At 32.9% G+C, this 67,858-nt stretch overlaps 6 protein-coding genes and 1 pseudogene across 8 annotated transcripts; 3 read left to right on the top strand and 4 right to left on the bottom strand.

Moving 5' to 3' along the window:
* Positions 1 to 11,433: 11,433 nt before the first annotated feature.
* On the bottom strand, positions 11,434 to 12,426 carry LOC132803444 (protein PHYLLO, chloroplastic-like). 2 transcript variants are annotated; one of them, XM_060816507.1, is made up of 2 exons: positions 12,158 to 12,426; positions 11,434 to 11,955 (listed from the first exon to the last, which is right to left on the bottom strand). In XM_060816507.1, the coding sequence occupies exons 1-2, from the start codon at positions 12,249 to 12,251 to the stop codon at positions 11,639 to 11,641; spliced, it is 411 nt and encodes a 136-aa protein (XP_060672490.1). In that variant the 5' UTR covers positions 12,252 to 12,426; the 3' UTR covers positions 11,434 to 11,638. The 2 variants fall into 2 exon arrangements, with proteins under 2 accessions (XP_060672490.1, XP_060672491.1); XM_060816508.1 differs by having other exon boundaries at positions 12,200 to 12,426.
* A 3,185-nt stretch (positions 12,427 to 15,611) lies between these two features.
* LOC107417093 (protein NRT1/ PTR FAMILY 5.10-like) lies at positions 15,612 to 19,399 on the bottom strand (annotated as a pseudogene).
* Positions 19,400 to 25,341: 5,942 nt separating this feature from the next.
* On the top strand, positions 25,342 to 34,409 carry LOC107417092 (cellulose synthase-like protein H1). The gene is made up of 9 exons (XM_048471954.2): positions 25,342 to 25,874; positions 26,148 to 26,481; positions 26,662 to 26,787; positions 28,564 to 28,680; positions 30,341 to 30,550; positions 31,254 to 31,365; positions 32,619 to 32,809; positions 33,080 to 33,430; positions 33,749 to 34,409. The coding sequence occupies exons 1-9, from the start codon at positions 25,618 to 25,620 to the stop codon at positions 34,295 to 34,297; spliced, it is 2,247 nt and encodes a 748-aa protein (XP_048327911.2). The 5' UTR covers positions 25,342 to 25,617; the 3' UTR covers positions 34,298 to 34,409.
* Positions 34,410 to 35,778: 1,369 nt separating this feature from the next.
* On the top strand, positions 35,779 to 41,288 carry LOC107417113 (cell differentiation protein rcd1). 2 transcript variants are annotated; one of them, XM_016025676.4, is made up of 9 exons: positions 35,780 to 36,147; positions 37,109 to 37,180; positions 37,367 to 37,456; positions 38,497 to 38,539; positions 39,197 to 39,303; positions 39,566 to 39,661; positions 40,163 to 40,353; positions 40,455 to 40,524; positions 40,780 to 41,288. In XM_016025676.4, the coding sequence occupies exons 1-9, from the start codon at positions 35,971 to 35,973 to the stop codon at positions 40,876 to 40,878; spliced, it is 945 nt and encodes a 314-aa protein (XP_015881162.4). In that variant the 5' UTR covers positions 35,780 to 35,970; the 3' UTR covers positions 40,879 to 41,288. The 2 variants fall into 2 exon arrangements, with proteins under 2 accessions (XP_060672478.1, XP_015881162.4); XM_060816495.1 differs by lacking the exon at positions 39,566 to 39,661 and having other exon boundaries at positions 35,779 to 36,147.
* A 227-nt stretch (positions 41,289 to 41,515) lies between these two features.
* On the bottom strand, positions 41,516 to 45,054 carry LOC107417123 (uncharacterized). The gene is made up of 3 exons (XM_016025692.4): positions 44,455 to 45,054; positions 42,307 to 43,517; positions 41,516 to 42,008 (listed from the first exon to the last, which is right to left on the bottom strand). Exons 1-3 carry the CDS (start codon positions 44,788 to 44,790, stop codon positions 41,807 to 41,809), a joined length of 1,749 nt encoding a protein of 582 aa, XP_015881178.3. The 5' UTR covers positions 44,791 to 45,054; the 3' UTR covers positions 41,516 to 41,806.
* Positions 45,055 to 52,593: 7,539 nt separating this feature from the next.
* Positions 52,594 to 55,367, top strand: LOC107417096 (uncharacterized). Its single transcript, XM_016025658.4, has 3 exons — positions 52,594 to 53,087; positions 53,753 to 53,776; positions 54,605 to 55,367. Exons 1-3 carry the CDS (start codon positions 52,874 to 52,876, stop codon positions 54,949 to 54,951), a joined length of 585 nt encoding a protein of 194 aa, XP_015881144.1. The 5' UTR covers positions 52,594 to 52,873; the 3' UTR covers positions 54,952 to 55,367.
* A 1,765-nt stretch (positions 55,368 to 57,132) lies between these two features.
* Positions 57,133 to 60,146, bottom strand: LOC107417122 (fatty acid hydroperoxide lyase, chloroplastic). Its single transcript, XM_016025691.4, has 3 exons — positions 59,552 to 60,146; positions 58,116 to 58,497; positions 57,133 to 57,997 (listed from the first exon to the last, which is right to left on the bottom strand). The coding sequence occupies exons 1-3, from the start codon at positions 60,014 to 60,016 to the stop codon at positions 57,354 to 57,356; spliced, it is 1,491 nt and encodes a 496-aa protein (XP_015881177.3). The 5' UTR covers positions 60,017 to 60,146; the 3' UTR covers positions 57,133 to 57,353.
* Between the last annotated feature and the right edge of the window lie 7,712 nt (positions 60,147 to 67,858).

Genomic DNA, 67,858 nt, shown 5'->3' with positions numbered 1-67,858 from the left:
TGTAAGTTATATGCTTTATGTTCATGTAAAATCATTGTGTTCCTACGTTTGGAATGATGTTTTATTTATCACCTCGCACTTGTTATTTATTCCCTTTAATGTGGTTTTGCAGCATATTGACACTATTTTGTATTTCATACGAAAAAGGCGGTTTGAGAATGAGAAGATGTTCACCCACACCTGTGCCATATTAGACGTGTTATTTTGGGTAAGATGATGGGATGTTACTGCGTTGCTTAATGTTATATTGATGATATTTATATTGTATATATTTCATTATTTGGCAGTCATCCATCAAAGGGTGTTATCCCATATGGAGGGCATCTCGTAGCACATATTCATGTGATGCGACCCTTTGTAGCTATGTGCGTGGGAAGTCACCCAAACCTAGCGTGCCGTGGCAAAGATGTGATTATGTAAGTCCCTACATATATTTAAAAAAATTCTCACTAAGTTTCCCATTTTGTGGATAATGAGGTTATGTTCTAATTTGCAGGTGTACATCCCTGTCAACAATGGAGGCGTGCATTGGTTGGCAGCATGTGTGGACTTGAAGGCCCAACATATTGATTTATATGATCCAAATATGGGAAATAAATATGTCCAGAATAAAGAGTTGAACATGCGGAATGCCTTACGTATATGCTACCTTACCTATTGAAGGATGGGGGATATTACGAGAAGAATCTAGAAGTGCCTCCCACTTTAGAGCCATTCACGATGACCATGATCAAAGATGCACCCCGCCAAGATAATGGGTATGAATGTGTTGTCATTTCAAACAACTTCTATTGCTGCTGTTTTATTGTGGTTACATGTGGAAATACACGTGGTTGGTTTTCATTAATGCTAATCATTAATGCTATTCTGCAGGGGTGATTGTGGCGTCTATGCTTTGAAATTTATTGAATACAAGAGTAGTGAGGAGAATCCTTCATTTGCCCCGCAAGACATTATGTTTTTTAGAAAAAAAATATGCTGTTGATTTGTACTTTAATAAACTTTCAATGTAGATCGTATGTTTAATGTTATGACACTCTATACTAATGTTATCTTAATATGCTGAACCTATCTTTAGTAATGATAACCGTTGAAAAAAAAAAAAAGAGAAAAGAAGACCCTTGGTTGTGATAAAAATTAAAGCAAAGATGATTACCGATGGTGCATCGATAATTCCCAATTCACCATCGGTAATTACCGATACGCTTTTGGTAATATGAATTAACATTTTTTTTTCTCCAAATACTCAGTTAATGGGTGTTTCCGGCAACAACATGCAAATTATACATTCCTCAATGCCCCCAAACATCAAAACCCCAAATGTTCCGACAATGTTCTCCAATTGGCAAAAATATTTAATTACCGTAGGTTTCATCGGTAATTACCGAAACCCCTATGGTAATCACATTTTACCAATTTTTTGGGCCCCACAAGTCCATTTACTTGTGTTAAATGAAAAAACATACAAAATATGGATTATCAAATGATCATAATGAGAGAAAATCCCAAAATTGCTTAAAAAGTTCTCAAATTGGCCAAACAAATACGATGACTGTAGACCTTCGGTAATTCCCGATGAAACCTTCGGTAACCAACATATACTCTATAGAAAAATTACCGTAGGTTTCGTCGGTAATTACTGAAACCCCTATGGTAATCATACTTTACCAATTTTTTGGGCCCCACAAGTCCCCTTACGTGTGTTAAATGAAAAAACATGCAAAATATGGATTATCAAATGATCGTAATGAGAGAAAATCCCAAAATTGCTTAAAAAGTTCTCAAATTGGCCAAACAAATACGATGACTGTAGACCTTCTGTAATTCCCGATGAAACCTTCGGTACCCAACATATACTCTCTGGAAAAATTACCGTAGGTTTCATCGGTAATTACCGAAACCCCTATGGTAATCACATTTTACCAATTTTTTAGGGCCCACATGTCCCCTTACTTGTGTTAAATGAAAAAACATGCAAAATATGGATTATCAAATGATCTTAATGAGAGAAAATCCCAAAATTGTTTAAAAAGTTCTCAAATTGGCCAAACAAATACGATGACTGTAGACCTTCTATAATTCCCGATGAAACCTTCGGTACCCAACATATACTCTCTCGAAAAATTACCGTAGGTTTCGTCGATAATTACCGAAACCCCTATGGTAATCACATTTTACAAATATTTTGGGCCCCACAGGTCCCCTTACGTGTGTGAAATGAAAAACATACAAAATATGGATTATCAAATGATCTTAATGAGAGAAAATCCCAAATATTGTTTAAAAAGTTCTCAAATTGGCCAAACAAATACGATGACTGTAGACCTTCTGTAATTCCCAATGAAACCTTCGGTAACCAACATATACTCTCTGGAAAAATTACCGTAGGTTTCATCGGTAATTACCGAAACCCCTATGGTAATCATATTTTACCAATTTTTCCCACAGGCCCCCTTACGTGTGTTAAATGAAAAAACATGCAAAATATGGATTATCAAATGATCTTAATGAGAGAAAATCCCAAAATTGTTTAAAAAGTTCTCAAATTGGCCAAACAAATACGATGACTGTAGACCTTCTGTAATTCCCGATGAAACCTTCGGTAAACCAACATATACTCTCTGGAAAAATTACCGTAGGTTTCATCGGTAATTACCGAAACCCCTATGGTAATCACATTTTACCAATTTTTGGGCCCCACAGGTCCCTTTACGTGTGTTAAATGAAAAAACATGCAAAATATGGATTATCAAATGATCTTAATGAGAGAAAATCCCAAAATTGTTTAAAAAGTTCTCAAATTGGCCAAACAAATACAATGACTGTAGACCTTCTGTAATTCCCGATGAAACCTTCGGTAACCAACATATACCCTCTGGAAAAATTACCGTAGGTTTCGTCGGTAATTACCGAAACCCCTATGGTAATCATACTTTACCAATTTTTTGGGCCCCATAAGTCCCCTTACGTGTGTTAAATGAAAAAACATGCAAAATATGGATTATCAAATGATCATAATGAGAGAAAATCCCAAAATTGCTTAAAAAGTTCTCAAATTGGCCAAACACATACGATGACTGTAGACCTTCTGTAATTCCCGATGAAACCTTCAGTACCCAACATATACTCTCTGAAAAAATTACCGTAGGTTTCATCGGTAATTACGGAAACCCCTATGGTAATCACATTTTACCAATTTTTTGGGCCCCACAGGTCCCCTTACGTGTGTTAAATGAAAAAACATGCAAAATATGGATTATCAAATGATCTTAATGAGAGAAAATCCCAAAATTGCTTAAAAAGTTCTCAAATTGGCCAAACAAATACGATGACTGTAGAGCTTTTGTAATTTCCGATGAAACCTTCGGTAACCAACATATACTCTCTGGAAAAATTACCGTAGGTTTCATCGGTAATTACCGAAACACCTATGGTAATCACATGTTACCAATTTTTTGGGCCCCACAAGTCCCCTTACGTGTGTTAAATGCAAAAACATGCAAAATATGGATTATCAAATGATCGTAATGAGAGAAAATCCCAAAATTGCTTAAAAAGTGCTGAAATTGGCCAAACAAATACGATGACTGTAGACCTTCGGTAATTCTCGATGAAACCTTTGGTAATTTTTCCAGAGGGTATATGTTGGTTACCAAAGGTCTACAGTCATCTTATTTTTTGGGCCAATTTGAGAACTTTTTTAGAGATTTTGGGGTTTTCCCTCCTTAAGATAATTTTAGAATCCATATTGTGCATGTTTTTTCATTTAACAAACGTAAGGGGACTTGTGGGGCCCAAAAAATTGGTAAAATGTGATTACCATAGGGATTTCGGTAATTATCGATGAAATCTACGGTAAATTTTCCAGAGGGTATATATTGGTTACCGAAGGTTTCATCGGTAATTACCGAAGGTCTACGATCATCGTATTGGTTTGGCCAATTTGAGAAATTTTTAAGCAATTTTGGGATTTTCTCTCATTAAGATAATTTAAGAATCCATATTTTGCATGTATTTGGATTTAACACACATTATGGGACTTGTGGGGGCCATAACATTGGTAAAATGTAATTAACACTGGGGTTTCGGTAATTACCGATGAAACCTATGGTAATTTTTCCAGAGAGTATATGTTGGTTACCGAAGGTTTCATTGGTAATTACCGAAGGTCTACAGTCATCGTATTTGTTTGGCCAATTTGAGAACTTTTTAAGCAATTTTGGGATTTTCTCTCAGTACGATCATTTGATAATCCATATTTTGCATGTTTTTTCATTTAACACACGTAAGGGGACTTGTAGGATCCAAAAAATTGGTAAAATGTGATTACCATAGGGATTTCGGTAATTATCGAGGAAACCTACGATAATTTTTCCAGAGGATATATGTTGGGTACCGAAGGTCTACAGTCATCGTATTTTTTTGGCCAATTTGAGAACTTTTTAAGCAATTTTGGGATTTTCTCTCATTACGATCATTTGATAATCCATATTTTGCATGTTTTTTCATTTAACACAGGTAAGGGGACTTGTGGGACCCAAAAAATTGGTAAAATGCGATTACCATAGGGGTTTCGGTAATTACCGACGAAAGCTTCGGTAATTTTTCCAGAGAGTATATGTTGGTTACCGAAGGTTTCATCGGTAATTACCGAAGGTCTACAGTCATCGTATTTTTTTGGCCAATTTGAGAACTTTTTCAGAGATTTTTAGGTTTTCTCTCCTTACGATCATGTAACCATCCATATTTTCCATGTTCTTGCATTTAACACACATTAGGGGACTGGTGGGGGCCATAACATTGGTAAAATGTGAGTACCACTCGGGTTTTGGTAATTACCGATGAAACGTACGGTAATGTTTGAAGCAAAAACAAATTGAACGTTTCATTTTTTAATGCCGTTTGATCTCTTACTTTGTCAGAATTTATCATTAATAATGCTACATTTAGCATGTTATTGGTTGGAACACACATGATTTAAGTTGTCAGATGGAATTGTGGTGATTCTTTTACGGCGGTGTACAAATCTCAATTACCAACGATGCATTGGTCATTACCATTGGGCAGTAATATCATCCGTGCAATAGTAAGAAACATACAAACAACCGAACCAAAAACTGAACACGGAATGATATGTTATCAAAACAATACAACAGATGAATTTGACAACAAAAGAACACATGAAATCAACATCTATTATGCCAAAACACATGTTATGCGGTTGAGCAACTAATTGCATTCCTGACTACATTGCATACACATGCATACCGCATAACATGGCCCCATTGTCTGAATATAGCATCGCGCGATTGATGGGCCTTCGATTCAATGGTGCTATTGGTTGGTAGTGCTATCAAGAGGTACGGCGGCGGAGCATGATCGGCTGCTATGACCAATCTGTTTGCACCTCTTGCATCTATATTGATGACGCTCCTCTCCTTGAGATTGAATCCTCTTCTTTCTAGGTCTTCTTGACTATTTGCCAATTTGAGGTGGAAGTACAACCTTGTTTATGACATCATCTGGAGCATGCCACTGACATTTATCTCCAAGTGGATATATGGTTTCCGAATATGCATCACGGAGTGAGTCAACTGAGTAATGCACCGAGCAAAGGAAATATGGAGAAATATGTCGATGCTTACATGCTGCAATTGCATGGACACAACAAAATCCATCAATGTCAAATTCCTTGCATGAGCACGTCTTATTTTCTAAGTTAACAACTCCAACGAACATGCCATGGCCAACAACTTGAAACTCATATAAGTTCATTGGCTTAACACGTAAGCCTCTGCCATGATTTGAGTGCTCTTGCATGATTTTTTCCAACCAATTAGTAACAGGAGTTTGCATTGCAACTGCGTTAGTTCGACGTTCATACCACCACCTTTGCAAGACATCATGAATGTGATCTAGTAATGGCAAAACAGGTTTATCCCTAGCATCAATAAGCACAGAGTTCATGCTCTCTGCAATGTTAGTTGTCATTATGTTGTATCTATTGCCCGGAAAATGTGGTCTAGCCCATTTTGAAGGACTTGCATCCTTGAGATATTGTACAACTTCAATACTAACCCCTTCTAAAAGCTGCATGGCCTTATCAAAATTATCAACAATATATGCTCTAGCTGCATCATTAAAAGTTGATATAATCGCATTGACATTACCTTTAAACTTCTTAGCACGTAAATTTGTACCAAGATTATATGTGCAGTGGCCATGGTGATTATTAGGGAAAACTGTACGTATTGCTTCTGTAATGCTCTTGTGTCTATCCGATATGAAAGCTATATTCGGATCATCCCCAAACGCTTCTTTAAAGCTCTCAAAAAACCACGTGTAAGCCGCATCCGTCTCCCCAGGGCCTATTCCATAAGCAAGTTGATAAATTTGATTGTTCCCATCCAAACATGATGCAATATATAACAAACCTCTATATCTATTCTTCAGTGTAGTTCCATCGACAGCTACGACTCTCCGCATATGCTGAAACCCTCTAATGCTAACTCCAGGTGCCATGAAAAAATATAAAAATCTATTTTGATTGTCAGTTTCAATTCAAGTAAATGTGCCCGGATTTTTGCTCTGCAAAACGTGACTCCATAAAGGAAGTTTTGCATATGAATCTTCTGGCGTGCCCCACAAACCTGATAGTGCAAGTTCCTTAGCGGCCCATGCTTTGTTGTAGCTTATGTTTACTCCGTAATTAGAGCGAATGTCATGCACGATATCTCGAGGTTTGTATTGCCTTGAAATCCCATCAAACGTTGGCTGGATGATGTCTCCGATAACTGAACTTGTTGCTTGACGATGATCCCTTTTCATGATATTTAAAGAGCAAATATGCTCATCCTTGAAGGCCCTAATCATGAAGGCCTCTGTATTATCACCATGTAGTTTGGTAGCACGCATTCGCCACATGCAATTGTCGTTTGCACATACAACCTCATATCGGACTCTATCTGACTTCTTAACCTTGAATTCAAAATTTCTCCTTAGTGCATAAAGACTAATCTTCTTCTGTAGCGCATTCTTACTCGCAAAGAGTTGGTTGATTCAAATGATTTCATGGGCATTGACAGATGAGAAGCGATGGTTAACCCTAAGTTCAGCCATGGTTGCGATAGAATCCTGTCGAATGTCCAAATGGTTTTCGGTGCAAGGAGAGGCAAGCACATCATCATTCACATTATCAATTGGACTACTACCATAAGGAGACTCACCATGTCGACTATCACCAGCTGAAAGTCCCGAATGTTGGGTCCAACAAATGTCTCGTAACCCATCTTCACTACGATCAGTGTTGACCTCAACCTCAAATTGTTCATCTTGATCATAATCATGTCCACGAGTCATTAATGTCGAAGCACTCATTATCATGATCATGTTCCATAGATTGCAGAGTGTTTTCACAAATTTGATTTTCAGAGAAACCAGGTTGAGTTTCCGGCACATGAAGTTCGGTCGCTGGGGACTGCATGTCAGCATCAGAGGTACAAGTAGCTGTCTCGGGAACTGCAGATAGTGGGGCAATAGTCATAAATCTTGAACTTGTAGGTATCCTATTCACAATACATCCAGTAGTATTAATACTTTGTGGAACCCTGGATAACACATCAACAATAAGTGGAAATCTGTCTTGAGGTCTGTGTGAACTATACTCTTTTATAAAACTTTGTAGGTCTTCATCATTTTCCACAACGTACGGCTCACATGACAAACACACATGGTATATGAACTTGAAGATTAATTGATGTTGTGTAGAATCTAAGTTGAGAGCGTTGTAGACAACATCTTCAAGTTCTGCCAACGTACAATTCCTTTTGATACGTATAATCTTCGTTTTTTGACGTTGGTATCTCCAGGTACCTTCTAAACATACACTCCATGTTCCATCATAGAACAGTAAAACTGAAATTTGTGACATTGAGCACAAAGGGTTTACCAATTCAAAACATACTAAGTATCTACTTGTCACAAGCTTGTGGTAATTCGTGAGGTTGTATGACTAAAAATAATTGCAATCGTAGAATCTTTGCTGGAAGGTTTAACTATAATCCTGAAGCAAAAGTAATGAAAAAATACAAATGCATTTTCAGTAAATGAGTACAGAAAATAAGCCAAATAATTATGTTATTAACGCCTAGTGGAATAGCATTTTAAATTCAAATGAGTAGAATAGCATTTTAAATACAAATACAAATGCATTTTCAGTAAATGAGTAAAGATAAAATACAAATGCATTTTATGTAAATGAGTACAAATGCTGTTTAAATGTTGCATATTAACACCTAGAGAATAGCTACTCTTGACAGACATAGTAGATCAAGTAGATTAAGATGTCAAATTTGTGGCACATGTGCTAAATCATAACATAACATTAGCTTGAATGGATGCAATGTTGATAATGTGGTGTTCTGTGGATTATTTTGTTAAACATCATAAATATAGTTACATTTAGCATGTCATTCGTTTACAATAACATTAGAGAAGTGGACAAATTCGATTGTCCAATCGGTTTGCTTTTAGAAAATGGAAAAATTAAATATTCCGATGGAACTGCCGTTAAATTTTCCAACAAGCAAGTGTTTCATAATTATTGATGGACCGTATGTAACAAACAAAGGTTGTAATTTTCAAATGGAAATTTCCGAACCATTTATGGATTGTTTTACATAAAATAACACCAACATAGAACTTGCACTTATATATCATGTCAAAACGTGACAAACAATGAATCCAATATAAGGGAAAAATGTATACATATCGGTACACATATTTATATATATATATATATATATGTAAATATATACACATACCAAAAAATCTTTAACTCTGATCCGCAGAAACATACAATTTAATTACACCCTTTTGAAGTGTATGGGCTCCACAATGAAGATTTTCAGTCTTGTTGTTATCAAAAAAGGTTGGGGGTATGCAGGGAGAGTGAACTGAACTGAAGGTGGTATTGTGTTTTCTGCAATGATTCCTCAATGCGAAGAAAGGCTGAAAGGTATGTAACCAACAAAAGAGAAAGAGAGAGGAAGACACACAGGATTCATTTAATGTGGTAGCAGGGAGAGTAAGAGAGAGGGATAGAAGTTAATGAGGGTAGATGAGAAATGAGATATGGTAAAAAAATTTGTTTTAATATTTCCACTTTATTCGACAGTTAATGAGAAATGAGGGTAGATGAGAAATGGGAAACTGCTACATTTATTTTACACTTTCATATCCATTTATTTAAATAGTTTCCACAAGTGCACAATTAATTTCCTCCTAACAACTCTCGTTTGGACATACTACCATGGAGCCACATTTTAAAAGTGATTGGAAGAAGCTTGCAAGCTAGGAATCACATTTTACAATCTAAAACTAACTACATTTCAATGCATACCATTTAAACAAGTTCTAATGGTCAGAAACTAGAAAGCCAATATTTGAGAACTCAATTACCATCCATTTAAATTATCATCCTTCTTATTTATTGCTTTTCCACATATCAAATAATATGGAGAATTTAATAATGAAATTGGATCCTTATACATCATATTAACATGAGAATCATGTACAAAAACTAAAAACAAAATCTGAATTAGCAAGAGGAAATTGTACAAGTGTTTTATGAATAAAAACTAGAGAATATTACAGCTCCTACAAAAACCTCTGTTGGTATCAATCCCGAATTGACCCAATGTTCCCCATCAATGTCAAAATCTCGAACACCAACTGGCACCACAATTGGTATAATGCCAAACTTTAGTGACAGCATTAAAAGCATACAGGGCACCTCCACTAAAACGGAGACCGATTTGATACCTGAATGAAATCAAATGAAATATCTGCAGTTAGTTACAATATTTAGCATACAAGTTTCAAAGAAAATAATTAAATACCTAGAATATCCATAGAAGTATAAAGGTTCAAATCTAACAATTGAGGCAATAGCTCATACCCAGTAATATCCCTTGCTCTCTATGAATTTTATAGAACCAAATCCAATCTCATAGATTGATTTGCTAAAGGATGCCCAAATATCCAAAACAGCAAAAAAAGGAAGAATGTGAAAATGTTTTCCATCAAATTCTTTTGCTACTTCCTTGTCAACCTCTGCCAACCTTCCAAAGTGCAGCATCAAATTCATCCACCAGTAATCTAACAAGTACAAAACATGTAGCAGAGAACAAACTACACATCACAGATGCAACAAATCAAACAAAACATCAACATGATCAACATTCAACAATGCTTTGGAATGCCAATAACCAAAAATTAATAAAAATAAATAAATAACAAACAGTAGAAGAATAAGAAAAAGCGTACCATTACACAACACAACTACGGTAATAAAAAGATAAGCAATGGCACCAGGCAACTAAGTACAGTAAAGACATACATTAAATAAGTATCACATGCAACTACGTAAAGTAATAAATTAAATAACTATCACATGCAAAACCGTGACTAATGAACAGTCGAAGTTTTACCCTTGTTTTGCAAGAGCTCATTTGTTCTATCTATGGAGAAACCACAAACATTACTTAAATTCAATAGCATCTAGCTACCATTTTTAGAGCTGTCAAGGAAAAGATTCATACAAATCTAAAAGACCCAAGTATCCATGTAAAATAATGTACACCTAAATGCAGATAAAAAAATTGCCACTACAGTATGCATCATATTTGCAATACCAAATGCAAATTATCAAACACGCAGGAACCTTAAAGGCAACAGATTTTGCATCATAATTAGATGCATAACCATAAGCAACTAACCATCATTACTTAATCAATTTTTCATACCAACCACAAATTTCCAATAAATGGACAAAATTATTTTAAATTTCATAAAATATTTTAGAGCCTTTAGCATATATGTTGAAACATTCCTTACATAATTGCCAATGAAGAGTTCACGTTAATATTCAATTTCATTTTTGCCTTGTCATTTTCCAAGTAGACCTTTCAACAAAATAACTAACAAATCTTGGGTTCTTATTCAACACATATTCTGCTCATTAGCCTAAAGCCACTTAAAAAAATGATTACATAACCTCCTGCACCTTGATGTCAATGGAATAGGGTAAGCCGTAAGTCTCAATAGCTCCAAAATTGTCCATGACCCTCCAAATAGAAGTTTGAAACATCCATCTTTCAGACTAACTATTCAAAGGGCAACCTTTTCTTTTATGGAGTTGGGGAACTGTATTACAAACCCCCAACTTTAACCAGTTCAGCCATCAAGCTCAATAGGAAAAAAGGAACTCTTGTCCTAATAAAGTTAAAATTACTTTTCCATATATATATATATATATAATGAACAACAGACAACAAACAACAAAAACCAAATGCAACCCCTAAAGCATCATAGGAGACACTTTTGATGAGGGAGAAATAAGAGATACGAGAATCTAAACCTTTTGCTCGTTGTCTTCTCTCTTGAGATAGAAGAAGAACTCTGTGTAAAGTGAACAGCAGACCCAATTCCAAAAATTCCAACGGTTTCATTCACATACAATCACGATTTTCTGTTTCCTTTGACATAAAAACAGAGGGAAAACCTCGCAAGACTCTGACTGACAGGCAAACTAATCCAAAGCTTTCGTACTGGAAGGCACAGCGACCTTTAGAAATCCTCACAGAATCACATATGAAATGAAAACCAAACAAAACGACATAGTATCAAAACAGCAAAGTGAAACGACATAGTATGTGAAATGAAAATCACATACGGAATTTTCCAGTACCTGAGACCGAAAGAACCCATTGGAGGTAGAAGGAAGATTCAGCTTCAACTTCCCCACAGCATCTTTGATACTCTCTAATCCCTTCTCAAGCGTTAATGCCGGGAGTAGAGTATGTGTAATGCAAGTCTCCACCACAAAATCCCCGTCCTCCATTCCCGAATGCTTGCTGATTTCCATTATCAGACCGTCAAATCGCACACCGAACACTACCTAAAACAAAAATTACAAAAGCATAAGGAAAAAAATTACAGAAATAGAAAAAACAAAAAAACATAACCCTAATTTCAATTCCAACTTATCCCAAAAGCAATCAGGAAAAAAAAAAAAAAAAACACCCCACAAATGTTTTAAATAAACCCTTAAAACCACTCATATCGAAAAGTCAAAGGAAAAATGAAGCAAACAGACCAGGCATTTTATTAGAGAGGCCAAGTGAAACAGCAAGCTTACGCATCTGCTTCCGCCATGCAGTACCACCCTTGAGCTTCGTATACAAATCCATGTCCTCCTTCTTCACAATACCCTAATTTCGAATTCCAAACCATCAATTTCTTTCTTTGTATGGAATTTTGGTGATCGGAGAGACAAAACGGGGCTGTTTGGCAAAACGGCAACTAGGTGAAGAAAGCTTGATGGATGAATGAGAAGAGATGAGCCAGCTTTAGGGAAGCGTGATGAAGGAGAAGAGAACAGTCGGGTGAAGAAAAGAAAGAAATAATATAAAATAAAAAATGGTAAAAATATTTAATTTGGATATAAGGGTATTTTGGAATTATTAAAAATTGAAAGGGTATAAAAAAAAAAAAAGATAACAAATAAAGGGGTAAAAATCGTGAAACTCATCCCTATGGAGACATTGGGCCAAATTCCCCGATTTTTAATGTATATTTAGTGCAAAGCACAGTCCATTGTGCTGCGTCTTAGGGTGCCCAGAAACTAAGCTCGAAACTCAACAGAGTGAGAAACCTAATTAGATATAATTCATAATTTTTTATGTATTTTTATTCAATTTACTATAAAATATTTATTATATGTTAAGTTGTATTTGTTTATCATTTATTTCATTTTGTATTTTATAATATCATAAATTAAGCTATTATTTTTAATTTTTCATAAAAGAATATTAAGGGGAAAAAGATTTCTGATTAAATATTAAACTTCAAAACCAAACAATTTTTATAGGCCAATCAATTAATGTTATATTGATTGAAAAAAAAAAAAAGGTTGATAATTATAGGCATTAATTAATTAATTAATTAATTAATATTATGATGTAACGATTGGGAATAATTTACAATAAAAGAAATACCAAATATTTCCCTAAATTAAGACTTAACTTTTACCTACGATAAAACTGGCAGACTTCCATCCACCCGATTTGGATCTTAGAACTGGACGACCTTTGTAGTCGACGACATCCTCGACGGTGTCGTTTAGAAGCTGGGTTTTGGCACAGGAACCAGAGAGGCTGATTATGGGATTTTTGAAAGATTGAAAATTGAGTGCTGGCTGCTATTCATGCAGATGCTATAACTAAATATCATAAAAATTTATTTATTTAAAAAAATATTTATTTATCAATAAATGAATAAGTTATTCATTTAAATAAATATTCTGTAATTTAAAAATAATTTTATATTATTTTTGAAAAATAATTTTATTAATTATATAATATATATTAATAAAGGAAAAAATCAATCAGTTTTTATCAAATCTATAATAATGGAATTGATCACAAATCAATTAACAAATAAAAAATAATAATAGAAAAATGTACTAATGAAAAAAATAAAAGTTGTTAAATAAAAAATAAGAATTATTAAGTAAAATTTTCTTACTATGTATGGTAAATATTTATATATATTATCCATTTTTTTACAAATTAATCAATTGATTTATATATTCCATAGATTTTAAAGAAAGTTTTTTAAAAAAATTATCATTTTATACATTTAACAAATTTATTTATTTAATATACTAATCCAAATTGAAACTTATTTATCAAACAAGGTCTATACGAAATTTTTAAATGAGTAATGCAAATTGTCCTACCAACATGCGTAGCAATTTTAAATGAGTAACGCAAATTGTCCTACTAACATACGTAGCAATTTAGTGTTGGTTCTTTTTTTTTAAGGAATTTATTATTGGCTCTTATCCATTGCTGTATAAGCATCCACTAAATATATAATGTGAGTTGTTGAGAAGTATTTCCTTTTTTGGGATGATAATGCTCGTTTTTTCCCCATCTTTTGCTAGTTTTGTCGTTTTTGCTGATATTATTGTTGATGTAATGGGTCATGAATTATGACTTGTCTGATGGCTTGCCAATAATTGGAGGGTCAGGTTGGGAACAATAATTGAAGGGTTAGGTTGGGAATCTTCTGATTTTCTTTTAAATTGATTATAAATCATATCTACATCTTATTAGTTTTAACATTTAATTTTATTTATTAATCTTTAAATTATCTAAAAGATTAAAATTAAAAATTACAAAATTAATCAAATATAAATTAATAATATATTAAAATTTTATTTAAAAAATATGAATTTTATTAGAATATGATAATTAATAAATATAATTTTTAATTTTAATTTTTAATAAAAAAAATTTTCATATTAATTTTAATATTAAAAATTGAATATTAGCATGGTTAATATCTATATATATTAATATATATAAAATTTTGCTATAAAAAAAAAAATCAAATTTACTTTATAAGATGAAAATTTAACGTCAAAAATTATTTCAAAAGAATCAGTTTTATTCTAAAATATATAGATATACCCTATATGCATATTAAGTGATAGTGTGTCCATTCTAAAGCAAAATTGACTTTTTCAAAATAATAATTTGTATAAGATTTTCACCTGTATGGAATGAATCTAATTTTTTCTACTGCAAAACTATATATACTTATATATAATATTTTAAAATATTATTTGTCATCTCAAAATGGATTCCAATAATACTAATTACCAATAATATAGGTACTTTGACAAACAAAAGAAAAAGAAAAAAAAAAAAAACTCTTGTATTTTATTATTATTCTTTTTGGTGTATATATGAAAGAAGAATTAGACAAAGACAGAAAATTCATACGAGGAAGAATCCTACACTCCTTATAAACATGGATTTGATTTTTAATGGAGGCCATGTCATTGCCTTTAGCCCAAACGAACTCTTCTATTTGAGCGTCAATATACTTCTTAAAAACTAGCTTGTTAATGTTCAACATTAGTCAATAATAAAAGCACAAGAAGAAATTGAAATTTTCATGGAAAGTTAGCTCAGTTGATAATGTTTTTCACATCTACACTTATAAATTCGCTTAGTTAGTAATATCTTTCATATTTATATTTATGAAAGTTGTGGATTTGAGATATCAAAAGAGAATTGGGGTAGATGTGGTTAATGATAAAAAATAAAAATAAAAAAATATTAAATGTTGATTAGGTAGCATTAAAAGTCACCAAAATATTGAAGGCTTTTAAAATGTAGATTTGATCTTAGATTGAATAAGACATTTTTAAATTGAGTTCAACTGTAGATGTGGAATATCTAGCCACAACAGCCCTTAAGTATCTATCTATTTGGCATGAGAGAATTCTATTCCTTAACGAAAACCTTAAGAGAGAGGTGTTCAATTTTATAGTTTGGAAGACTAACAATAAAATTATTATTGTTATTATTTTTTATTTTTGTTGTTAAATTTCTTTTTGTTTTTGCTGAGTTTTATGGTCCTATATATAAAAGGTCATATTTTAAAGGGGTGTGTGTGTGTATTGTATGTATACATTTAATTTATATTAAAACTAAGTTTATAAATTAAATATAACCAAGAATATGTAGTCTCTATACTATTATCTAGCTTTCACCTCTTGAATATTGCTTAGTATTGTTATAGCACTAATACTGTATCATCACACTTTATAGATGTAAGATCTTGCAAAGTACAAGTAGGCACCAAATCCTAATGCACTAAGTACCGCAAGTAGCCAATAGAAGTAATCAAGGTGTCCTCTGTTTAAATTTGTAGCAAACCAACTATCTTGGCCGCTTCCACCAGTTACTTTGTCAATGGCTGAGACAAGGAAGCTGCTTAAAAAGCTCCCCGCACCAAAAATACTAAGATACAAAGCCAGTCCTATGCTCCTTAGCTCATTTGGTACCTGATCATAAAAAAACTCTTGCAGGCCAACCATGGTGAAAACATCGGCTATTCCGAACATAACATATTGAGGAAGCAACCACCACACACTCATTGGAACTGTCACACTTGGCCTATCAACCAGATCATATTCTTGTGCAATTTTGAGCCTTTTCGTCTCCATAACAGCTGAAACTACCATGGACAGAGCAGATAGAACCATCCCAGTTCCTATTCTCTGCAGCATTGTGATACCTGATGGTTTTCTTGTGAATACTCTGGCTACTGGGACAAGAAAGTGGTCATAAATGGGAACGAAGAGAACAATGGCAAGGCTCAAGAAAGATTGAAGCGAAGCAGCCGGTATTTCAAACCGGGGTACAATTGTTCTTTTCATGGTAGCACCTTGCTTGGTAAAGAAAGTTGAAGATTGTGCAAACACAATAGCGTATGCCAGGCATGTCCCCCATATCGGAACAAGTCTAAGTACAGCTTTCGCTTCCTCAACCTCTGCCACGCTACAATATGTCTTCCCATCTTCCTTAGAACCATTTGGTACAATCAGAGCTTTGTTGAGGAATCTGTCAGAGTACACAATATAAATGATGCAAGAGGAGCTTTACCCTTAACAAATAAGCATTAATAAAAAACCAGAACAATTTTCATATACTTAAAAAGGAATATTCTCTTACTTGAATTTATCTGAACTTTGTTGAGGTAATCTTCCATGAGATTCCTCTTCAGTTGCTATCGCGGATGAATCTGTTCTCCAGTTCCTAATTGCTGTAATAAACACCGTACTAGTTAGTAAAAATGGGCTCTTTTCATCTTGTTTAATATTGGTATACCTATAAGTCCTAGTTCCAGCCAAGAAAACAATAAAACCAATTATCATTGCAATGCAAGGAACTCCAAAACCCAGTGCCCAGCTGAGATTTTCTTGTATGTAGCTTACAGTAAAATATGTTACAAAAGTGCCTGAATTTAAACCAAAATACCACCAGTTGAAGAATGAGCTTTTGGCTTTGAACTCCTCTGGATCTTCTCCATTGAACTGATTAGCTCCAAAAGCCTGAACATAAGGTTTGTGTCCACCTTGCGCAAATGCCACTAGATATAGCGAAAAGAAGAATAATACTACTTCGAACTGAGAAGGACCAGTTGAGATGGTCGTTTTGTTGATTTGGTTGAGAGAAGGGCTATAAGAAGGTAGCAGAGTTGACAGAGCTAAGAAACCTATTCCCTGTGATTGAGTAACAATCTTATCAAAGTGGAAAATTATTAGCTTAGAATATTTAAGATTTTTGTCCCTGTAATTCGAAGCAGCATCTATTTTATGTTTAGAACTTTATTTTATAATTTCAACAGCTTATAAACAATTCATTTCTGTAAGACAAAAAGCAAAATAAAAATGAAGTTCTGTGTATTATATCTATATGTATGTTATATGTGTCACAAACAGGTTGTTCCAAATATATATCTTAAGGTTTTTTTTTTTTTTTTTTTTTTCGTTTCTTGTTTTTCGTTTTTTGTTTTTTAATTTTTTTTTTTTTTAATATATACCAATATATAAAGGAAAATATCCATGGAACAAATAAAGTTAATTTGTTACACTTTGATGAAAAGGATTGCTAAACCAGTAAAGTATGCAGATTACATCAAATCTGGAAACGAGGCAGACTATTGGACGACCACCTAACTTAAGGCCAACAACAAAAACAGAAACAAGCAAAAGGGAGAGATCAATGTATTTTTGCTCCTAAAAACTACAAAACAGAGCAAATAATCTAAAATAATAATCATAATAATAATAATAATAATAATAATAATTTTTGTTTTCCATCTTTATTTAAGGAAAATTCTACCTTTGTATCTCTAATTTAAAAAAGGTTATATTTTAGGCTTTCAGAATTAACAATGCTTTAGAGGTCCACAATTTTAAAATTTGTAATATGATTAATAAAAGGATTAGAATGAATTCAACCGTTTTGGCTCCCTAATTTTAGCACTTAGAGCTAGCTAGCAAGCTCACGTACACCGCAGGCTAGTAAGACAAATGAGGCCCTTGCAAGGTGCCATAACGCAGAGAGACACACCGATAATATTAGTAAAAAAGTGCAATTTGTGATTCTTAGCATTTTTGTGACTAAAAATAAAATTCATAGCACAACAGATTCTTAGTATTTTTTTTTTTTTTTTTTCCTCCTTCGAAAAAGAGGTTCAACTAAACCAAAAGCCAAGCAACCCCAAAGGAAATCAACAACAGAGGACATAACTTAGCCATAAAATGAAAGATATCCTTATCTAGTTTATGATTGTGAGATGAATCATTCACCAAAAAAAAAAAAATTATGAGATGAATCTTTACTAGGATAGATTATTAAAAAAAAGAAAAAAGAAAAAAGAAAAGAAATTAATGAGGTCAAAAGTGTAAAATCGTAAAACAATATATTTAAAAGGGACCCTGTGGACCACCTGGCATTACTAAAGTTTGCAAGCTATAATTAAAGGGAAATGGAAAGAGAGAAACCAGAACGTAGAGCACTGAAGCAACCACAATGGTGCGGTATCGCCCCAGAAAGAATCAGCTACAAAAGCTCCCAACAGAGGCAGCAACAACGACGTTCCGGACCATGCGTTTACATTCTCAGCCGCAGTAGCCGTAGATTGTCCCAGCGGTCCGGTGAGAAAGTTTATTAGATTGGAACTAATCCCATAGTACGCGAATCTCTCAGTAATCTCCACACCTGTCCGAGTTCCAAAGAAAAAACAAATCATCCTTTGTTGACTAAATAATTAGTATGTAGAAATCCAGATTCCGATTGGTTGATGGGTTTTTACCTATGATAAAACCCACGGACCTCCATCCACCTGATTTGGACCTAAGAACGGGGCGTCCTTTGTAGTCAGCGACACCCTCCACCGTGTAGTCCAGCAGCAGCGGAGTTTCTTCACCGGAACGAGAGCTGATGGAATTGGAGATTGCCATTTGGAAGACAAAGTTAGTGTAGAGCGCCTCACCACAATAAAGCAGGGAAGGAAGAGTAGAATACCAATTGAACAATGAAACGTTGGCTCAAAATTTGTTTATAGAGCTTGAAAAATGCAGGATGGACTGTTGATATGAGCTGGTTTGGCTTTTCTGGTGAAATAGAATAATCAGTGAACGGAGTTCGATAATTATGATTATTATAATGATTATTATTGGAAAAAGGTTCTATAATTCTTATTTATATATTGAAGGGGTAGAAAACGTGGGTCAAGCCGGTCAAGTCCAGTAAGTGTGGTTTTTTTTTTTTTTTTTTTTTTTTTTTTTGGGTAAATCCAGTAAGTATGGGTTTGGAAGTTTAATTCAACAGAAAAAAAAAAGGAAAAAAAAAAGTGGTTTTATCCAAATAATTACTACCTCTCCTATCATTAGGAAATATTTCATTTATTAGGATAATTGTAAAAGTATTCCTCAAATTTTAAATAAATTACTTACACCTTTTCATGTCTGTTCTCTTTTCCACTTCTGTTTACAATATGTCTTATTTACCAAAAAAAAAAAAAAAACAATATGTCTTTTCTTTCTTACGTGGCAATTGGAATTATTGCTTTACCCTTAAAAAGTGGTGCTAGGAAATTCTGCTACAACAATATTAATTAGAAAAACTATTCTGCTACAACCCTTGAGTCATGTTTTCCAATTTTTCTGTCAGCGATTAGTAATTTGCTGTTAGGGTTCTGCAATTTTTGTATATTATAACCAGTGTTCTCCTCTACGATTTTACACATTTAAACCTTATTTAACATTTCCAAAACTCTTTAGAATGAAAAAGTTGCAGAACTTTCAAGCACTTATTGTTAGGGTAAAAAATATGGAGGAAATATAAAGTAGAATGTGGATAATAATGCTAATTAATATGCTATTTTCTGACATATCAATTATCTATATTTATTTTAACAACTATGAATATGAAAATCAATTGATATATGATCAGATAATATACCTCGAAAGAGTAATATAACTGTTGTTTCTAATCGTCAGGTGAGGCATAGCATATATAGAATTACATACTTATTGTTTACAAAAATATGAAATTTTCATCAACTAAGTATTGTTGTTTTTAATCAGTGTACCATATAATACTAATATGTTTGTTTAGTATTATACTATAGCAAGCAGGTTTGCCATAATACCTGTAGTACGGTAAGGATCTTTAAGTAGGTCCATTCCACAGGTTCATTGTCATAATACTGTCAGGACCCGTCCGGAATTCCTTCCCCGGAACCCTAGACAGCCCTGATCCCAGGGAAACCCTACCGAACCTTCCAACGGAAAATCCGGCAGAGCCTCCCCTAAGGGATTTACTTACCACAAAATTTCCTGCACTGAAAACACACTTCTAAAATTATCCCCTTATTCCTCCCACAGTACTACAAATCGATTCCACAAATTGCAGCACTTAAAAAAAATAAATACAGTAATCCAGTGCAAAATAAATACAACAAGAGTGAAAGAAATATTACAACTGCAATAAAAGAATAACAGGGTACTGCCGAACTAAAACAGCGAGGAAGATCAAGTCCGCTCCGAGTGAACACCGACAACCTGGTACCTAGAGGAACGGAATTTAAGAGTATGAGATGCTAATCATCTCAGTGAGCGACCCTACTACTATACCATATAATATCACAGTAATAAGTATAAATAATAATTATTTGGAAATAATATTTTCTCTCAAAACCCTTACAATTCTCTCAGTTGGAAAGGTTCCCCTTTTAAAACAATTTCACAAAACCCTTTATCCATATTCCCCGAAAACCAAGACATCAATTAAATACCAGAAGCGGTAACAATTATATTTTTAATTCCAATTCAGTTTCCAAACATTTTATTTTTAAAACACAGTTCTAAAAATCATTTGATGCACCCACTATATACCAGTGGCGCCAACAGTACCCAGCGTCCCAAGGTACCGCCAGACAGGAGGTTATAGAAAGAAACCGGCATACGGTCGCGTGGCGTCCCACTGCGCCGCTGCTAACCTGGTGTCCCGGCCAAAGGGGGGTGGCCGCCCTCTCCGATGGCATCCACAGGACACCCTCATAATATCAACCGCGCGCTACTCACACCCACCTGCGCGCTAATCACAACCGTGTGCACACTAACCATATCACATATACCATATCACATAATCAGAACACCAGTACGTGCACGGTGCATCTAAAAATTATAAAATCCATAAATTGAAATCATAAAACAAATTTCACATTTTTCATAAACATAGCGGGCATAATCCATCCGCTTGAACCGGGAAATTCTCCACAATTTCCTTATAATTAATACCATAAATCCCATGATTTTCAAATCCACCAACTCCCAAATCCATCAATTCAAATATCCACATTTTTTCCAAGCATAAATAATTTCTCGAAATATCATAATCAAATCCCATAATATTTTATGGGCATATTTCATAAAAATTGAAATCACCAATATAACCAAATATTTTCCTTGAAATATTTGAAAATCGAATCGTGCCCAATTTACCATTAAAACCACACAAATTTCAAAATCCTCAAAACCATAAAATAATTCCACATGGCATAAATTGGTGAAATACACATTTTCTTAAATCCGATAAATTCACAAATAATTCCACAATAATTCAAATAAATATTTGGCACATAGAAATTAAATTCCAAATATTTAAATCACACATTATATATTCACCAATTAAATTCCCAAAATTAATTTGAAGGTGGGTCACTCACCTGGAGCACGCAATTAACCCATGATCCACTACGGGATCAATTCTACGACTCACCGGTGCTCCTAGAACAAAATTCACAGACAGTCAAATAAATTAATATTTTATTCGGGTAAATAATACCCGGTACCCGGGGGGTCAAAACACAAACGATATCTAGAATTTACGAGTTATATACCGAATCGAAGCTCGAGTGATGCTAATCACAGATCCGGTCTTAATTTTCGATGATCGTACCCGACGGGGTTTGAATTTCGTCGGGAAGCTTTCCGGGTTTCGGCTCCGCCATTCTCCCAAACCGTCGCAAATTGGCGGAAACGGAAGTCGGATTTGGGTTCAGGAGGTCGAACACTGCGGACTGGAGCTGGCCGAAATTTTCGGGTACTCGCCGGAACAGTATTTTCCGGTGGGCCGCCACGGTCACCGGAACAGTATGTTCCGGCGGTGGCCGTTGGCTGTGAAATTTTGCAGATTTGTAGATCGTGAGGAGAGCAATCCAACGGGACCGACGGTGAGCAAAACGGAGGTCGGACGGCGGAGAAATCACCGTTTGAAGATTTCCGACCCCTCGCCGGAAAACGCTCCGATCCCGGCGCGTCGGTGGTCCGATGGCCGTGATTTTTGGTGGGTAGGCCGGACTTGAGGAGAGGATGATGGGTGTATGGCGCGTGTACTGTATATCTGCCGGAATAGTGCCGATTCGCGGTGGCCGGCGGTGGAGGGGGAAAAATCGCCGCCAAACTTCGGACGTCCGATCCGGGCGCGTCCGGCGGCCGTTCGCCGTGAAATTTGGAGGTTTTGCCGGAAATGAGGTGGGCAATCTGGCTGGCTGGTTCGTGTACAGTAACTAGGCTGGAAAACGTGAAAATGGCCAGCGGCCGGTGACTCTCTCTCTCTCTCTCCTCTCTCTTTCTCTCTCCTCTCTCTCTTTCTCTCTCTTTCTCTCTCTTCCCCGAGTGTTTTAACAAATAAAAACCCTGCATGATACTGTTCATGCCACGTGGACCAATCAGAAGCTGACACGTGGCATTTCACTGTTCACCGACCCAAAAACATTAAAATAATACGGTATCCGGTAAACTTCAAACGTCCATAACTTTTTAACCGGATGTCCGTTTTGAGCGTGCCGCTAGTCTGTGAACTCGTATCGACGAGCACTTCACAACCATGCATGAGTCAAAGCTCAATTCCCCATAAACAAAAAGTCAACTCCGGCACCCCTTGGACAGTTTGGACCGCAACTTGTTTCGTCCATAACTTTCAAACCGTAGCTCCGTTTTCGACGTGCTACCAGTCTACGAACTCGTGGCATCGTGCACTTCGCCACAGTACCCTAGTCAACTCAAAATTCTCACCGAGTCAAAAAGTCAACTTTTTACCCCTTTCGGTCAACGGTCAACGGTCAACCTCGGTCAACGTGCACGGATTCCGGTGCGATTCGGGACGGGGTGTTACAATACTTTTCGTATACTAAAGGTCATGAGGTAGGTTTATTCTGTAGGTTTGTATTGTTACAATGCTTTTAGGATGCTAAAAGTCATGAGGTGGGTTCATCTCACAATTCAATTTCATTTTACTGTCCAATGATGTTCCGGGATACCGTGCACCACTTCACAGCGTTAGGTATATTATATGATACATTATTTATATTTCTAAGTATATTGTTGGCTTTTCTGATATTTATGATTTTACTACATTTTTCATAACTATTTTATAAATCATGTTTATATTATTTTATACTCAATATTTATATCATGATTGATCCATTTTATAATATTTTTAACATACGTTAATTTATACTATTTAAGTATTAATTTTATAATATTAATTTAAAATACAAATTGGATTTGTAAAATGATTTTTAAACGAGAAATCTTTCAAAGGAATAGAAAGAAAGGTTTTGAAAGAAAGATTTATAGAAATAAAATATTATTTTTCTATTATAATATGTGACTCATTAAAATATTTTTATCTCATATTTTATTTATTTTTAAATTCGTTTCCTTAAATTCAAGCAGTTAGCAGACAACTTATCTCACATATCATTTGTTGTTTCATGTTTTGCACAATAATAGCAGTTTATCTTTCCTTGTTTCCTAATCTTATTCATATAAGTTGTATTATTTAATTTTACAAATATTCTTGGAATATCTTATCTAAAGTATAAATACAGTAATGACCATTGTATAGCAATAGTTTGTAATATGATAAGTTGTAGATGTTAATTATAATTGTGAACTTGCATACTATGATGATTTTATCTTTATTAAAATATTATTTGATATTTACAGGATGCAGATCTTATGTCCCTCTTCTATATCCCTTTTCCTGTCTCCCCATTGAGGGATTGCCACCTTATTTAAATTTTTTTCAGAGAATAGTATTCCTTCATTGTCGTTTTCTCCGTTTTCTTTTCCGTTTAAGCTCTGCATTATTTCTCTATCAACCTACAATAAATTACTTCGACTCTGTTTGGCAAGGTTTTGTTTTGGGCTTAAAAGCTCTATTAGAAGGTCAAAAGCTCTTTTATCAAAAAATAATGATGTTTGGCAAAAATAATAAATATTTATTGATTAAAAAATGAATTTTTTTAAACTGTTTTAGAGGAGCTCAAATTTTGAGTTTCTCTAAAAAATCTTTTTTTTTTTTACCTTATATGGAAATTTAATAAGTATTTAATACAGTTTAATGAGTATTTAATACCTTTTTTTTTTATTTACAATCAAATACTTATTAGCTTTTTAATAAAAAAATAATTTTCAAAAAAATCAATTATACAAAGCTCTAGCTTCTAACTTTTTGATTTTCCACTGTTGAATCTGCAAGTTACTTTTTAATTATATTTGCAAAATTATTTATGTTGTTTTTATATTGCACACCCATGACTTTTTCTTTTTTTAAATCACACAATTTACACTCATGGGTCATGGTTAAAAACCAAATCAATTACATAATTTTAGGACATTTAGTGGCATGACCCTCTCAATTACTGCATCAATGGTCTGTATGGTGGAATTTTTCTTCTCCTTTATTTCTTTATTTCCATTTTTTTTGTGTTTTTTCAGATATGGCTGCTCAGTTATTGGGAGCCATTTGTGGGATCAACACGTGAAGATTGCAAGCAGATTTAAAATTGTTAAAACCAAAAAAAAATTATTTATAGATAATTTAACTGATGAAATAAAACATCATAGAGGAGGAAACTAAAGGGTAGATGGCATCATAGAAGAGAGACCAACGGTAATAAAATTTCTATTTTCTTTTATATTTTAAATGACACATATCCATTTTTAATTGAAAGGACAGAAAAGAAACACCAAATGGCAAGAGGAAGCATGTCCATATTTACATGTGTTATTTATTCATAATCGGATCAGATTCCGTTGAATTTTTTAAAAAAATTATTGAATAGAATTTTCCTAAATAAAACTATTTAAGAGTTTCAGTGGAATTTTCAAGTAGGATCCTATCAATATATATATATATATATATTATATACTAACAAAGGTCGGAATTATATATATTAAAAAATCAAGCATTTATTGTCGTAGCCTTGATTTAACAAGGAATCTCGTGCTCCACGTTATAATATTCTAATATATTCGTTTATGGGTAATGGCAATTTAATTTGGATGACATTTTATTTTATTTTTCATTTTTTGCTATGCCCCAGGCATCCCTTACCTCCTATACGAACCCCGGTCACTAATCTTGAATGGTGGTGGCCTTGGATGGTGGTCCTATGGAGCTACCACACTTGTCTTATTTGGATGACATGTTATTTCTGTTAATTAATTGAGCCTTTATTTCCCATGGATTATTACCTGGGTGTACTGAATCATTTCTCTATATCTACCGCTTTGGTTGGTTGGTATGATAATATTACTGCTTTGGTTGGTTGGTTGGTATAATAATATCACTACTTCAACAAAGTAGTCTGTGTACATCAAGTGCTCCAATAATGGCGAATTCAGCCTCTCATCCTCTCTGCGAAAAGAAATTTCTCAACAACACCAAGGACAGAGTGGTTGATCTCATAGTGTTGGTTTTGCTATTCTCTCTTCTTGTTTATCGTCTGCTCTATCTTTCTGACCATGGTTTCATCTGGTTCATCGCCTTCCTCTGCGAGTCTTGGTACACCTTTTTTTGGCTTCTCTGGATCAACGTCAAATGGTCTCCCGTCGACTACAAAACATATCCACAATTCCTTCTCCAAAGGTAAATATTTAATGTTCGGAAATTACTTGTTCTAGGTTTCCTAATATTTGATGATGGATTTCATTTTCACAAAGACAGTTTTTTATCCAGTAATCCTAGACAAATTTTTATGTGGCAGACCTCCAATTACATATAAAATAAAAAATAAAAAAAAGGCCTATTTCTTCTTTTATTTTTATTTTTTTTAATTTATATGTAATTAGAAGTCTCTCTGACAAAAATTTATTCGAAATTCCTGTACAAGAGACTAATTGTATTTATATGTGTACATAGTGTGCCAGATCTTCCCCCAATAGATGTGTTTGTAACGACGACGGATCCGATGCTAGAACCACCGATAACTACAGCAAACACCGTGCTGTGTCTAATGGCGGTTGATTATCCAGCTAATAAAGTAGCTTGCTATGTTTCTGACGACGGGTGTTCACCTCTCACTCTTTACTCTGTAACCGAAGCTTCCAAATTTGCAAGGTTTTGGATCCCCTTCTGTAAAAAATACAACATCCAAGTCCGAGCTCCTATGTTATACTTCTCCGGCTACTCTGCTTCGTCGCCGCCGAGTAATATCTCGTCGGAAATATTCCAAGCAGAAGAGAGAAAGATGAAGGTAATATTTATTCGAATTTTATTTATATTTCCCGATTTACACGTGTGATTACATTATATGTAATCCGGATAAAATATCTATGAATTTAGATTGCCTGATTGACACGTGTGATTATATGTAATCTGGATAAAATAGCATGGACATTGTTAATGATATTGTTTATATATTCATTTTATGTAGGAGGAGTACGAAAAGCTGAAAGAAAAGATTGAAGATGCAGTTCAGGGAAAGATTCCTATTGATCTTTCTGGAGACTACGCCGTTTTTGCTAATACTGAGAAAAACAATCATCCTGCTATTGTCAAGGTTCGTATATTATTTTGGAATTACTTCTTCAAATTTTGTTCCAACAAATTTATGTGATCTTTAGTAATTTTACCACTAAAACTGAATAAGCACAAAATAAAAAGACAGAGAAAAAAAAAGTAATATATAAAATTAATAAGCTTAATTGTATTTTATACTTTCTAATTTGATAAAATTTTAAGCGTTACAATTTAATGTTTTAAATTTCAATTTGTCATGTGTTGTTCCAACAATATTTAATGAATATTTTGATGCATATCAAAACACAACTCATTGCAATGTAAGCATTTTAATTTTAATTGCTTGCATTCTAGTACTCTTTTAAACCATTAACTTAGAAAAAAAGAAAAATCTATATGATAAAAATATGACAAATTGAAACTTGCATTATCTAAATTGCAAGATTTCAATATTTAAAGCCTAAGTCAATTTTCTCATAAAATGATGCAATAAACCTTTGATAATATGTTGCTCAAACTTCTAAGCAAATATATATATACTTATTCATACTTGACTTTTATTCATTTTCCAATAAGGAATATATTCTTGCGTCGTTTCAATGAAAATTAATATTATAAAAATGTTTTGCAATCTCGAGATTCAGAGTCAAAATTGTCGGGTTCAGTATCTTGGTTTTCCCATTGGACATTTATTTCGCCTTTGGGAAGTGTGAAATTAATGGAAATTTAAATTTATTTAAAAAACAAAATATTTTTGTACTTGAATAATTTTTAGAAAGAAAAAAAAAAATAAAGTAAAAAAATCCTTCAAAATTAATATCATTTTAAGTTTTCATGGTAAATTAATTATATATATATATTATTAAAAAATTTGTATCTTCAATTTTTAAAACAAAAATTAATTAATTACTGATAAATTTTAATTATTTTATACAAACCAAATATTTTAAAAAATAATCCATAGCAAATTGAATTTTAAAAAATTAATTTCCATTAAAATTTTGATACTTTTTAAACACTATCTAACGTCGAAATGATTTTGTATATTATTATTATTTCTTTTTCGTAAATAATGAATTTGCTTTTTTTTTTTTTTGGTTTTTGTAATGTTTGTAAGATTGAAAAACATATAAACATATAGGAAAAAAATTCAATGTTCAAATCATACTTCATACATCAAGTTAAAACAAATTTTATATTTAAAATTTTGTCATTTTTTACTATTGTCTATTGGTAGCGAGGATTAATGCGATCCATGAATAATTGGATCCATGAATGGTAAATATTAATTAAAGATATTTAATCATATATTAAATTTTTATATGAAAATGTAAAAAATGAAAGCTAATTAAATTATCATACGACATGTATTTTACCTGTGTTTCATTATCAATAATGATAAAAAATATTTTTTATATTTATTTTAAACAATTTTTATATTTACAGTAAAGAGGGAGAAAGAGAGATCCTTTCAAACTATTAGTTTAATTTTAAAACAAAATATTATTGTAGAGTGACTAATTAAAAAATAAAATAAAATAAAAGTAGTATAATTATTAATGAATACTAAAAATTTCTTTTGGAAGGATGGTAAGCAAAATGTATAGCTAAGAAAGATAAGAGTTAAACTTTTGCTTTTGAAAATTATAAGTAAAGAATTGAGGAGAAAAATATAAAAATATCGCACTTTTTTTTTTCATTTTTTAATGAATATCATGTCGCACTTGATTTTCCTTTTTTTAATGAATATCATGTCGCAAAATAAAGAAAATGCATTTGTATACATGATTTATTAATTTCGAAGTCTATTTTATAGGTTATATGGGAGAACAAGGAAAGAATTTCAAATGGATTGCCACATCTAATTTACGTTTCCAGAGAAAAGCGTCCGAATCATCAACACCACTACAAAGCTGGCGCTATGAATGTTTTGGTAAGTCTTACATTTTCCGAAACATATATATTTATATCTTTTACTAATCGACAAGTAACTATAAGTTTTATTTACAAAATTGAAATACCATTTTGACCTTATCATTAAGACTTTTTTTCTTATTTTCCAAAGATTATATCTTTTACTGATGGACAACTAACTATAAGTTTTATTTACAAAATCGAAATACCATTTTGACCTTGTTATTAAGACCTTTTTCTTATGTTCCAAAGATGATTTTGGAAAACTAAAATACAGAGGGCACCATTATATGAATGTGTTTGATTTTTTTTTTTTTTTTTGTTTTTTTCCTCAGTAATACATTGTTTTCGAATTTAAAATTCAGAAAGAGAAACATATAAACATCTTTTGCTATATCCTACTCTAATTAATTTTACCAAAAAGATTGAAAATCTTTACTAAACTAAGTAAGATTAAATATTCCTTTTTATTTTTATTCAAAACCTTTTAGAGAAATATGTAGTTTCAATGATTTTGTCAAATTTGAACTGCCTTTCACACTAAATTATTACAAATTTAGAACACAAAATAAACATTTATACTCCTTGAAGAAGAAAAAAAAAAGATTTTGGGAGTAATTAATTAACTCACATAAATTAAATTGTTTTATTAAGAAAAACTAACTCGAATAAATATGTAATTAAATTCATAAATTTGGCAACTCAATTTCTGTGTAACTAAAACAAAAAGTTATAGATAAATAAGTATTGTTATAATCATATTTTTGTTGTAATTACATTTTTTTTTTGGGGGGGGGGGGTAAATATATCTTTAATTACATATTTTTTTGTTATTTAATAATTAAAATGACAAATAATATATTTAATATAATGGTTAAGTAATGATTATCTTGCTAAAAGGATTATACATATTTTGATTATATTAAATAGTTATTATTATGAATAAGTAAAATATAGGTTAGAAAATACTAAAATAAAAAAATTAAAAAAGGTTGGTGTGTGGGAGATATGGTGAGGAGAGGCACAACTTGGTTTTGAAGACTAAATTAGTAAACTACAAAAAAAATAAAAAATTAAAAGTAGAAAAAATTTGATGGGTAGGTGCCTCTGGCCCATGTGTGTCCGTCCATGCTGTTTGGAATAGTTTACGTTTAGGAGTACGTTTCTCCCAAAAAAAAAAAAAAAAAGGGTTTATGAAAAAACTACTTTTTATTAGTTGTGGTTAGCTCCTGTGCAAATCTAAAACATTTTAAAAAACTGTTTAAACATTTTGAAAAAGAACTTTAGAATCTTAAAAATCAAAAATAACTTTTTAGAAACTATGCTAAATAACGCCTTAGTTATAAACTATAATAATTAGTTTTAGTTCACATTTATGTGCTTTGGTTGTGTGTTTGAATCCCTTTCGACAATATAGAAATAAATAGTTAATTAAATATATTAAAATTTATTAGAATTAGAAATTTTTTTTTTTTTTTTATGAAAGCATTTATTTGTTTGTTTGTTTGTTTGTTTTTTAGGGCGTTTGTATGTAAATAATTGGGCTGCAATAGTGCAGTGACGTATTAGTAAAATGAGTGGTGGTATTGAAAAATGTTTTGCTTAAAAATGGTATAAATTAAATAAAATTATTTTGTGGACTGTTAAATGGATGTTGTTGCGTAAATTTACATGTGCAGACAAGGGTCTCGGGAGTGATGACAAACGCACCATTTACGTTGAATGTGGATTCTGACATGTTCATCAACAATCCAAAGATTGTTCAGCAGGCAATGTGTTTGTTGCTTGGCCTCAATCACAGAGATTGCGCATACATCCAGTGCCGTGAATTGTCATACAACGAGTTGAAAGATGACCCTTTTGGAAACGACCTTTTTGCAGCTTTTGAAGTACGTATAATATATATATATATATATAACGAGTACGGTTTGTACAAGTACATAAGTATTAATGACGGTTTTTTATAATATTAACGATAATTTTTTAAAAAATTATTATTAATATTATAAAAAATCGTCACCAATACTGTGATTCGCATGAAGACCGTCCACACTCTAAATGAACTATATATATATATATATATTTATTCGTTTTTATGATTCAAATGCAAACTAATCAATTTTAACTGCAATTTTTATAGGTTTTAAGAGTATATAATCTAAATTCGATTATTTTTCACAAATTTGAGTTTTTGAAATTAATGTTATTGGATTGTGTTTTAATATTTTATTTTTAATATTATATTAAAGTTAGAGATTTTAAAGTTCAATTCTTGTTAGTGTAAGTTTTTTAAAAAATTAATCATCTTCCCTGTGGTGGGCTTTCTTTATTTTTATGAGTTCCTCTTTGAGGTTTCTCAAAATAGTCAGCCTGTGTTATGCACCCCACGTTCCAGCTATCACAAGGGTAGGTGTTAAGATTATGTAACCGAATCCTGATCCACCTATCACAAGTTCCAGCTTTTAAATTCAATGGTGTCGGTTGTGTTTATATATATGTATATATATATATATAAAATATCAAACATTAATCTTTAATTAATATCAATGTTTATGTGGCTCAAAAAAATCAAAAGTATCAATGTCTATGCAGTTGGTTGGACGTGGAATGGCTGGAATTCAAGGATCCTTTTTTGGAGGAACAGGTTTTCATAGACGTAAAGTGGTCTACGGTTTAACCTTTGATGCTCATGCAAATGAACAAGGTTGGTTTTTTATTTTTTATTTTTATTTTTATTTTTATTTTGAATTAACTGCATTTTAGTATCTGTAATTTTACAATATTGCATATTAAAGTTTCAAACTCAAACCTTTAGTTCTTGGAACTGACTAGTAGAAAATTTAAAAATTAAAAGAATTATTAATTTTTTCAATTTGCTATTAAGATAAGAAAAAATTGATTAATTGACTAGTAAAAAAATTTAATCAACTTACTAAATTTTTAGCTTTCTGTAAATCAATTTGAAAATTAAAAGCCTAATATAAAATAAATTATAAACTAAAAGTCTAATATTAAGCATTTTAAATTTGAAGATCTAATCTGCAATCTTATCAAACTCAAGATTGTAGGAGATGGATGAATGGTTTATATATTTTAATACCTTCCATTCACGTTTGGGCTTCAATATGTGGCTTACTTTTTAAAGGTCTCCACATTCTGAAAAATAAAAGTTTGAGGCACACATTTAGCATGTTAAAATACCATTTTTACTTTTTAAAATTTAAAGCTTATAAAAGATGGACTAAACTGAATTGGTTTATACATAATAAAAACTAGGAAATTTAGATAGTTGGTCTCTGAACTATATTTATAACTGCACTTTGATCTATAAATTTAATTTCTTTTTTTTCTTTTTTTCTTTTTTTTTAATATTTTGGTCCTTAAATTTTAGTTTTTTTATGCACTTTCATCTCTAAATTATCTTTTATCTATTTTTTTAATAGTTTTAAGATGTCCAGTGTACTTGATACAAGATGTAAAAATCTTGTGAAGTTGTTTGATTTTCTAATTTCATTATTTTCTATTATAGTAAATATACAGCATGTCTCAAACTTGCTAAAAATAATATTAAAAAGTAGTTTAACATCCACAATCGTTACAATAGGTGTATTGCCTGTTTCAAAACTACCAAAAATTATGTTAAAAATTGGTTTAAGTACTACTGTAAACTAGAATATGAAGTTTAGGGAATAGAGTAGCAAGAAATAAAATTGAGAAACTAAACTGAAAATATAGATATAGTTTAGGAACTAACATTGCCAATTACCCACTAAAATATTCCAATTAGATTTCACGAATTTAGGCTTATTCATTATTTATTGTAATACCTCTTATAAATATTTTTTTAATTTTATTTTAATACCTTTGAATATTAATTGTAGGAATTTCTAGGCATTTAAATAATCATTTCTTTTTCTTTTTTCTCAAAATATATATATATATATATATATATTGTAGGGAAATTGAGTTACGAGGAAATGAAGAGAAGGTTTGGAAATTCGACCAAGTTAATAAAACTAGCGACTCAAACTTTATCGGTGGAATCGGATACAAAGGTTGATCAGCCTGAAGATCTTTCAAGTTGTATTGAGATGGCCTGCCAAGTTGCTAGTTGTGACTATGAGCTGGAAACAGCTTGGGGTTCAGAGGTACATATGTGATAATCTCAGCTTCTTTTTCCTTTTAAAATATATATATTTTTTTAAATTAACTATTTTATTACTTTTAATAAAAAATACAAAAGAAATAAATATTAAAACATTTGTACAATTGTATATATATATATATATAGGACTGCTGCATAGGGATCAGTGCACACCGATCTTCTCTGCAGCAGCAGCAGTCTTATATATATATATATATATGTATATTTTGAAAAGTGTTTTTAGTGAAAGTTCATTTATAATTTTTATTTATAGGTTGGATGGATGTACGGGTCAATAACAGAAGATCTGGTAATGGGAATGAAGATTCACTCACAAGGCTGGAGCTCCGTGCTGTATCTACCCGATCCTCCGGCCTTTATAGGATCTGCCCCTCCTGGTGGGCCTATTGTCACAATCCAGAAGAAAAGATGGGCCACAGGCCAATTAGAAGTCCTATCCAGCAGAAATAATCCTATAGTCTTAGCTGTCAAAACGAAGCTTAAGCTCAGGCAATGCTTAGCTTATATTTTTATCCTCATGTGGTGCGTTAGCGCACTCCCTGAGCTGTTGTACTCTCTTTTGCCGGTTTATAGCATCGTTACCAACTCACATTTCCTACCCAAGGTAACCCCCTCTATGTTTTTTCCACTACTATATTCATCTTTTATTAATTTTCCTTGGTAATTAATTCGTTCTCCTTTGCATTTTTTTAATCATGAGCTTTTAATTAAATTTATTAGGTTATAAATAAATAAGTGTTTGCTTTTAATTAAATTTATTAGATTATAAATAAATAAGTGTTTCTTTTATGTTTCTAGGTTTAGATTGGTAAACAGGAAAATATACAAAACGCACAATGTACCACTAGTATAATTCTCTTGATTAGAAACAAGTGTTTTTTTTTAAGAAATTCCTTTAAATTTGTAATATTTTGAAATGCAGGTTGGTGAAGTTGCTAGTGTACTAGTTGTTGCCTTGGTTCTCATTCAAAACATACAAACCTTCACATTTAGTATGGGACATGGTCAATCTCTCCGAAAGTGTTGGAACACTATAAGGATGAACCGAATCACCAACGTCACCGGAAACTTATTTGCATACTTAACTTGGATCCTCAAGTTGTTTGGGATTTCAGAGGCTGTTTTTGAAGTCACAAAGAAATACCACCCAACCATTAGTGACCGTGAGGGTGCATATGCCGGTAGGTTCAGCTTCGACGATTCCGCGATGTATGTGCCCATCACTGCCCTTTTGTTCCTCCACATGACGGTTTTGGCCATGCCTTTGCTGGGGCTACGACCACTGAATGATGTTGTTGGGTATGGTCCGGGACTGTTTGAGTACGGTGTCAGTGCCTATATGGTGCTAAGCTATTGGCCTTATGTGAGAGGGCTGTTTGGAAAAGGGAAATATGGAATTCCCTTTTCTACCAAATGCAAGGCTGCTCTTTCAGTTTTGATTTTTCTTTTGTTATGTAGACTATTAGGATGAGGTTCATTTTGTTGTTACTTTTTTGGACGAGGAATTACCATTTTCGTTTGCTAGAAGTGTGATAGTTTGTTTTTTCCTTTAATAGTAACTCAGAATTCACATTTTAGTTGTAGTGGTACTTTTGTTTCTTTAAAGGATCAAATTCTAGTCAAAGAGTTTTGTGCCAATGATTCAAAAAGGCCCCTTCATTTTTTATCGACTTTTTTAATACCAACATGGTGTGGTGATACATCAGTACTGACAAACTAATAAGCTTTAAATATTAAAATAACAATTAAAGGAAAAAAAAGAAAAAAAACCCACAAAATATTACGTTAAAGTTTAATTATTCTAGTTATTTCTATCATTAACAAGTATTTAAAGGAGTACACATTATAGTATGCCTCCATAGAGAATACATTAACTTATGCTAAAGGTGCATTAATATGTTCTTTTTTCATGGAAAGCTAATTAATATTTGAAATGATGATGAATTCATAATTTAAAGCATGTTTGGAGATAAAAAGAAAGCAAATTGTAACTTAATTTGGAGATAAATTTTAATTGGAGTACTAAATTTTGTTATTTTTTATTTTAAAATTTTGATAATGAATCATTTTATAGTAACCATTTAATTATCATTTGCATGTAGATTCTATTGGTAACCATTTATTAATGATAGCAAATAATATATATATATATATATATATAACATTGAAATCAAAAAGACTTAGATTAATAATTAAGATTTAAAATTAAAAATAATAAAATATATAATTAATGATAATGAAAAATATTTATATATATATATATATACACAAAAATAAAGTCAGGATTAATCTAATAGTTTTAATATTTATATATACAAAAGTAAAGTCAAAATTAATTTAATAATTTTAATATCTTTAATATCTGATATCTAATTATATTAATAATTAAGATTTAAAATTAAAATTAATAAAATATATATTTATGAATATAAAATTTTATTTAAAAAATAAATTTTATTATAATTTAATGATTAAATATAATTTAAAAAATTTTACCGTGATTCAAAAATTAAAAATAGATGTTATGACCTTAGTTTTGATAAATAGAACAACTAGTTGTCTATATATATATATATATGTCAATTTTGTATTTTTTGTCTTTTTCTGACCAACCACACAAAAATGTTAATAATAACGAAAACAAATAAATTGCCAAATTTCAAAAAAAAAAAAATAAACGAAAACAAATAAATAAAAAGATTTTAATATTTTCTTTTGTTTGGTAATTTTCATTAATTAATTGCAATAATCTTCTCAGGTACAATACAAGTTTTCAGGTGCCACGTCATTGAAATATCACAAAAGCCACAATTGACTTACACTGCATGTTGCCACGTGGAATTTTGCTGAAAAAACTGTATTTCCAAAAGAAAAGAAAACTTTTTTATTTTTTGAATTCCAATTTTACCCTTTTACGATATGTTTTTCTTGTTAAAGGTGTAATTTTTGCATAGCGAATTGGCGAGCAAGCATTCACTCACTCCGCCTTCCTCCTCCAGAAAACCCCCTACTATATAAGCATCGTAATCCCATCCCTGCCTCTGTATATATACACACACACACACACACACATATATATATATATAGAGAGAGAGAGAGAGAGAGACACACACACACACACACAATTCCAAGTTCAAACCCAGAATGGCGAACCTTCCGGAAGATTTTGTGGGGTGTAGACGCGAAGTGGGTCCCAGCACGTCCGAGTCACTGAACGCTTTCAGTAATGCCGGCCGGCCCAAAATGGTCTACGTCGAGAAGTTGATTCTGGCGCTTGCTCATGAACATACCCGAGAACGAGCTCTCTACCACCTTTGCAAGGCAATTTTTTTTTTTTTTTAAAATTATAGTTTCGTCTTTGTTGTGCTAATTCCTGTTTGGTTACCGAGAAATCGCCAATAAAAAAAAAACCAGAGCGCCGTTAAAAAAAAAGAAAAATGAAAAATGTAAACTGTCATTGCAAGTAATGTAAAAAATTAATTAATTCCTTTCTTTTTCATTTTTTTTTTCTGACGTAGTTTAATTAGATTTATTCGTGTTTTTGTAATACATGACTCAGTGAATAAAGTAAATTATAAAACTAAATGTAAATGAGAATTCAATTCACAGATAATATTATGTATAACATGTATTATAATTGAAGGAGTAGGTGAAATTATTCAATGCACATACCAATTATTCAGTGAAGAGATTGTATATATGGTAGATTGCCACTTAAAAATAAGATAATGTATAGTAAATAATATATGGTAGGTTACTGTTTACCATTATTGTGAAAGACATACATAGGAAATTTATATATATATATATATGTATATTAACCACATGTAAAAGACGACCTAGCTAACAACGTGGTCACTATGATAATCCTAGATGTTTTTGAAGATTGTGGAATATAATGTATTTTTAAATGATCAAATTACAGGCATCATCCACTTTATGCTTATTCTTTGTCTTGATTGAAGTTTTGGTAAGAACTAGTTGGGATAATAATTAATTTGTTCTTATATTTAATCAAAAAGTTGCAGTCGGTGCAATGATGTTTTGATAATTATCTTTGCTTCTGAAAGCTTGACTGCATACAAAGTATTAAGAATAGCCGTAATGTACAATTGATTCACGTAATAAACGTATCCTATATTTCTTATTTCTAATTAATTGCCATTTCCTTTGCTATTTACATATTCATTTTCAATATTTTGGTTGTTCACACACCACCAGCCTCCTTTTTTTTTTTTTTTTTTTTTTCTCCCTCTTTTGCTTCCATTTTTTTAATCCACAGATTAGGATGACTCATGAAGATTTGGCTCTTTTATTGTGGCATTCTTTTGGAGCTATGTATAAACTCTTGCAGGTATAGCAGGTCTCTTGCCATTTTCAGTCAACAAATTTTTCCATGAATCTTTTTTGCTCAAGTTTTCTTGAATCTGACAAATTATTTTACTTAAAACCATTTTGTATTCTATTTTATGATAGGGAGCAATGGATCTTACTTTTGTTTAAAAGAGTGATAACAATGATGTTTTCTTTATTATGTCAGGAAATAGTGGCAGTATACCCCTTGCTGTCAACCCCAAACCTTAGAGACAGTGAATCAAATAGAGTGTGCTATGCTGTTGCATTACTTGAGGTTATAGCCTAATTCGTTCACTATAATCTAGTTTTATGAGGATATAAGCCACATGTTTTAGTTTTATTTGAATTATATAGAGTTTTATTCGGAGTTTTGATGTAATTTACTCTGAGGTCATGTTTTCATACGTTGTCTCCATATTATTTGCAATGTCAGAACATTGATGAATGATCGATGTGAAAATTGTGATAAAGTACTCAAGTTTTAGAGATACTTCAGCACATAGTGCTTGCTTCTTGGTCTTACATTGAAGAATTATACGACAAGGAAGTTTACTATTTCATCGCATGGCTTTTGCTACTTTGCCTTGCATTGGAGAATTACATGATAAGAAGGTTTTACTAGTTCTATGCAAGCAATTCTCTCATAATATCTTTGAGTTTAAGGATCCAAGAACTTGCTGTAAGTAGGGATTTGTGATATCAAGCCATTAATGGAATTTCAGTTTGGTAGGTGGCAGAATTTAACCATATATGGTTGTCAAGAGGTGCATCTCGATTGGTATTTGTTAGTTACTCTTATTGATAAAATTACCTCAACTTGGTCATTTATATGGATAAACAAATGTGATCATCAGGCAATCGCATTGAGGGATCATGAGTTTACTATTCCTATTCCATACAATTTCATACAACATTTTGAAGAAAATTTATATTTGTTTTATTGGTACTTCTAGATCCTCTCTCCCAAATATATAAAACTGCATGTGGATTTCTCTGCATGAATTGTTTTTCAATTAATTTCAAGTAAATTTTAAGTTATTTTAACCAATCTGAAACAGATTAAATAGAAACATCAATATATTCATCATTTGTGGGCTGCCTCTATAGCTGAAGAGGCCGGATGCCGACTGTCAATTGTAGCCAATCAAGAACAATGTGTCTACGAAGTGCAAAATTCTATAAGATGACAATTTACATCATTGGTTACTTGATTTTACTTTCGATTTTTGTTTTGTTCTGAGTATGAATGCAATTATTATAGATTTTACCAATTTAGTTTGACGGTATATAAATGATATGCTTTTTTCTTTACAGTGTGTAGCTTCTCATGAAGACACGAGGATGCTGTTCATCAAGGGTAATTAGTTTTAGTTTTCTATATTTTCGACTTATAAGGACTTGGTGAATTCAAACAGCTAAAGTTATGCAGCTTTGGCTTCTTTTTACATCCTACCAGAAGGAGTAAAGGTAAAACTTTTTGTTAACAATATATGCTCAAACAACTAAAACAGTATTTAATGGTAGAAGTTTACATTCATATCTGCCTTGTAAAGGTGAGGAAGAATACATTTGCAGCTCTTTTCAGTAAAATATATGCTTCACTTCTGGCAAAGTAATTCCAGAGTCAACTTTTATTCTTGAATAGCTCTTCATCTTGAAAGAAAGCAAATGTATTTATGGTATATAAGAAAATGCCTAATTGTTTAGGTGTTTGTTAATTATCCTTTTCTTTTAATTCATTGTATCCGATGTGTGAAAGTAGCTTAGTTCTATGACTTCAAAGTGTCCATATTGTACAAGAAGCAGTTGAATTTAACAAGAATAACTCCATTTTTCTACATAATAGATTTCTATCTTTTATATTCCTGCAGCATCTTACCCTAATCTAGACAACAATTGATGCAGTTATTCTCCAAGTTTCAAATTTTTATGAAGTTTGAACATTACTTCTTCCTGATTGAGTGTTAAATTTTAAGAACATGCTCTGATTGACTGATTGAGTTATCTTTTGCAGCTAACATGCCACTGTATCTATACCCTTTTCTTAGCAACATGAACAAGGAAAAGCCACATGAATGCCTCAGGATAACCAGCTTAGATATTATTAGTGCCTTAATGAAGGTAACTTTAAGAGTAATATTTCTCTAATAGCTTTCATGTTTCAGATAACTATATCTAGGTTTTTTCATGTTTTAGATCTATCTAAATATTAAGGAATATGATCCTTCTAGTTGACACTGTGATTTGAAATTTTAATTGAAAAGATCGTATAGGTATTTCCTAATTATTTCTATAAATTTAATATATATCTTAATGAGACATTGATTTCTCGATCTCTTTCTGCCTCCTCCAACATTTGGCCTCCATCCCCCTCTTTCCGCAGTCTAACGATGCAAACATTATTAACTTCCTTCTCGGTAGTGAAATACTTCCTAAATGCCTAATCTGCATGGATGTGGGCAGTCAAATTTCAAAACTAGTAAGTTCCAGGAACCTCTAATCATTTGCAGCTTGTGACTTTCTATCTGTTTGTTCTGCTAACTTATCTTTTTATTATATTTTAGTAAGAATATTGAAAACTTGTGCATCACCTGTTATGACAGCCTAATGTTCTTTGCTTGAAATGTGTGTCTAATATCCATTTCAACGACAGAGAAAAGTGAATGAAGAGATTTGACTTTGTAAATTTTCTTTAGCTGCAATATCCTAACACAGATAGCTGATTATGAGGAGCACCTTAATGAGAAGTGCTTCAATTATTCATTGTTTAGCACTGCAGTCGTCTTTTTACATATACTATACATCTGCAACATAAATAAAGAATGTGAGAATTCCTTTATGAAAAGAGAGAAATTAATGTTTTCAAGTGTACTTTTCCTGTAATTTGATATTTATATTTTCTCTACATTGTAATTTTCATATTTACAATTGGACATGCATGCTTTGGAATGTCTCATCATCAAAATAATTGGCCGTACAGGTTGCCACAACTATTGTTGAAAAAGTTTTGATGACCGATGATGGTCTAAGGTACTGTTGTTATTATGCGGGAAGATTTTATGCAATAACCCGAGCTTTGGGGAAAATGGTTGACGAATTTTCTGGAAAACCTTCTGGGAAGTTGCTAAACCATATTATTTGTTGTTATATTAGACTCTCCGAAAATCCAAGGTTAGTAAACTAGTTTAAGTTATTCAAGCTTAGTTTAAAATTATTAATATGTTTGGTTGCATATTCAGCTTTTAATAATATGGTATGAATTTTCATTGTAGGGCACGTTATGGTTTAGGAGGATGTCTCCCTAGGAAGTTCACTGAGACTACCTTCATTAAAAACCTTCAGGTAAGTTCTCCCATGTTCCAAGTTGGGAGATTTCTGTCAAGACATTAGGCTCAGAAAAGCCACACCACACACGAAAATGTATTCAGGAACTCAATTTTCTTTTAGATGCTGAAGTTAATAATGTTTGCCCTTCCTTTGTCACATGCATCAGAGTAAAATTTGCTATACCATCACTTATGAGTATGTTGCTTGTTGGTTCCGTTTTTTATTACTGCTAGTAAAGAGGCAAAATCAGGAATTCTTTTTCTTTTGCAGGATGACCCGACAACCAGGCTATCGCTGCAAAAGTTATTCAACAGTCTCTCATCCGGAGACCTTTATCAAATACAACCAGGTGGGAAGCTATCTATCTGAAAAAAAGCTTCTCAAAAGGCTAAACAGCACGCAATTGGGGTTATCCATGCTTGGCTGGGAGAACCACAATTTATGACATTATTCATGCATACATACAATGCTAACGTAATGCTTATTCACTAGCTTAGTTTAGGTAAGTTGCATAGTTTTGCCTAACGAGCTTAAGAACAAAAGGGCCTGTCTTAAGGACCTGTCTTTCTTCAAGTTTTCACCCTTTTTAAGTATGAATATAGTCCGATACAAAGAGAGAGAAAATTCAATGTCGGTTGATTTTGGTGTAAGAAAGTAAACTCTGCCCTCAGTTTACTCCCTTCCTTTTCAACTACTGTAAACATCAATACTCAAAAAGATGTACAAAAGAAATTATCCACTAGTTTTTCATCCTTTTCTGCCTTCAGCAAGTCTGATTTTGGTGCTTCTGAGGTATAATTATTTGTACCCAAAAATGAAAGTAATAGAGATTAGGCTCAAATTTTGCCTCTTCTCTGATTTACTTGCAGTGCTAATGAAATTCACCCAAAAAAGAATGCAATGACATTGCAATATCTAAAGACAGAACCAACATAGAACAGTCAATATTCAAATCAATCTCGAGATAGCAGGTCCAAAATAAGTACTGAAATAAACAAGAAAAAGATAAAGATAAAGACTATAGTATGCTTCTTCCATTCAGGATATTGCCATTAACCAAGTCTCATTCTTTTCATATGACTAAAAAATGTTTCTATCATAAGAGATCAAAACCATCTCACATACACCTCCAACAAAAAATACAAATGCTGTACCCACCAGAACAAGGATGCAGATCCAAAAGCCGCAACACCCCAAAAAGAAAAGGAAAGAAAAAAGAGAATATAGTAACACCTGGAACCTGAATACTGGTCGATGAATAAATATTATGTTTTAAAGATTCTAAACAAATTCGGTCTCAGTCTTGAGAAGATGAATTTAGTCCATCTTGTTTGGAAGGAACCGAAAGATTGCTATCAAGCATAAAAGAGAGGTCATGCATCTGTGACATCAACATCTCTACATCATCAGGCTTCGACATGGTTTTTGCACCAGAAACATCTCCACTTTCCTCTACGGATTCAGAGTTCCTTCCATCTATTGCATTAGCTTCAGTTTTCCTGAAACATCAAGAAACAGTATGAGAAAGGACAATCAACTCAACTCTATTCCAAGTAGAGCCAGATGAAGGCTGAAAGCTTGATTATAAAAACGGAGTTTCATCTAGTATCTTGAGTTGGATTTGGCTAAATGACCAAATGGTTTATGTTCCCTTTTTAGGCTGAACTTGCATTATCGCCCTTAGCATCCTTTCTTAATGTATGCCAGAAAAACATCATATTATTACAGTCAGATAGACAGAGAAAAAACTAACAAAATTCATTTCTGTCAAAAGAAATTAGGTTAGACCTAGAGCACCTGTCTAAAGCTGAAGCTTCTAATTTCATTTTATTCACTTCTGTAGAACCATTTGAGCTGCTAAATGTTCCTGAAAAGAGATCCGGTTGAGAAAAACTACCAAAATTTGTATCCCCTGGGTTGTTAGATGAGCTAAATAAATTTATTTCTGTAGTCTGGTCATTAGGAGCAGTCATAGATTGGTTCCAAGAACTACTTGAAGGATTTTGTGCACTAGATGTGCTAGTAAAATCATTCCAAGCATCAAATTCATTGTCCACACCAGTGGTCTTATTATCAGGTGCCTTGTTGCTACTGCTTTGCCATAGATTATCTGGGACCCAATCAACACTTGTAGATGAAGTGGAATTTACATTTCCCATCAGTTGTCCATCCTTCTCATTTGCAGTTATCTTAAACTCTTCAGGCTGACCTGTTAACCCTGAGTTGGAACTACTCCATAAACCATCTGCAAACCAATCGCTACCCATGGATGCAGATGCAGTCATCTGCTTTTCTTTTCTGTCAATGGCGTCTTTTCCAGGTCCAAACACATTGTCCATCTGGGCAGAGAGATCAATTGTGGAATTTGCAAAAGGGTCATATGATGTTGATTCTTCATGATTTGTTCCAGAAGCAGCAGAATGAAAATCTGCCCCCCAACCAGAATCAGAGTAACTGCTCTCACCTTCAGCAGACAGCACAGCTGTCTCAGAAGGGCGAACATTCTCAGACAAATGAAGACTTTCATGTCCTTGAATACTTTCATCGTTGACAGACTGTTTGATAGGTGCTGCTGACTCTTCAGAAGGATGAATATTCTCAAGCAAATTAAGATTTTCATGTCCTTTGATACTTTCATTGTTAACAATCTGTTTCACTGGTGCTGATGACTCTTCAGAAGGACGAATATTCTCAAACAAATTAAGATTTTCACCTTTGTTACTTTCATCGTTAACAATCTGTTTCACTGGTGCTGATGACTGTTCAGGTACATTAAAGAAAACATCTTTCTCTCCTTTATCAAAAAAGTTCCCAATATTAATTCCAGCCAAATTCAAGGGGCTTTTGCTCTGAACTGTTGTCTCATTTGAAATAGTAGTTTCAACTTTCTCTTTCTCAGAAGACCATGTTATCTCTAAATCTAAAAGGTCAGACAACTTCAACTCTTCTTTTGGTGCAGTCTGCCCTCTGTTTGAGTTATTTGCTTCCACGGGTTGTTCCACAATCTCCTGCAAAACAATGTGCCAGACTTACAAAGCATCCTACATGCAGAAATCCCATAAACTTAATTTCAGTGCCTATTCCAGGATTGGAAGAACAACCCCTTTCTCTAGTAAATTTATAAACGACAGGAAAAACAATGCCGACTTGGAAAAACAATAACAACCAAAGATAATTGTTTCAGAAATATTGGATATAACTAGGAACAATCAAAGATAATTGTTTCAGAAATATTGGACATCACTAGGAACAAACCGATCTGCATGCAAAAGCCAGATCAATGGCTCAAACTCAAAAACAAAAAAAAAGAAAAGTTTTTTTGTTTTGTTTCTGGTACTCGTTAATCATAATCAACCTAGTTGAACGAAACATACGTCCAAAAAGCCGTTAATTTTTGTTAGCATACGTGCAGTTCCTTGTAGCTTCACATAGTGAAAAGAGCACTAAAACTAGCTCCAATCTAAAAAAAAAAAATCTTGCACATGCTAATAACAAGCTCCAGTTAATGTCAATCTCACAACCAAGCAAGCACTGGTGCAAAATCATACACGATAACCCATCTAAATTTCTACTAATTCGCAAAATGTAGAAAAGAAGAACAATCAGATTCAGAATCACAAGAAAATTCAATATCAACACTCGGAATTATAACTTAAAATAGGTTTAAAAGTATAGGGCTTCAACATTTCCATCATTAAAAATAAAATAAATAAATAAATAAAAAATAAAAAAACAAAACAAAAGTTTCCCTTTATCCTCAACACCTTCAGAAACCCAACAAGGAAAAAAAAAAAAAATCAAGAAATGTAAATACTTCAATTCCGACAAATACAACCGACTAAAATCCCATTTCTCTTCCAGCAAAAGCAAACAAAAACTACCCCCCCAAAAAAAAAAAAAAAAAACCCACATTAAAAATAATAAGAGTAGAATTAGGGAACATACTGATCCATCTAAGTTGAAGGAATTGAGAAACCAGCGATAACCGATAGTGGTGCGGAAATTGATAGGGTCAGGAGGAACGTCCTTGCAGGTTTCTGTGCCACAGAAAACGCATATAAAAGACTCTATGCCTCTCAGGAGCCTGCCTTTGCAATGCTTGCAGCGGAGGTACGGCGGGGAGGGATCGAGCGCAGCTATGGCTTCTTCGGTGGAAGGTAGATTAGGGAGCGAAACGTTGTCGTCGTCGTCGTTTGGCGAGTCGTAGGACGAGAGATTGACTTGCTTCCGAAGCGAGATCTGAAGCTGCTTGATCTGATCGAATGGGATTTCCATCGCCATGTTTTTTTCTTTGTTTTTTTAAACAAAATGTTGAGGTGGGATTCCCATCGCCATGTTTTTTTCAGATGATGACGATGACATACAACACAGAACCGTTGTTTTTCTGGCCCTTCGACTCTTCCACTTGGAATTGGGAACTACTAAAACCGCCAACCGGAATAGCGTTTCCAGTTGCTTAACTCAGAATGCGTCTTTCTACTTTTATTCTTGTTTTTTTTTTTGCTTGAACCTTTCTACTTTTATTCACTTATTTTAGTTTAGTTGATGATCCATATTTATAATTTTACATTATATGAGCTGGGCTTCTAACCTTTTTTTCTTTTCACACCCACATCAAATTCTACGTACACTGCATATTTTACACAAAATTACTAAAATAACCTTTCTTCCCTCTCTCTCTCTCTCTCTCTTTCTTCTCCTTCTCCCTCACCATTGAAGTCTCATTCGCCAAATCAGGCCTCTTTCTCTCTCCTTCTCTTCTCCATATTTCTCACAAACAAAGCTTTGATTATTTTTCTCTTCCACTTTGTAAATATCTTTCTTTTACAGGCGATTTTTTCTCTAATTTTTATGAGAGTTGATCTCTCCTTGCTATGGTGATTGAGTCTGATTTTTATATAGGAAAAAAAAAAAAAAAAAAACCTTAAATTTCATAATCACTAAAACCAAGGTCCAAGACCAAATAATTATCAATTTGGAGATTTATGGTTTATCTTATTATTTCCATTATCTTGCCATTGGAGAACAAATGTGGACTTGTGGTTCCATCTTGCCATTATCGAGGATTGAAGGAAAAAAAGGTGAATAGAGGAAAAACTAGGACCCCTTAGTGTGTTGAAACCTAGGAAAAACAATTTAAAAAGAGTTGTTAAAACGCTTGATTTGAGAAACAATTTGCAAAATAAAATTTATATCATATAATCAATTTCTTACTATACACGGTATTTAGATTTTTTAAACCGTTAAATTTAAAAATATATTTAAAATTAATATGAGTATGATAAAATTCATTTTAACTATTTTAATATTTTATTAAATTTATATAAAACATTAAATACTAAATACATCTTTAAACTGACTATTATATCATGTATATATATATACACAGTTATATCATAAATATATATATATATATATATATGTACATAAAAATGCTGTTAAATACCGATTCACTCTATAGTAGGGGTGAACTCGGTGCGTGATGAGGACATGATCAGGAGCATCCCAATATGGAGTCCAAAGCCATTTCAAATTTCTACTGGATCAATAACCAGGACACAAGCAAAAATGTTTAAAGAAACACTAAATGGTTTAATCCAGAAGGTGTTCACATCCCAAGGAAGCAAGTTTATTACTGAAGATGAATCCTAATTGGTCCATATGATTGGAATGATGGATGCCAACATGAAAGAGCGCCTAACGCATGGAATCCAATAATATGGTGATGTGGCGTGTTTTAATGACATGAATGCTAATGTGACATCATATGGTGACATGGCACTTTTGCCAAGCGGAGGGTGATATGTGCTTATATGGCATTCAATTAAGCTTGGCCAAATTTTATAATTAGGAAACATTACTTTTTTTTTATTTATGTCTTAATTGGATTTTGGCATATTGCCTATTTACTTTCCTAATTTAGTTTTATTAGGTTTTTAATTTACTTTCCTAATTTTATTAGAATTGAATTGGTCAAAGAATTAAAGGTCATTCAAATTAGGAAACTAAAAGCTACATTAGATTTTCTAAACCTAAATAAATTAGGTTTCCTAAACCTAACTAAATTAGGTTTTCTAAACCTAAATTTCGACCACCTTTATGTTTAGCAAATTTAGGAAAGCTTTATAATTTATTTTGCCTATTTAAAGGCACATAAGTCATGAATAAAAATCAGATTACAATTTTGATTCAAAGTAAGAGTGACTCTCTTAGTTCTATAAGAACTATATCGAACTTTTCAAGGTTTGCTTGTGGAGTTTAAATTCGACTTATCAATAGGTTATTCCGCACCCTATTGTGGCATCTTCACCATACCAAGATTTTTACCTCAAATATAGGTAACGGGTCGAGGTCTAAAGCGACCTGTCTCTAAACCGTAACAAAGATTAAACTGGACCGTCTAATTACAAGTTATCAAGGATTGGACCGTCTAATTACAAGTTATCAATGATTAAACTGGACCGTCTAATTACAAGTTATCAATGGAAGACCTCGACCCGTTACCTATATTTGAGGTAAGAACCTTGTTATGGTGAAGACACCACAATAAGGTGCAGAATAACCTATTGATAAGTCGAATTTGAACTCCACAAGCAAAACTTGAAAAGTTCGATATAGTTTTTAGAGAACCAAGAAAGTCACTCTCACTTTCAGCCTCACCACTCTTTTTCTTCTCTTGATTGTTGGAGACAACTTGATTTTGTTGTTGTTCAGCTTCTCTCCTCTTTTCTAATGCCAATTGATCATCAAAAATCTATTTAGGAGTCATTGGTATAAGCACCACTCGTTTACCCTTGAAATTGAAGACAATCTTATTAGTACGACCAAGATGGGTTGTATCTTTATCAAATTGCCACGAACATCCCAAAAGCAAATGACCAGCTTGCATTGGTATCACATCACAAATAATCTCATCTTCATAATCACCAATAGAGAAAGCAATCTTCACTTGCCTATTCACCTTCAGCTTTCCACAATCATTAAGCCATTGTAGCTTATATGGTTCTGGATGCTTCATAGTGGGTAAACCTAGCTTTTCAACTATAGTAACATTAGCAACATTAGTACAACTCCCACCATCAATAATCATATTACATACCTTATCCTTGACTTTGCACTTTCTTCTCATCTTTGTATATAGTTAGAGCTCTTCTAGTAACCAATGATAAGTCCTCACCAACTCGATACTTGTAATCTTCTTCATCTTCATCACCAACGTCCTCCAATGGTGGCATGGATTCATTGTCTGACTCTTCCTCTTCAATTTCAATGTCTCCACTTTTCCAAATTACCATGACCCCTTATTTGGACATTGACTTGCAATATGACCCCTACCTTGACATTTAAAGCACATGATATCTCGATTTCTAGTTGAAGATGAATCTGCTTTACTTACTTGCTTGGATGAGGATGATTCGGCCTTAGCTTTGAATTTAGACTATGAGGTGGCTTTTTCTTCAAACTTGGGCAGATTGGGTTTCCATGTAGATGGGCTTGCTTTCCAAGTGTCTCGAGCAATACTAAATCTTGTGGTACCCCTCTTCTTGAGTTGTTGTTCTATTTTGATGGTCATGTGCAACATCTCCTCAATCTCCACATAATGATGTAAATCCGCTTGATTGGCTATTTTCTTATTCAAATCGGCCAAGAAACCTGCCATAGTAGCCTACCTATATTCCTCAACATTAGCCCTCATCATAAGAATCTCCATGTCCTTATAATAGTCATCTACACTCCTACTTCCTTGAGACAAACTTTGAAGCTTCTGATAGATGCTCCAATAGTAATGGCTAGGTACTAATTGCTTCCTTATCAAAGCCTTCATCTCCTCCTATGTATCTATAGGTCTTTGTCCTGCTCACCTCCTAGAAAGTGTCTCTTTGTCTCACCATCCAATAGGTCCGTGAATTCAACAGCAACTAATTTAACCTTTTTAACTTCTGAATAGTTCTGACAATCGAATACCATCTCAATCCTCTTCTCCCACTCAAGATAAGCTTCTGGATCACTTTTACCTTGGAATGATGGTATTTTCATCTTAATTCCTCTATAGTCATTACCTCGGTCTATTCTCTCTCTCCCACGGAATTGATTGGTTCCCGAACCAATGTTTTCTTCTTCCTTATAGTCATCTCCCACTCGTTCCTAATCTTCCCTTCTTGGAGTATTTCTTCTTCTATCACGTCCATGAGCAAACCTTTGTGGAGGTCATTGTTGCGGTGTTTGGATTGATGATTCCATCATATCCAACCTCTCATGGATCTACCCCATCTCCAACCGTAGTGCTTTTTAAAGTTCTCCCACCATGGCTTGAATGTATAACTTTGGATCAGCCACACCTGGAGTTTCATCCATGCTTTCTTTGCTTTGGTCTTGTGATATGATTTTTCTGCAAAACTTGTTAGTAAAAAGAACCTCACAACACTCCTTCACGTGTTTAGCTCAAATTTAAAGTCTCAATTCACTTATGTTTGCACTCTAGTTATATTTCGGCTTTTACCCTCAATAATTCTCACCTCTCTTGCCTTTTACCACTCTAGTAATTCTATTTGGTTCTTTACAAACTAATTTCAAACTAAATCAAACTAGCAAGTAACAATCCAAATAGATCTTTTTTTACAGTATTGATTTTGGCTTGTTTTGGTGCTTCTCAAATCATCCAAAAAAAATTTTTCACTACCTGTTTTCTCTTGAAGTCTCAATAATTCAATGCCACAAACCACAAAAACAAGAAAAAATTTAAGAATGAATTTTGTACTCTTTTTTTTTTTTTTTCAACAAGAACAATCTTTATCAAACTAAAGTAATCCCAATCGCACCAAACTTCAATGAAAATAAACCAATCCGTCGACCTCAAGGGTGTGAAAACAAATTCAGTTATTTTTTTATTTTTATTATTATTATTATTTTTTTTGGAACTATGTTCGTTCGGTTTTGGTATGATTGGAAGAATAGAAGAATGAAGAAAAACAAACAAAAGAAAAGATGCAAAGAAAAACAAATCACCAAACGGATGAGACAACCAAAGAAATCAAAGAAAATGAAGAACAAAGAAAAAAAAAATAATGACGACAAAGATAGATAGATCAAACCTGTAATTAGAAACTGGCTTTGATACCAAATTGATACGAACCTAGAACGACCTGTCTCTAAACCCGTAATAAAGATTGAATTGGACGATCTAATTACAAGTTATTAATGGAAGACCTCGACCCGTTACCTATATTTGAGGTAAGAATCTTGGTACGATGAAGACGCCACAATAGGGTGCGGAATAACCCATTGATAAGTCGAATTTGAACTCCCCAAGCAAAACTTGAAAAGTTCGATATAGTTCTTAGAGAACCAAGAGAGTCACTCTCACTTTGAATCAAAATTGTAATATGATTTTTATTCATGACTTAAATGCCTTTAAATAGGCAAAATAAATTACAAAACTTTCCTAAATTTGCTAAACATAAAAGTGGCCAAAATTTAGGTTTAGGAAACCTAATTGGGTTAGGTTTAGGAAATCTAATTTATTTAGGTTTAGGAAACCTAATGTGGCTTCTAATTTCCTAATTTGAATGGCCTTTAATTCTTTGACCAATTTAACTATAATAAAATTAGGAAAGTAAATTAAAAACCTAATAAAACTAAATTAGGAAAGTAAATAGGCAACATGCCAAAATCCAATTAAGACATAAATAAAAAAAAAGTAATGTTTTCTAGTTATAAAATTCGGCCAAACTTAATTGAATGCCATATAAGCTCATATTACTCTTCACGTGGCAAAAGTGCCATGTCACCATATGATGCCACATCACCATATTGTTGGATTCCATGCGTTAGGCACTTTTTCATGTTGGCATTCACCGTTCCAATCATATGGATCAATTTTGGTTCATCTTCAGTAATAAACTTGCTTCCTTGGGATGTGAACACCTCATGGATTAAGCCATTTAGTGCTTCTTTAAACCTTTTTGCTCGTACCCTGGTTATTGGTCTCATAGAGATTTGAAGTGACTTTGGACTCCATCTTAGGATGCTCCTGGTCATGTCCTCATCAATGCGGGTTGGTTCGGTTTTATGGGCATTTTTAAACCGAACCGACCAACTTGGTTTGGGTTAGGTAGGAAACCGAACAGAACCGACCAGTACGTTCAACCCAAAACCGAACCAAACCGATGGTCATTAGTCGATTTGGATTGGGTTAACGGTTTGAGCCTGATATTAGGCCTCGGCCAAAATTTTTTATTTATGCTATTTTGATATAGAAATTGTATACATTGGGCTCAAACTTGTATAAAGTTTTTTTCGACATTTTTATTTATCAATCTTCAATCATATTCATGCATTATATTTTGAATTAAGTATATTTTTCAAGCTATTATCTAAATTAAAAATTTTTAACATACATTCACCTAGCAAAAATACCAAATAAACTAACTATTAACTACAATACGACATAAAACCATATGACTGCAATACAAGTTAAATAATACAACATAAAATCATACAACTACAATATAAATCTACAACTATAACCTAATCTTACAAATACATCATACACCAATAAATAAATTCTATAACAAATTTAAAACCATTATTAATTATTAAATAGAATACAACTCATATTTGAAATCTTAAATTTCAAAATAAATTAACAATCCATAAAAGTGAAAATTATTTTAAAAAGTCTTCTTCCATACTCCTCAATCATATTCTCACAGTAAATAAAATAATAGTTTTATTTTATAATTATATACTATATTTATATATAAAAGTAAAATAAAATATTAGTTTAATTGATTACTGGTTTGGTGCGGGTTGGATTGGATAAAATTTTATTCAATCCGTAATCCGAACCAACCGTTTCGATTTTTTTATATATTTAACCGAACCAAACCAATTAATAAATTAAAACCAATCCAAACCAAATCAAATATGTTGATTTGGTTGGTCTAATTTGGTATTTGTCTACCCCTACTCTATAGTACGAGCTTTAAATAGTAAACTTTTTTTCTTTTTTATTTCATATAATTTTCATAAATTATAGTGTATACTCATAAATTTTTGGTGTATATACTTGATTAATACTTAAATTACATGAAAGATAATAAAATCTTTATGATTGGTTGCTCATGTAGCGAAGTAGATAAGTTTCCTCTTTATAACATAACTATATATATATATATATATTATCATATTCAAATTAAGATTTTAAATTAAAATTACTATCAAAAGATTTTTATTCACTTTTAAATTATATAAAAAATTAAAAAATTAAAATTATATTTATTAATTATTAAATTTCAAAAAAATTATTTTTTTTAAATAATATTTTAATATACCACCAAATCTATATTTGATTATTTTTTAATTTTAATTATAATTTAAAAATTAATTAATAAAAGAATATACGGTGTTAAAACCCACCTAACTTATCTTTTTGGAACCTATATAACCATTTTTAATTACAAAACCAAATATTTAATAGAAAAGTAAAAATTGAAGGAAAGTAAGTTGCCATTAATAATTATAATAATACTAATAATAATATTGATAAAGGAAGAGCTCATTCGAGATCCATAGTTTTTTGAATAACTGGAGATTCATACTTGAAAACAGCAGCTTTGCCATTACAGTCCTTTTTTTTTCTTTTTCTTTTTTTTTTCTTCTTTTGTGAAATCTTATGTTATTGTGCTAGAATTATCTGATAACTTTTTTATTTTATTTTATACTTTTTATCTTATATATGTACTTAGAATTAGTTGATCTTATATTTAGTTATAAAGTAACTTCAAACAAAAATTACTTTAAAAAAAAAAAAGTCCTTTTAGATGGTAAAAAGTCAGTCATCCTCTTATAATGATTCCACTTCAAGTTTCTTATTTCAAAATACAATGTAAGACAAAAGAAATTTAAAATTTCATGCAAAAGGAAAAAAAAAAAAACGAAAAATTACTTATGTAGAGGCATAAAAAATTGTAAAACAAATAGAATAGTTTTTTTTTTTTTTTGGCCAAAAAAAAAAATAAATAAATGGAAGAGTTTATTATTATTATTAGTGTAAACAATTGCTGTGAAAAGCAAAAACCGTTTAACAGGGAAAGGAAAAATAATTTGTCAAATAAAAAAAAAAAGAAGAGTCTGGGTGGTGCAGTGGAGGAACACCCAATTTCCCACTCGTTTTCGCAGATTCCATTCTGCTTCCCATTCCCATTAAAAATTATCACACCAAACAAAACAAGCTCTCTCACCTCACTCCCCCTAAATTCTCCACTTTCTCTCTACCAGTCTTGACCCACATAAACCGTAAAACTTTTCACAACGCCGATTCCATAAGCTCTCAGAGAGATACATACATACGAAGGCGGTGGACATGGCGATGACCCATACCTCGGTGGGTTTATGTCGTCCCGCAGTTTTGAAGGCTGGCTTGGCAGTTATCGCCATGTGCATAGCTGGCTACATTCTGGGTCCTCCCCTTTACTGGCATTTCATGGAAGGCTTGGCCGCCGTTAGCCGCTCTTCTTCTTCTTGCCCTTCTTGCGTCTGCGATTGCTCTTCTCAGCCTATCCTCTCTATCCCGCTTGGTAATTATGTATACCCTTTTCGTTCAAAACCCATGATCCGTTACTTTCTTCTTTTTCTTTTTAACTTTTTTTGTTATTTTTTTTTTTTAGATTTTTTTCTTTTTATTACCAGATCGGATTGGATCTATTACCACTTTCCTTGGATTCAGTCCTAGTTTGGAATTTTACCATTCTTGGAGTAAATTTTTGGCTTGTATTCGAACTCTGATTTGGCTTAGATCTTGATCCCGCTGGTGGGTGTTTATTTCTTTGCTGTCATGATTACTGAGTTAATCATGAAATCGATCAATTTTAGGTGGGGTCAGGGCTTACCCAGTTGAGATTAGAGTCTGATGCATCAATTCGAGTACTGGGTCTATTCCCTTCTGGGTTTTGTTTTGCTTTATGCCTCAAGGATTGAAACTGAAGCGTGTAGCACAGACTTTAATCCAATTTGGTTTTAACTTGAGAAAACCAATCCTAAATTTCCAAATGCTTAGGATCTAGATTTTGAGAATGAAGTCTCAATTTAGATGTCCACTATAATATCGCAACTTGCAATGTGGTTTTGCTGTTTGCATGGCTTCTTATTACCTGGTTAGCTGACTGATATGTTTTAAGTATTCTGGATCCAATTTTTGGTTGGCATAATGCTGAAATGTGTACTTCTCTTGTTCTGTCTGCAGGATTGAGCAACACCTCATTTGCAGGTTAGTTTCTTTATCGTAATTTGCCTGTATATGTTGATGTAGATTTGATGTCATTTACTTTGAATATTTGCCTAAATTTGGTCCATCTCACATGCATGAATATGATCGTTTATAATCTCCCTGTTTTGTAAAAGATCATACGTGGTTTTGAGTTTATATTGTAATACTACCTCAGGTTGTAACTTTTTCCACTTGTTAACTGAGCCTAACCTCCCACCCTCCCCCTTCATCAGTTTCCACAAAAGTTTATAGTTAGGTGTGGATTGAGCTACTTACTGATTAGTAATAAGTACCATGAATATGAATATGATTCGGAATTTTTCTAGCCTCTATCCCACTTCCCTGTATGTAGCAGTTAATTTAGTGGTTATGGATTGGGGAAGAGGTGGAGAGGGATATTGGAAGTTGCTTATTTTACCATTTAAAATATTCTAACACAGTCTTAATAAAAATTTGCCTGAAAAGGTTATGCTAATGTGTTTGAGACACATATCTCAAGCCCGGATATCAATTTAACAAGTTGCTTATGCAAGGGGTTGCTTATTTTACCATGTAAAATATTTTAACAGATTTGCAATTAAATTTTGCCTTAAATAATGTCTTTAAGATACATATCTCAAGCCGGGATATCCTTATCCATTTAAGTATGTACTTATTCTCATTTTGCTTGTATAACATACATTTGTATGTGGTTGTGAAATTACCAGGGAAATCACAAAACCTGGTTGGCTTGATTATTATGGGAGGTGGATCTGTATTTTGACTATTATATTGAGTGTTTCAGATTGGGTAGTTTCTTCTAATTTTTGCATTTTCCATCGCATGCAGATTGTGCAAAGCATGACCCAGAAGTGAGTGAAGACACTGAGAAGAACTTTGCAGAGTTATTGGCAGAGGAACTGAAGATACGGGAAGCTGAAGCTTTGGAGAATCAGAGACGTGCAGACATGGCTCTGCTAGAGGCTAAGAAAGTCACATCCCAGTACCTAAAGGAAGCAGATAAGTGCAATTCAGGGATGGAAACATGCGAAGAAGCAAGGGAGAAATCCGAAACAGCATTAGCTGCACAAAAGAGACTAACAGCACTGTGGGAATCCAGGGCTCGTCAGAAAGGATGGAAAGAAGGAGTTGCCAAGTCTCATGTTCAGACGCAAGGGAATCTCCAGACAGTTTAAAAGGATGCATCATTACGTTTACAGAACAGCCGAAGGCTATTGTTCTGAATCATGGTCATTGCCGTCGATCTTAGCGATGTCACTATATCATGAATATGATTTCCCTCTTCGCCCACTTAGAGTTATTTGTTATCATCAATAGTTATAGGTATAGAAACCCTTGTTATCATTATCTAGCCTTTTAAAAGCAGTCAAGTTTTGCAAGAACACCTGCTCTTCTCATTTCTCAACATTCTATTTGAAAATCCTACTTGTAAGAGTGAGAAAATAGACATTATTGGTTAGTGTGAAAATGTAATATTTATTACTGAATTCCTTGGCCTTGCTATTTGGCATCACCATGGTTTTTGGTATTAGCATTTTTGAATGTGTTGATGTTTTTACAGAACTTTTTATAATGAAATTGTTGTTCTTCATATCAATGTTGTAACATGCATCAGGTTTGAATTAACTTCCTATGCTCTTTTGAATCCTCGATAGCAAGTGAATTGGGCTGGCTTACTCTCATATTACTAAACTTGGTTGTTTTAAGTATTTATAATTACATCATATTAAAACTTGAAATATATTTACATTGTACGAAGACTTCTATATGTCGTATACTATAACAACAATATTAGAGGCACCAAATCTTCTTATCTATCTTGGACATCTGATGATGTGGTAGAACAATCAGTGTCTGCAACAGCTAGATCGTTAGCCTCTCATTTGGTAACTTTTATATTAATGGTTTTTGGTTTTCTTCCTCCTTTTTATAGATATATTTTTAAAGATTTTACTTTAGATGTATATAATTGAGTGGTTTGAAAATTAGTTGAGACTTATAACTTAAATACCAGTACATGATTAAGGGGGGAAAAAAACACCTAATTTAAAAACAATTTCAAAATATTTATAAATGAGATTTTTATTTTGATAAACATTTTTTTTTTGTCATTATAAATGACTATAATTATTTATATATTAAAAAAAATAAAAATTATTTATATGTTTAATCTCTCAAATAAAAAAGAAGAACAGAATCAACACCATAAACATATAATAAATATCAAACTAGCTATCAGATGCATTCTTGAATCTTGGAACCTCTTTATTTCCATTTTCTATATCATAAATGTGCGCGCAGATGGAAGAAGAGCATAACTTTAATAATGTGTAAATTTTGCTATAAATTTATTAATGTTTTTAATATAATGTTAATGCCATTGCAAAGCGAACACATTGATTTCCCCGAAAAGTCTAACCAAGTTTTCACGCATGAATCTCTGGAGATTATTATGATTTTGGTATTGCATGCCCAAAGATGTGGGCTTGGAGATTATTACGATGATAACAATAATTAAGTGAGGTTAAGATATCGAATCAAATTATTAGAGATTGTTGGGGCTTAAAATTTCTTTGCAATGGCTTGCCTTGTATGAAAATTATTTGAGCCAAAAAACCTTCGATACACCAGTTGTACATACATTGGTCTACACCCTCAGTTATACTGATACATGAAGGTGTACACCCGGTATATCAAACCTTCTCACATATTTAACAATAAGCTTTTGATATTTGACCTTTAGTATTTCTAAATTTTGATATTAGCATATATTTTCTAATAATAAGTGCTAATGTTAGTGTCATATGTAGACTCCATTAATTTTATTATAGTGGTATCCACTGCTAATGTGTCATTGAAGAGCTCAAAAACTCAGAGCATTGCTTTCCAATGATATTGCAAATTGTCATTGCATTACCAAATTTTGACATGAGTGTGTGTTTTGACATATCTAAATGGCACATTGCAAAATTTATCAGCATTAAAAAAGTTTATGGGATTCACATCATTTATTAATATAGTTTTAATTTTTAATTATTAAAAGATAAAAACTCGTATATCCAAAATTTCTAACATTTAATTAAATGATTTTTTTATATTTTTCATTACTATATTTTAATATATTTTATTGGTCAATTTATTTTAAAATTTAATATTAATATTAATATTTATTATTAAAAAATTCATATCAATATTAAATTTTAAAAATATCAATAACAAAATAATATTTATAATTTGAAAAATTCTCATCTATTTTAATATTATAATAATAAAATAGATTGTTATGTGATTGGAGATGCTGTTATATAAGAACACCTAACGGTGAACTTAAAATTCCCCGAATAAAGCCTGCAGTATAACCATGTGAACGTGGACCAACTATGTCAATTATCACAGCAATTGAAAAAGATAGCTCCCTTATATCCTATCATAAATTATCCATCGTCCATTTCACTTTAATCATGAATCCGTGGGACCCATATTTCTCCATTTCTAATAGAGACGAAATTTATAAACGAGAAAAGCCAGATTAAACCCTCATCCCCACGCATCTCCAACGGCTATGATCATATCCATCTCATTTTTTAGCCTTCTCAACGGCTGTGATTGATGTTGAGCTTCCAGTGATCGAATCGTACCTGCGAAACAGGTAAGCAACGAACAAACAAGCCGTGAGAGTCACATAGTCCTTAGCCGCACACTGTTTGTTTGACTCGCTCGGTGAACCGGTCTGCGGTCCGTTAGACCAGTACAGGTAATTCAGCAACTCTTTGTTATCCTTGAACCGGTCCGGTTTGAAAGACTCCGGTTCTGAAAAGATTTTCGGATCTTTCATAACCAGAGGCTGATACCCACATAATAACTCACCCTTCTTGATTTCGTAGGCCGAGTCGTGCGAGCTGATTTTGAAATCTTTCCTGGCTCGGGCGAATTGGAGGGGAACCGGCGGGTTGAGCCGGAGAGTCTCGTACACAACCGATTGAACCAGATCCATTTCCCTAACCGAGTCGAAACTCAGAGTCGACCCGCCATTTGATCTGACTTCTTGAACGATTCTTTGCTGTAACCCGGACGTGTCACTCGCTATGGTATTGATTAAACTCGGTAGATGAACCGAGAAACCGCCAAACGCGTTGAAACCCAGAACGAAAAGAAGGTTGTGAATCGACTCTTCTTTACTCAGTCCGAACTCGGTTTTCCCTCTTTGCAACACTTCTTTACCTGCATATTTTTATTTATTTATTTATTTATTTTCTTTTACAGAAACAAAATAAAAGAAAATTATGAAAAACCCAAAACCAAAAATCCAAAACAGTTAAAAATCAAAAGTCTGTTTTACCATTTTGTTCTACAAATTCGTAGAGTTTTCTGTAATCTCCGCTAACGAGGAAAAATGGGTAGGCAAAGGAATGGAGGAAAATTTCTTCTAGAGGTTGAAGGATGCCGATTTTGACGGTGGGTAGGAGCTGAAGAGCAAGCCAACGGTCGAGCATGGCGTAGCCAGAGGTAGCAATTTCCGGTGAGATTGAAGGGTCTGCACCAATTAGGCATTTGGTGAGGAATGTAAATATGAATTGCTGGAGTGGGAATAAGATTGAAGCTGAAGAATTGTTGGAGAGATCGGCTTCTATGGTGTCCCACAAGGTGGAAAGGCTGGACATGAGTTCTTGGCACCATGTCTTGGAGCTTTGTTTCAGGATATCCATAGCGAAGTTCTTCACCTGCCCTCATTTATATATGTATGTGCCATATTAGTTTTTCTTTCTTTTTGGTGATCATCTTATATGGGTAAGAATTTCAACTTTCAAACAATGTTTTACTAGCTATTTTGTCCAACAAAAATTAATAAGATAATAAAAGTAAAATTAAACTGGAACACATTAAATTGTAGCCAAGAAAATTCACTTGCCATATCAGGGAAAAATAAAATAAATATTGTAGTGAAAAGTGTCAATAGATTGTGGGTGAAATAGAAAATCAGAAGGGGACAGGTTTCCTCAAAGAACTCAGAATCTTATTCCGCAGAAACTTTGATTGCATGGTTGTTGAAAGGAAGAGTGTTGGATCATGACAAAGACCGACGCAAATTGTGGGGAAATTTCAAATCTAAATTTGAAACCTTTACCCTAGTCCCTAGCTGTTGCCCGCTCCTTAAGACCATTCACACTTTCCTCGGGGACCATCCACGTTTTTCTTTCAATAGGTGTTTTGTCTTACTTATACCCCTATCTATTTCCCTCAAGAAAGTCACTGGGATAATGTTTTGATTGTTTTAGACATGCACATTTCTGTGGAGCTCATGAATTACAGTGTCACTTTCACTTTCTCTAACCAAATTAACGTTCTTCATTCTATTTTTCTCATCAAAACAAAGACAACCCACCAAACAGATTTTTCAAAATTTCAATCCAAAATCCACCATGTTTACACTTTTAGAACACCATTTTTGGACCTTTTAAAGTAACAAAAATTTTCATAGCAAAATATCTAGATATAATTGGTACTGTTTCTTGTTTTCTTCTGCTTTTTTTTTTTTTTTTTTTTTTAAAGAACAATTAATAAAATATTGAAACTACCCCCAAAAAAAAAAAAAAAAAGGGAAAGAAAATTATCTATTCTTTTCAAACAACTAATAACGATAATTTTATCTTATTTTGTAATAAAATACGCAAATCCAAGCAAAACCCAACTCAAAATTCAACCAGTAAAAGATAAACAAATAACAAGAACCAATTTGGGAAAATGTTCATATATAGAGAAACAGATACAGTGTACCTTAGAGTGTTGTGGCTCGGAGGGGTCTAGATAAGCTCCGACTCTGATATCACCAGTGAACTTGACACTGGGCATGAAATCCCCAACAAGTACGTTCTTCTTCTCCACCAAATCCATATCGAACATATGCGAGAAGGACTTGCAGTCCAGAACAGCTATGACTTGGGGGTTGACGTTGAAGAAGAATGGGAAAGAAGGAGGTATGTTTGTGCGGAACACCGTGCTCTTGTACTTGTCCAGTCGTTTCTTGAAGAATGTTTCGGGGCCTTGGAACCAGAAGTAGTCCAGTCGATCCGGAATGGATCCGATCAACGGCCAACCGTAGCTTCCTGGGATTGTACGGACCGGCAATGATGCCGGGGATGGTACTGAAGAAGGTGTTGGTGGCGATGCCAACGGCGATGAAGACGAAGACGACGAAGAGGCGGATGGTGGTGGAGGTGATATGCTCATGACGATTGACATGGTGGTGATGTTTTTTTGAGAATGATTTTTATTTTAGGTTGATTTCCAAGTTGTGAAAAAAGTAAGAGAAGAAGGTTTGGGATGCAATTATTTAACCTGACTTATATACTATTTATTTATTTTTGTATTTGGTAAATACCTGGCTTATATACATATATATATATATATATGTTCACAGTGAAAGAGATATATATATATATATATAAATACAAAACGTGAAAAAGAAAAGAAAATCAGATTGTAATTTAACTTCGCGCGTAAAGACAAAAGGTTCAGAGGAAAAAAACAATTAGATATAAATTAAGACAAGTGCCTTTGATTTATGCCACTCATCCTTAGTTCCTCATTTGTTTTTGTTACTGTGTTCAAGAAAAGTTTTTTTTGCTCTTATTATTAGCTTGATGTGATTTAATTATTCTACATGAATCTAAAATTAGAATAAGTTTCATTGATTAGCTAAAAATTGTTCCTTTTTTAATTCTTGAGGAAACATAGCTTTGAGTAGTTTATACATATATTGGAAATTGAAAATTTTAAACTTAGGATCATTAATGAAAGCATCTCCCATAATTTTGTCAAATATTATAAAAGTTTTACTACATTGTATAAATAGACAGCCTTTTAAAAAGACTCTTTCTAATGTTTTGTGCAAAAAAAATTATTAATTTGTTAAACTAATACGGCAATAAAAGAAATATAAAAGTTGTCAAGGAGATTATTATTTTAAAAAGCTTTGTTAGGTAATATGATTCAACATTTTATTTATTTTTTTATTCAATTTTATTTATTTTTTTAAAATTAAGCTTCCCCCCTCTCCCCTCTCTCTTTCCCCCCCTCTATTAAACAAAATCCCAATTGATCCATGAAGATTTTATCATTATTATTACCTTTGAGTCCTCTTGGTTGTCCTGTTAAGGTTTTACTATAATGCCATGGGCAACTGAAAGTAATAATAATAATAACAAAAGAAAGATAGGGAAAATAATCGAAGCAAAAAGGTGATTGTGCGAGTGGAGATGGGTCTCAACATTTGGGGCATCAGCTTCTAGGTCTAGGTTCGAGTCTGCAATGTCGGCTTTTTCTTATTTGCTTTATTTTTCCAAAATCCCATGAAAAACAAAAAAGGTAAGATCTAAAAGCTTTATATATATTTATATATATATATATATATATCTTATTTATATTATATGATTGTATGGACTATTTCCTGTTCCGATGTTATGTACAACTCTAACAGGTGGAATAGCCTATGAAACAAATAAATGACGTCTAAATCTTAGCATCAGTACAGTATCGGCCAAAAGAAGTTGAATGTTTAAATCAGTTGTCAGACAAAGAGATAATTTTGAGTTGGAAGAAAAGTTTTTCTAAGCATTTGTGTATACTTAATTTTGAGGCATTATATTGTAATTATAGGATTTCTGAATCATGGTTAGAGTTTAGCCACACATCATTACCTAGTTAAGATAGATCAATTTATTAGGCTTCATGATATATTCTTCTTTGGTTGGTGATGTCTATATGGAATTTTTATCCTGATTTTTTAGTTAGGCTATATTACCCATGGCCTATTATCATCTTTACTAGACTGATATTTCTTAACTAAACATCGGTTCAGCCACTCAAGGATCATCTAAATCTTATTATTTGTAACATCTCATCCCGAAATACATCAGAAATTTCTCAAATTTGACCAAGGTTGACCAGGTTTGACCATCATTGATCGAGAAGGGATCAAATGTTGACTTTTTGTTTCCGATGGAATTTCACATTGACCGAGGTCCCGTTAAAAAGTACACATTGTCACGAGTCCATAGACTAGTAGCACGTCGAAAACGGAGCTATGGTTTGAAAGTTATGAGTAAAACAAGTTGAAGTCCGAACTGTCTAAAGGGTGCCCAAGTTGACTTTTTGTTCATGCAAAGTTGAGCTTTGACTCATGCATGGTTGTGAAGTACTCGTCGATACGAGTTCATAGACTAACGGCATGTCCGATTTGGACATGTGGTTTGAAAGTTGCGGAACTGTGAATTTTTTCTGAGATAGCATTTACTATTCATAGATCTGTATGTGTGTGAACAGTGGTGCCACGTGTCAAAAAAGGGACCCACCCGTGAGTGCACAGTGGCACCCACGGGCGTTTTGATTGGCTGAGAAGGGGAGGGAGGAAAGAGAAGGAGAAGGAGGAGAGAGAGAGAGAGAGAGAGCTAGAGAGAGAAACCCAACTAGCCAACTGTCGTTCACCCATTTCCGGCCACCAGAACAGTACATGTGCCATCCCACCTTGACATCCACCTAAAAGCCTGCCAGCAGGCCATGGCCAATCGACCGCCGATGCATCCGGATCAAGACTTTTTCCGGCGGCGGCGCCGATTAATTCAAACCTAGATTTCTCTCCATTCCGACCTCCGTTTGCTTAACCGCCGGTCTTGTTGAGTCACCCATTCCCCGATCTACCTTTCCACCAAAAATCACATCCAGTGGCCACCGGATGCGGGGCCAGCAGTGGCAGATTCTGGTGACCACGGCAGCTCGTCGGGAAATCGATTTTCCAGCGAGTTTCCAGTTGCACCGCCTATCCTTTCCCACTAATTCTGATCCTTTGAACCCAAATCCAATGTCCACTTTCCTCAATTCGCAACGGATTGAGAGAATCGAGAACTTAAAATCCAAGAGCTTTCCGGTAAAATTTTGACTACCACGGGTCCAATCTCCTGGAAGTAAGACCAGATTCGTAATTCTCGTTTCACAAGCTTCGTTTCGGTATATTACTCACAAATTTTGGTTAACGTTTGTGTTAAACCCCCCGGGTATCGGGTATTATTTATCCGAATAAAATATAAATTTATTTGACCCTGTGTAATATTGTTGTTTTAGGAGCATGTGTGAGCCGTAGAATTAATCTTATGGAGGATCTTGGTTGACTTGCGTGCTCGAGGTGAGTGACCCACCTTCAAATTTATTTTGGGATGTTAAAATATATATATTTTGTGTTAATTGGTTATTTGTAAAATATGTTTGATGTGGTGAATATTTGGTAAATTTATATTTGGAATTTTGATGCCAAAATTGAATGGAATTAAATATTTGTACATTATAAAATATTTTGGTTTTAAGACATTTGAGATTTTGGTAATTATTATCAAATTTTATTGTTGGAATATTTCATAATAGAATATTTCAAAAATATGTTTATGTGTTTAATATTATGAGAATTTCTATCTAAAATTGTATTGCCAATTTATAATGTTTTTAATATATGTCTTGGTGCCAAAACAATATATTTGGGAATTTAAAAAAATTGTGGTTTTGATTTATTTTAATTATTGCTATGGTTATTATTCAATTATTGTGTACAATTATATGAATTAATTATATATGGAATTTATATGGTTTTCATATTACTGATTTAAATTAATTTTTGAGAATTTGAGAAAAGTATGGATTTAAATTATTATGTTTTAAAAATATTTATGCATTAAAATATTAATGGCTTGACCTTATGCCATTAAAAAATTTGTATATTCAAATTGATGGATTTAAACTTGATGGATTTTAAAGTGATGGATTTATGATGAGGATTAAAGAAAAATGTGGGAATGTGAGTTTGAAAAATGGTATAATTCCCACGGTGAATTTTGAAAAAAATTATGTATTTTAATAATAAATTTGGTTATTTGTTTTAGACACACTCATACAGTACTGGTGTTCTGTACTGTATATGTGGATGAGCGCGCAAATTATAATATCTCCCGTGAGTTGCCATCGGACTGAAGGCATGCAAGTTTTATATAGTGTACATTAGCTGCCCTCCTTCATGGCCAGGTTGATGGTTTAAGCAGCGGCGCTGTCGAGACGCCGAAGCGACAGTATGCAAGTTTCTCTCTTTAACCTCCCGCCAGATGATGCTCGGGACGCTGGGTATTATAGGGCATCATTGATATATAATGTAGTGCATCAAGTATTATTTTTCAGATATAAATTTCAAATCTTAAAGTTTTAAAGCAGCATTTAAATTAAATGAATTTAATTTATTTTATCACCTATTTTCAATTAGTATTTTCTAAAATGTATTTATTCATATTTTATGTCACTTATTTTAAATTAATGTTTTTAAAACGCATCTTGCCATAAAAATATTATATAGATTGGTTGAATATTTCAAAATGAATATTATAATATTTTACCACTTATTTTACATGATTGTTTGTAATTATTTAAATTATATTTTTGAAACTGTTTATTTTATTTTATTAAATCAAATTTTACGCATTATATATTGAATTTCTCTTTTATATTATATTTCTTTAATGCAAGTATTCTAAATTTATTTTATTATATTTCATTATATTTTATTCGTATTTGGATTATTTAATTATTTATTAAATTAATTATTCCTTGATTTGTGGGGCATAAAAGATTGGGTTTTGCGAAAATATTTTAAAAGGGGAACCTTTCCAACAGAGTGAATGGTGAAGGTTTTCAAAGAAAATATTACTTTCAATTAATTATTATTTATTTACTTATTTATTCTTAATTAATCAAATGTGCTATAATCATCGTTACTATTATAATTGTACAGTAGATAGGGTCACTCATTGAAATGATTAGCATCTCATATTTCTAAATTCCGTTCCCCTAGGTACAAGGATTGGGAGACGTTGATCGTCCGGGACGAGTCCGATGTCTCAGTTCATTACCAAAAGTCCAAGAAGCATTTCCTCCCTTTTTCCTTTTCATCTTGTATTGCTTCTTTATCTGACATTATATTAATTTCATATTTATTTGTATAATGCTCTGTATACTGTATTGGACACATTTTATTAAATACTGCATTAATTCCCTGTTAGTATTTTGGAGTGCTGTAAATTTGTGGAAACAAATTGTAGTAAGATGGGAGCAATAAGATGGTGTTTATAAAAGTGTATTTTTAGTGCAGGAAATTTGTGGTAAGTTCATCCCCTAGAGAAGGTTCTGCCGGATTTTACATTGGAATGTCCGATAGGGTTTCCCTAGGATCAGGACTTATCTAGGGTTCCGGTGATAAATTTTAGACGGGTCCTGACATTATTGACTTTGTGTGATTGGCCCTTGAAACCCGGTCAACTAGAAATATAGTTAACCTCGTCGTGCCATTTATAGTCTTCCAAGCTTTAATATCTATGTGCAGTTTTTGGTTGTTTGACTTTTCTTTGTCGAAGTGCATAGTGGGTAGAACTGTGATTAACTCGACCATAATCCATTTTGACAAGTCTTTAATCTTTAGTTACATTCTGCTAATGTAAGCTGATGCTTTACTTTCCCTTTATAGCTGGCACCACACTCAAAGTAAGGAAACAAATGCTTGTCTTTCTCCATGTGACTAACTTTGTTTTTCAAATTCTTGTTCTCTGATATAAGTCTTTCACCTTTTCAATCAATTCATTCCATTCGACCATCAAGGTTATAAGCTTGGAGTCACTAGCGAACCGTTTGTTTCGAAACTCAGTTTCCACTGCCTTGGCTTTTTCTTAGGCCTTTTTGGCCATTTCAAAATCATTCAGAGCCTTGTCACATGCAATGCGCACATCCTCGATTTCAAACGCATCATTCGGTAGCCTTCATTATAGTAATAAAATTCTTGTAAGGTATAAACCAAAATGGGCAAATGTTAAGAAAAAAAGAAAGAAAAGAAAATGAAAAAAAGGCAAAGATGATCACCTATATAGCATGAGTTAAGGTGCGTTGAGTGATGCTATTGAAATGCATTAAGGATAGAGTCTCGACATCGATAAGGGAAAAAAAGAAATTTGTGATAGCGAGGACGATTCAAGAGTCATTCTGGTTGGACAACTCGAGCAAGGTAGTTTCCTTGCCCTTCTTCTTATAGGGTGGTCAATGCGAAGGTTCGTTTTGTTCTTGGTTAGTCCCACTTGAACCCGAGCCTTGCTCTCTCCAAGTGCACTTCCTCTGCACTAAGGCTTCACATTTTTCTTTCTCTTCCTCCTCATCGTTGTTGATGATGTCATGGTAACTTTAGCTGTGGTCTTTTGGAGGATGAGCAAGAAGAGGCACAACGACTTACTCCCCAATTAAAATTCTTTTTGTAATACCACCTCAGCGACCTCCATGTTTGCTATCTCGTTTTTTGGGCATTTACCAAAAGCAGGTCAAATGTGTGGCTTCAACTTCTAAAAAGGAGAAGTGTAATTGTAAAACAATTGAAAGGCTTAGAATTAAATGAGGCTGAAAGTCGAGCGAGAAAATGTAGAATATGTATTCACATGGGACTTCGTTCAAAGTTTTGGTTTGCATGATCCATGAATGGTTCAAATAGAGCAACATTAGAATTTAATGCATTAGCTCGGTTCAAAAAGATTAGGGTGCACGTGGGTTGGTTTCATTTGGTTTTGGATTAAATCTTCCATTGAATCAAGCTAGTTGGATTGGATAATTATGAACTCATAACTAACAGATTATGCAAGTCATCCAAGCCAAACTAATCAGATAAACATAGGGTTGAATTCAATTGGGTAGTTGGGTTTACTTTGTTAAACTTTTATTGCACCTTTTTAACTAAAAATTGAAACCCAAAAAAAAACAAAAAAAAAAAACTTCAAATCTAAAAAGAAGTGAAGCAAATGGTTAAATTGTAAGTTAGATTTCTTTAAAAAAATTACTACTAGAAAACTTGCAATAACATGTGAAGTGCAAAAAGAGACATTGAGAATCAGAGGTTGTGAGATGAGAGATAGTAACAGAGATAAGTGAAAGAATTTGCATGTATTGTAAGTTATTATCCTTAGGAGTAAAAAAAGTAATTAATATGTGTGTCAATAATATAAGGAACTGATGAAATAATTAAATAGTAAAGACTGGGTGAAAAGTAAAGAAAAGTATATGTATATACCTATAGGTACTTCAGTTGGTTTGGATTTTTAGAAGTAGAAAATTTTCAAACTATTACCCATCTAAACATATTTGGGTTTAACAAATTCCAACCCATGGCCAATTAAAGAGGTTACAAAATCAATCAAATGCAATCAGTTTGGTGTGGATTGTGTGGGTAATGTAGGTTTAAGGTTTTTTCTGCACAGCTTTACAAAAGGAAATTAACTTCTATGCCCTTTACACTAAGAAATTCTCAAAAAGAAAGTCTTTGTTCATGATCAAGCTTCGAGTGTCTGTTTGCATGAAAATCTATAAATGAAAAAACACTTAAAATGAATCAACCGCTATAAAAAATAAAAATAAAAAAAATAAAAAAAAGTAGCTTTGAGGAAGACACTAAAATACAAACTCATTATAATCCTTCCATGAGTTGTTGATGGTGTCTTCCAAACTGCTAGCCTAGGGTTTGGATATATATATATATATATTATATATATAAAACTTTACTCTTTTGGGAATAGAAAATGTAGGTCACGTTGTCATCAAGGCCTTGACATAAAAGAAACTATTAAAAAATCTAAATCTAGGAGGATATCTAGGTTGGAACATAGGGTAATGAATCCCAACATTATCTACTAAGAGTTTGGCATTAGTTGGGTCAAACACAAGTCATGGAATTGCAACACTTAAAAGAAAAACCAAAAGATTGAAAAGGTAACCCCAATTACAAAGAACTCTTCATAAAAGCACAATCACCTAGGTCATATGATGCATATTTAATCATTAACACAAGCCCACCTAAATTTGGTCTGGAATACTATAGACCTGCCAATGTTTCCTAATTTCAAATGTCACAGTTGATATAGAATCTCTTTGACCACATTAAAAACCCAAACCCTAGTCCTTATTACAGGCTGAGCAACCTCACCATCATATTTTAATTCTTCAACTGGGAAGTTTTGATTGTTGGCT

Source organism: Ziziphus jujuba, chromosome 4, assembly GCF_031755915.1.
Source record: "Ziziphus jujuba cultivar Dongzao chromosome 4, ASM3175591v1".
Lineage (NCBI taxonomy): Eukaryota > Viridiplantae > Streptophyta > Magnoliopsida > Rosales > Rhamnaceae > Ziziphus > Ziziphus jujuba.
The sequence above is the reverse complement of the archived record's forward strand: the minus strand, read 5'-3'. Positions and strand labels throughout refer to the sequence as shown.

Coding starts and splice junctions, on each gene's coding strand:
- LOC132803444 (XM_060816507.1), bottom strand. CDS start 12,251: ATGGATTTGTATACGAAGCTCAAGGGTGGTACTGCATGGCGGAAGCAG. Junction 11,956..12,157: donor CCTCTCTAATAAAATGCCTG/GTCTGTTTGCTT, acceptor TGTTTTAGGTAG/TGTTCGGTGTGCGATTTGAC.
- LOC107417092 (XM_048471954.2), top strand. CDS start 25,618: ATGGCGAATTCAGCCTCTCATCCTCTCTGCGAAAAGAAATTTCTCAAC. Junction 26,788..28,563: donor ATCATCCTGCTATTGTCAAG/GTTCGTATATTA, acceptor TCTATTTTATAG/GTTATATGGGAGAACAAGGA. Junction 32,810..33,079: donor AAACAGCTTGGGGTTCAGAG/GTACATATGTGA, acceptor TTTTATTTATAG/GTTGGATGGATGTACGGGTC.
- LOC107417113 (XM_016025676.4), top strand. CDS start 35,971: ATGGCGAACCTTCCGGAAGATTTTGTGGGGTGTAGACGCGAAGTGGGT. Junction 37,457..38,496: donor ATGCTGTTGCATTACTTGAG/GTTATAGCCTAA, acceptor TTTTCTTTACAG/TGTGTAGCTTCTCATGAAGA. Junction 40,354..40,454: donor AGACTCTCCGAAAATCCAAG/GTTAGTAAACTA, acceptor TTTTCATTGTAG/GGCACGTTATGGTTTAGGAG.
- LOC107417123 (XM_016025692.4), bottom strand. CDS start 44,790: ATGGCGATGGAAATCCCATTCGATCAGATCAAGCAGCTTCAGATCTCG. Junction 43,518..44,454: donor CCTTCAACTTAGATGGATCA/GTATGTTCCCTA, acceptor ATTGTTTTGCAG/GAGATTGTGGAACAACCCGT. Junction 42,009..42,306: donor GAAGCTTCAGCTTTAGACAG/GTGCTCTAGGTC, acceptor TTGATGTTTCAG/GAAAACTGAAGCTAATGCAA.
- LOC107417096 (XM_016025658.4), top strand. CDS start 52,874: ATGGCGATGACCCATACCTCGGTGGGTTTATGTCGTCCCGCAGTTTTG. Junction 53,088..53,752: donor TATCCTCTCTATCCCGCTTG/GTAATTATGTAT, acceptor TTCTGTCTGCAG/GATTGAGCAACACCTCATTT. Junction 53,777..54,604: donor GAGCAACACCTCATTTGCAG/GTTAGTTTCTTT, acceptor CATCGCATGCAG/ATTGTGCAAAGCATGACCCA.
- LOC107417122 (XM_016025691.4), bottom strand. CDS start 60,016: ATGTCAATCGTCATGAGCATATCACCTCCACCACCATCCGCCTCTTCG. Junction 58,498..59,551: donor CCGAGCCACAACACTCTAAG/GTACACTGTATC, acceptor AAATGAGGGCAG/GTGAAGAACTTCGCTATGGA. Junction 57,998..58,115: donor CGAATTTGTAGAACAAAATG/GTAAAACAGACT, acceptor AAAAATATGCAG/GTAAAGAAGTGTTGCAAAGA.